At 38.2% G+C, this 72089-nt stretch overlaps 4 protein-coding genes across 4 annotated transcripts; 3 read left to right on the forward strand and 1 right to left on the reverse strand.

Annotated features, from left to right (window-relative positions):
- Positions 1-30937: 30937 nt before the first annotated feature.
- On the forward strand, positions 30938-31780 carry LOC139735198 (uncharacterized). Its single transcript, XM_071645957.1, has one exon. The coding sequence runs from the start codon at positions 30938-30940 to the stop codon at positions 31778-31780; it is 843 nt and encodes a 280-aa protein (XP_071502058.1).
- Positions 31781-38783: 7003 nt separating this feature from the next.
- Positions 38784-48214, forward strand: LOC139735199 (bile acid-CoA:amino acid N-acyltransferase-like). Its single transcript, XM_071645958.1, has 8 exons — positions 38784-39139; positions 42080-42382; positions 43566-43750; positions 44322-44530; positions 45714-45828; positions 46250-46327; positions 47676-47814; positions 48069-48214. The coding sequence occupies exons 1-8, from the start codon at positions 38824-38826 to the stop codon at positions 48212-48214; spliced, it is 1491 nt and encodes a 496-aa protein (XP_071502059.1). The 5' UTR covers positions 38784-38823.
- A 7627-nt stretch (positions 48215-55841) lies between these two features.
- LOC139735200 (acyl-coenzyme A thioesterase 2, mitochondrial-like) lies at positions 55842-67294 on the forward strand. The gene is made up of 4 exons (XM_071645959.1): positions 55842-56133; positions 59492-59788; positions 62963-63147; positions 67082-67294. Exons 1-4 carry the CDS (start codon positions 55842-55844, stop codon positions 67292-67294), a joined length of 987 nt encoding a protein of 328 aa, XP_071502060.1.
- A 623-nt stretch (positions 67295-67917) lies between these two features.
- Positions 67918-68820, reverse strand: LOC139735201 (uncharacterized). The gene has a single exon (XM_071645960.1). The coding sequence runs from the start codon at positions 68818-68820 to the stop codon at positions 67918-67920; it is 903 nt and encodes a 300-aa protein (XP_071502061.1).
- Positions 68821-72089: the final 3269 nt, after the last annotated feature.

Here is a 72089-nt window from a genome sequence, read left to right on the forward strand (position 1 = left end):
AAGCATTAAATGAACAGGCGTCTCTTTCCCCACCCTCTTCGTTTTTCTCTTTTCTCACTTTTCCTCCCTGTTTTGTTTTTATCATTTGACAAGCAGTAAACGCCCCTGACAATTGTAGCGTCACCCATGAGTAAAACCAATCTTTTAGATCAATTATTTTCCCCAGGGGAAAGGGGGAGTGGTCTTCATCGAGCTCATGAGTGACACTTGGTCACTTGGTTTAGGCATAATTAATGAATTTCAGAATTCTGTGTTGAAGCTTGGTAGTCCCGACTAAGCCCCATCAGATAAAACAACCAGAATCAAAATCCACTGTTTGATGAAGGAGATGTATCATTTCCATTAATTTCTGAGAAAATTTCATACATTCGCATAAATTTGCTTAATTGATGAATTTCAGAGTTTCGTAGTCCCAACCAAGCCATCAGATAAAACAACGTAAATCAAAATCCTTTGTAAAAAGTCGAAGAAGCATTTGTATGAATTTCTTTTAAAGTGCATACATTTGCATAATCAATGCAAATTTCAGAATTCTGTGTTTACTCTAGTTGTCCCAATCAAGCCCTATCAGATTAAACAAGCAGAATCAAAATGAACTGTTAAATGTAGGAGAAGTAGCATTCTGATTAAAAACTGAAAAATTGCATACATCTACATAAATTTGCATAATAAATGATTTGCAGAATTCTGTGTTGAGGTTTGGTAGTCCCATCCAAGCCCTATCAGATATAACAAGCAGAATAAAAATCCACTGTAAAAATATAGAAGTAGCATGTTTGCTTATTTTCGATAGAAATTTTATAAATATGTATATATTCGAATAAATTTGCATAATTTATGAATTTTATAATTCTTTAGTGAACTTTGGTAGTCCCAACCAATCCCTATGAGATAAAACAAGCAGAATCAAAAACCACTGTTAGATGTTAGAAGGAACGTTTCTCGGATTGATCATGCGTAGAAGCACATTTTGCACACGGCACGCTCAAATAGCAAAAGCTCGCTAATAAAGAGGTATTCGATCCAGACAATTTTCATAATTTCACATCATGTAGTACCGACATAAATCAACAGCTGCATGCATAGATTTTTGGAATTTATTGTGGTTCTTGAGCGGAGAAACATAACTTTGAAATGCCTTAACCCTATTAAGCCCAAGCTATTTTGACCCCTCGCAGGCCCAAGGGGGGGGGGGTACATTGTGCCCCCTATATAACTTTTTTATCATTAATATTTTGATGTATCATCGTCATATTTGGCACATGGGTAGAGTAACTCATACTCTACATGACCGTACATTTGAATTTTCACAAGATCACCCATGGAGGGCGTTATTTACCAAAATTTTAAGATATACATAGGAAATAATAATTATGCTAAAAACATGATTTTTCTGTATAATTTATTTATCCCCATTATATATGTCTTATTATAGACTGATCATTTTCATATTTGCCACAAAATGATAAGCAAGTAGAATTATATTATTCTTTGTAGTTGAAATTTCTCAAGGTCACCACATGGGGGCGCTATTCAGATCAACATAGTGATACATTATGAGACATGAGATGAAATGTTTGGGATGGGTACATGTATAGTTATGACATTTCATATTTGCATAATACTGGAATTTTGAGATTGCAAATTGATAATATGATAAACTAATGATATTAGGGGCATAACTTGGGTGAAGGAATCAAAATAACTCAAAATAGAAGGGCAATCTTTAGAAAATATTGTTTGATGTAGTTGCAGTGACTGAGACTTGGCTGACTCCATTAGATGATGCAGCCATCACAGATCTCACTCCACCCGGTTTTGTATTTCTGCACCAGCCCCGAGCCTCCAGGCGTGGTGGAGGTGTTGGGTTCTTGTACAGGGACAATCTCTCTGTAGTTCTCAATCCATCAGATCACCATTTAAGTTTTGAATCTATGTCAGCCGTGGTCTCTAACAACACTACTAGTCTTGAGATTGTAGTTATGTACAGACCACCAGGATATCGTTCTTTTTCATCTTTTATTGATGAGTTCTCGGATTTGTTAGATGAAAAGTTGTATAAGTTATCTTCTCTCGTAATCACAGGAGATCTTAATATACACTTAGATAAGCTCTCATCCCAGTACACGCAGAAGTTCAACGACCTCGTCGATGGCCATGGACTCCGCCAGTTGGTGACTACACCTACACATGATCATGGCCATATTCTCGACGTCATCTTGATACGGCAATCTGACAGACTGCTATTTTCCAACACACGAGTTATTCCCGGCATCTCCGACCATTCCGCCGTAACCTGCTTGTTTCGTTTTAACAAGCCAGAGAGGAATGATGCTACGTTCTCATTTCGCAACATAAAAGGCATCAACAGGACTGATTTCGCCAACGACGTGTCTGACAGTAACATTTCGTCCTTGTCAACAGCCGACGTTGATGATGCTGTGAACCGCTACAATTCAGAACTTAGCAGGTTACTGGACATTCACGCACCAGCCAAGACTCGGAAAGTGAAGTCTCATCAGTACAGTCCCTGGTATGACTCTGGTATCTCTGAAGCAAAGAAAGAGCGGCGGCGACTTGAGAGGAGATGGCGCAACAATGGAAAGCTGCAGACAGACAGAAAGTTGTTCTGTGATCAGAGAGACCGAGTAAACTACCTTGTGTCCAGAGCCAAACGCATCTATCACACCAGACTCATCAAAAACTGCGGAGATGATCATAAGAAGCTTTTCAACGTCGCCAATCGACTTTTGAACCGCAAACAGTCATCTCCATTGCCTAAACATGTCGATGGCTGTGCCATGGCTGAAACTTTTAGTCAGTTTTTTCATTCGAAAATTGAAAAAATCCGAGATAATTTCAATTGTAATGTTGTACTATCTGAATCTGAACCTGTTACCTCTTCCACACTGGAAACCTTCAAACATACAACTACTGATGAAATACTTCTCCTTCTTCGTAAATTGCCTCCTAAATCCTGTCCATTGGATCCGGTTCCAACCATTCTCTTAAAGGACTGCGGACCCACGTTTGCCCCGATTATTTCTCAAATTGTTAACCTCAGTATCGAGCAAGCTACCGTACCCTTATCTTTAAAGAAAGGTCTGATCCGTCCTTTGCTGAAAAAACCTTCATTGGATAAGGAATCATTGACAAGTTATCGTCCTGTATGCAATCTTTCATTTTTGTTCAAGATTTTAGAGAGAGTTGTGTTCTCGAGACTCTCAGACTATATGATGGAACATGGTCTATTCGATCCTTTACAGTCGGCTTATCGCCCTCACCATAGTGTGGAGACCCTTTTGATAAATGTTTCTAGTTATATTTTAAGGGAAATGGATTCCGGATCCGTCACAGCAATGGTTTTGTTGGATCTGTCTTCGGCCTTCGACACTGTAGATCACAGAATTCTTGTCAATACACTTAGAAGTTTGGGTATCCAGGGACAAGCTCTCGAATGGTTTAAATCATACCTATCACACCATTCACAGTCTGTTCTTTTGAATGGTGTCACATCGTCTTCAAAGCCATTAGGCTGTGGTGTACCTCAAGGCTCTGTTGGCGGGCCCACCCTTTTTTCTATCTATTTGATCGGTCTGCGGAAAATATTTCAAAGGCATTCTGTTCGGTATCATCTATATGCAGACGACATACAAGTTTTTGTATCTTTTCCACCACATCAAATCCAAGCATCTCATGCACTGCGCTGTCTAGAAAATTGCATCATTGATATTGATGCTTGGATGAGGTCTAACTCATTGTTTCTAAACCACAGCAAGTGTGAATTTATCCTTTTTGGTTCTAAATCTCACTTGAATAAGTTGGATATTAATTGTATTTCGATTGTAGGTAATGATATTCCTCTGTCAAAGTCATGTCGCAATCTGGGTGTTATGTTTGACTCTAACATGGCTATGTCCGATCAAATCACCAACATTTCTAAATCAGTCCGTTATCAATTGCGCAATATTGGTTTTATTCGCAAGTATTTGACTCGCTCTGCCACGGAAAAACTTGTTCATGCACTTATTTCTTCACGCCTTGATTTCGGTAATGGTTTGTTTTTCAATCTACCAAACTCGCAAATTGCCCAATTATAAAAGCTACAAAATGCCGCTGCACGTATTGTTTCTTTGTCAAGTAAACGCAGTCATATCACACCTATCCTGAAGAGTCTTCATTGGTTGCCTGTACAGGAGCGTATTCGGTTTAAGATACTTCTTTTGGTTTATCATGTTATTGAGGGAACAGCTCCTGATTACAATGTTTGTTTGTTTCGTCAATACCAACCTTCACGAACTCTCCGATCCTCAACTTCAGGTCTCTTACATATTCCGTTTTCTAGGAAATCTTGGGGGAACGAGCTTTCGCTCACGCTGGACCAACACTGTGGAATTCACTTCCTCGTGAGCTGAAAGACTCGAGCTCTATAACATCTTTCAGGAGTAATTTAAAATCCTATCTGTTTAGCAGTGCATTTTGAAGACCAGTGTCTTTTGAAGACAGACTTTCATGTCTTTTTTTCTGCTTCTTCATCCTTCTTCTATTACTGTGATGTACTTGTATTTTCAATCTGTTTGCTTTGATGTACAATTGTAAAGCGCCTTGAGCATTTAATCAAAGTGGAGAACGGCGCTATAGAAATTGTATGTATTATTATTATTATTATTTTCAATTGTCTCTATTATATCTATTGTTTTATGCCTTTGTCAAATAAAAACAAAGGAAATAATAAGAAAAACTTTCCAGGACCATAATTACTTCAAATTTTGCTCCTTCAACAAATTTCAGCCAAGAAACACCCATTTCATACATTGTAATGCTGTTAAATGAAATGGGAACAGAAAAAGATGCAAAATCTGACTGACATAGTTGTCAGTTTATGGTTGCCATGGCAACCAGCAACATCAAATATAGCTAAAACATATATCAAAATGTTTGCAATAAGATTTCAGGAAAAGTCACCAAATTTGGTTGAAATCGGATTAAGGGCGCAGGAGTGGCAAATGAAAATCTGGTAGGGGGCACACAATGTGCCCCCCCCCCCCTTGGACTTTGATAGGGTTAAACAAGTTGCACTGAACAAGGATGATGACATGACGTGGGAGGCTCACATTTATTATTTCAGAAATGTAGCAGTGTAATTCCATTACAATACCACTTGTTTATCAGTTAACCTGTGTATAATCTTTGTATGCCTTCTTCTTTGTTCTGCTTCCTTGAGCCGCAACTCATGCATTCTTATGGTGACCCTGCCGTGTCATTATCCTCGTTCATTGCAGTTTGTTATAAATTTCGAAAATATTCTTATTCTTCATCTCAGTTATCATAAATTCTTAAACTCTGTCCTCTATAATAACTAAAAGCTGTTCAAATGTAAAAATTTTGTGCTATTGATGATCGATGTTCGAAGCCGCCGTCTTGCTGAACAATCTGAAAATTCATTTTGAACGTTATCATAATGTTGGACATATTTTGCTTATTCATTTATTCAATGAAATGAAATTTCACTTTAATGATAAAGCATGTAAAACAAAAGTCAATCCCGTCCAGAAATGTGTGCAAAAGTGTAAATCAGAGCTGTATCATGTGAAAATGTTTAAAACTGTACCAGCCTGGAAAGCTTGTTTTATCACTTTTTCACTTAATTTCCACAAATGAATCTAATGTGGAATAATCTTCAAGTATAATTCTTTATTGATAGATATATCAGATTAGTGCCCGGGTGTGCTCAAGTCGAGTAATTTTCATCTTTATTTCAGCATTTTTTGCTCAATTTCTATACGCGCATCCTCGTGTCTGTACCACCTACCTTTTATAAGAAGGGATAGCGAAAAGTAATTACCATCACAAAAGGTGCAATCACACATCGCCGGTTTAGATGGCGGTTCATTGCGGTTCAGCGAATCGCCGTGCTCCGTCAAAGGCCGTGTTTACATCGTACACAAACCGTGGTCATCCGTCACTCATCCGCCATGATCCCGAGAACCGCGGGGAACCGGGGGAAACCGCCAGAAAAATTAAACATGTTTAATTTTTCGTGGCGGTCTTGGCGGTTTGAAATGGACCGTGTTCACATCGCCGTTCATCGTGTAAAGAACGGCATCCTCCGTGTTTGCACCGCAAGGTCCGTGATAATACCGTGTTAACAGCGCCATAATTTTCAAGCGAAAAGAAACAATGAACTTAAAAGAAATTAATGGGTCCGGCGACACTTCGTGGCGGAGCAATAAAAAATGGAGAAAAAAGCAAAGATGAACCCGTAATGCAAGATCGGGTATATATTGAATGCTATAGTTTTCTTACTTCTTTAACACATATACAGTAACAAATAAAGTTTAATGTTCAAAAGTTGTTAGGTATGTTGAATAGTGCACCATTACATTAAAAGGTAAGTTCATAATTTTACTAAAGCTTAACAGCTTTTAAGATGGCCAGCAACGTGAACCTGATAAGTTATACACAGAAGACTTTTGTAAATTAGTATGTTGGGTTCTGCTTTCGTGATTATATGCCTTTTTGTAAGATTGTATGTTGATACAGATATGTTGAATTAATAGAGGGAAAAGCAATGTTGAAACTTGAAAAAACACCATTATTATATTACGCGTAAGTACAGAGGAAACTATGCACATATTCATACCGTATAATATGCTTCTTTCATGATGTATAATGTACATATGTCTTTTTATTGACTGTTGTTAAAGATATTATTATTATATCATCATCATTACTGTTGTTATATAGCGCATAATACCTTTGGCAAGGTCTCTATGCGCTTTAGAAGGGGAACAAAGAGATATAAACGGGAAAAGGTGATTTCAGAAACAGTAACATGCTGCATAAATCATCATCTACAATCACTATGTTACTATTTTAACAGATAAGGTTTAAAAACATTTTTGACTTATTGGTGGAACTTGCATGTTTTATCACTTGGGATGCTGTTCTACTGTTCTGGGGCGGCATAAACTACAGTACGTTTGCCATAGTAGTTTGTTGTAATGGATCGAGGGTATCACATACAGATTCCCCTTACAATTTGGGAACTCTCATAGGCTCATATTTCACAAGGAGCTCTGAAGGGTAAGAAGGAGCAATTTTGTAAAAACATTGATAAACAAGCAACAAGATCTTAAATTCAATACGCGAAATAATAATGTGAAAACTTGATTAAGAAAAAGTAAGAAAAAAGAGAAATGTTGAAACAAGCAAGTACTTGTACATCACTTGATAAATAAACCTGCAAATGAACAGGAAACTTTGGAAACTATTTTGGATTCTGCTTTGATATGTATGTCTTTTTCATAACAGTTAATACAGATATTGTAAAAATTAAAAGAGAAAGAGAAAAAGCACGTTGAAACTTGAAGATAATTGCTTGTTGCATCATTCATATCCATCTGTAAAACACAGGGGGTTATAACGTTTCATAATTTCTTTTGTGTTTACCTAAAAAAGCAAAACGCTCCTTGTTGAAACCCATTGAGGACACGTGAAAGGGTTCTGATTGCATCCATCTAAATGGGCCCGGTATGGACTCCTCCACCTTCCGGGGAGATCCGTGTTACTACCGCGTCAATCCGCGTTTGCGCCGTGTTCAAAACGGGTTGAGAACGTAGTCACATCGCGTTTAAGTGCTTTCCGCCGTTAGTCCATGGGCCAAGACCAGATTTTTACGATATTGGTACCACTTAAAGGGACAAATTCTGCTTATGCATTTTGAAATGGTATGTATCTGTAGATGATATTTTGCTATGATAGCAATTCCAGAGAAGTAGCTTAGTCTCAGTTTCAGCCGTTAACCCTCATAACTCCAAATACATTTTTTAAGCTCGGTAAACCATGGAGGGCACAATCCGCTCCCTCTATCGTTTCAATATTTTTCTATCAATTGCTCTGAAATGTGGCACAAATGTAACTCAAGACATACTCTACAAAATGGCACCATCAGAACTTTTCTTGGAAACCACAAAGAGGGAGCAATTTGTCAAAATACAAAGAAAACAAAGAGAATTCCATTAAATAATATTAAATTAACTAATTTAAAGACCTATGTCGGGCAGTCAAGGCGAAATTGCAACTAGTTTTTGCTGTTGATTTCTATCTATACATAACACTTACGACACATTTTGAACTTCAATTTAACCTTTTCGGAGCATTTTCAGGTCCAAATCTTAAGAAAATGGTGTTTACCCCAGAAAAAAAATCAAGACAAAACACAAGAGGGCGCTGTAGTTTTTTTCAAACATAATTGAATACTTCCTTTAAAAGTATAAAATTTTATCATTTTATGTTGTAAATACATAAAATAATAAGTAACAAGAAGCTAAAAAAGGGTCAAATTGTGAAACGGAACTTGCTTATGTTTATTTGTTGCCATGATAACCAAAATACTTTTAACACTAATTGAACATAATTCTTATTTACAACGTATATGCGTAATAAATTTCGGGAAACGACATCAAATTTGGAGGTGATCAGACAATAATCAAACTTATAGTGAGCAAAATTTAAAATTTTCAGTATCAGCGGAGCACCTCTCTCTCCAAATTTTTTACTATTTTGGAGATAATAACAATTCATCCCTTGTCACATAAACAAATGCGAGGGAATCCCCATTCCACACACGCGAGCTGTTGCATTCTTCGTGTTCTTAGAGTTGTTATTAAACTATGCGATCAACACTTTGGAGAATATTTAGGGGAAAAGAGTGAAAAAAAACACGGCATTTCAAAGGACACTATCAATGGCGAAATTGTGTCTGTCACCTTTTGTTAAAATCATGATTACTATATTCGTAATCAAATAATTCTGTACCACTCCAAATAACCAACATTTCGATATCATTTTGACATAGAGACCTCAACAAACAACTCCCAAGTACCAAAACGTCAATAGCGAGATATCTACATATTCAGCAAAATTAAGAGCGCAACGAGAGATAGCAAAACATCCTTCTTAATACTTATAATTCTGCAAAACGGGTGAGTTAATATTATTAAATATACTCCACTCTTCAGAGCAAATTTACTTCGACACCTAATGGAAAGGATAAATTGACAGGAAATAGGATAGATAGTGCCATGATAATCATACCAAAAGATATACGAAAAACGAACATTAATTCTAATTCAAACAAACTAATGAGCAAACACAAAATAGGCACGCAGATGTATGATATCATGGACGTTAATCGAAAAGAGAGAGTTTTGGGGCGGCTTTGTTCTACTGTTTTGTTTTTATATACGATTTTCGATATACTGGGGAGTAGCAAATATCCACAAATGCAAATAGAGCTATGTCGACGGAGCAAATTAGTGCTTGTTGCAGAGTATTGTCAAAATTTTCAGAGCAATTGCATTTTGGTAGAGTTTCATAAGTCTGGAACAGGGAAGAATTATTATAACGATCCCCTCTGACACAGGATATAAAAAATTCCAAGTAGATACCGAAAACAAATAGAAGTGCTGAATCGAAATTACTTTGCTCCTTGCCATGCGTCATGCTAGAATAACCAAGTTGCGAGAAGCACAATTAACAACCCCTCCCCCCCCCAAAAAAAAAAGGATAATTTTTTTAATTGTTGAATGACTTACTCAATATCTGATAAATCATTTGAAAATGTGATGTACATGTAAAAAATGTCTGGTTTGGGGGTAAAAGTCTAGAAATGGGAATGGGCAAAACCCTCCAACTCCCTTGCTGTATACAACCCATGGGGTACGACCGCGGTCATTTGCTGGTATCAAGATCTGCAAATACCTTGTTTGAGGCTGTTATCTAACTTTATATATAACGAAATTTACATCAGTACTCCGCTCTTCCGCTCTGTATAATCTCATCATTTTGAACTGCCATCTTTATTGTGATTACTCCATAATTCCAATTTTCATTGTTCTTCCAAACAGGAAATTTATTACCACTTATCATATTATAGTAATATGTAAGCCTTGATTAAGCTATGTCTTAAAATTATTCATTGATCTAATAGTCACTCATCCAGATGTAGCCCTTGAATTGGCTATACAACTGTATGAAAACAACCTTAAATATTGTTAGTTCTTGCTCGGCAAAAGATATGAAAATATGCACAGAGGAATGTAGCAATTTATCGCAGAAATAAATTTCCATGGGTATTTTAGCGAGAAAATGAATGGCAACGAATGATAAGAAAATACCGTTTTGCGGTAACGTCTCCCATTCCATACATTTTTTCCTACATAAAGAGAGGTACCATGTAGAACAGCATTTGGATATGGCTGCGGATGCCTTGAACGTAGACTATCACTCCACAGAGAGATACACCGCGTTCAAAACAGAGCGCTCCGTAGAAACCGTGCTTTATCATTCTGTGTATAGTCTCGGTTCAGACGCGCGGGCTGATTATATTAAAGCCCAGAATGTATTGATTAACGACTACATTTTTCATGACTAAGCTACTCATTTGGAATTGCTATCATAGTTTGATACACTTATATATCCCTAACAAACAAAACGGCACCACAAAGGTTTTGTCCCTTTTGGTGGTACCAATATCTGACCTGGCCCATGGACTACGTCATTGGGACACGGTTCATGGCGGTTTGAGAACCGCCATGAACCGCCATCTAAACCGGCGATGTGTGATCGCCCCTTTATCTTCCTTAAGCCCCTGTTCCACTATGCCGTTCTCGCTACGATTTGGCAATTTTCTCAGATCGGGAAGGATCGGGTAAAACCTGAGCCGATCTGGACACAGTACGATGTTAGAACGCTCTAAGTACGCTGCAGTTACGACTACCACGTGATTGCTACCCTCTTACTACGATGATCGGGATGAGAAATTACAATTTCTGCCGCTGCAGTTACGCTCTAGAACGATGTATAGCTACGCTGTCAGTGCGATGCTGCCGATGTTATCCGATCGATGTACGCTGTATCTACGCTCTGAACGATCTATACGATCTTATCACGCTGTTACCCCGTTCAGAGAGCTGAAAAGTGCCCGATGTGCCCCGATGTATCCCGATTTGACTGTCAATCTGCAGTCAGTCAACTTATTAGCATGCAGAACCAAAGAAACATTCAAAATTCAATTCAATGTTTTATTTCATTTTTCGACAAAAACATTATAGACATAACTTTCAGTCGGTTTTTTTGGTAACAGAAAACAAGGTGGTAAAACTGTGTAGGATGAAAAGAATATACAATGATTGTAGCACCTTGCAATAATTACACATTATCATAAAACTCAAGTGATTTGAAGAAAACATTTTGGATAATTCGAAAAATGGAGGGACCCACTAAAAAGAAAAAGCTTGTAGAATGTGGGCCCCTCAGAAGAAAAACATCAGTTGAAAGCAAAGAGAAGGTCTGGAAGCCCACTAGAGAGACAGATCAACAAAACAGACACATGCACACACGTAAAAAACATGAAACGGGATTGAAATATGAGTAACAGTACAACAGAGAGTTGACTATGAGATGAGACAAAATGAGACAAAACTAACATAACAGTAAGAGAACTGAACAGAACGGAACAAACAAAACAGACAAGAACGATTAGCAGAGACAGCGATCTCGTCAGAAGTATGGAGAGAGAGAAAGAGAGAGAGAGGGAGGGAGAGGAGAGAGAGAGAGAGAGTGACGCGAGAAAGAACAGTGTACTAGAGATATAACCGCGGAAATATCCTAGCCTTATTACATGAGTATAATAATAAGAGAATGTATACGTAGCAATCAATACGTGGTTCTTTTCTATTACATAAGGGGTTATAACAGCTGGTTAATTCATAACAGTAGAATTATACGATTGTAAACAAATGAACAAATAAACAAATGTGTTCTTGGCTAACATCGTACAAAGAAGAGGTAAATGATATTCATTAGAACGTCGAGTTGGATATTCATGAAATGACTGATTTTTTAGGAACATGGAATGAAAATATACCGTGGACCTCGAAGAGGCTACTCAACCCACTGTTCTTTTGCAGCAATGCATTGTTATATAATCAAAGACGTGCTGATCTTTCCAAGGATTTTTCTTGATGTCCTTGCTTTTATATTCCATCTTCCTCCAGTTGTAGATGATTTCATATTCTTCAACTTTCTAGTATGTCCTCTTCCTCCTCTTTCAGCATCACGTGCAGTCTCTCTTTCTTCGCCTTTTGGGTAGCTGCTTCGCTGCTTTCTTCTCTTCTTTTTCTTCATCTCTTCTTCTTCTTCTTCTTCGAAAATTACAGCTAAAGCCCCCATTCCATTATGCCGTTCTCGCTACGATTTGACAATTTTCTCAGGTCGGGAAGGATCGGGTAAAACCTGAGCCGATCTGGACACAGTACGATGTTAGAACGCTCTAAGTACGCTGCAGTTACGACTACCAAGTGCTTGCTACGCTCTTACTACGATGATCGGGAATGAGACATTACGATCTCTGCCGCTGCCGGTACGCTTTAGAACGATGTAGCGACGCTGCCAGTGCGATGTTGCCGATGTTATCCGATCGATGCACGCTGCATCTACGCTCCGAACGATCTATACGATCTTATCACGCTCTTACCCCGTTCAGAGAGCTGAAAAGTGCCCGATGTGCCCCGATATACCCCGATTCGACTGTCGGTCTGCAGTCAGTCAACTTTTATTAGCATGCAGAACCGAAGAAATATACTGTGGACCTCGAAGAGGCTCCTCAACTCACGGTTCTTTTGCAGCAATGCATTGTATAAATAAAGACGTGCTGATTTTTCCAAGGCTTTTTCTTGATGTCCTTGCTTTTATAGTCCGTCTTCCTCCAGTTGTAGATGATTTCATATTCTACAAAATTCCGCTATGTCCTCTTCCTCCTCTTTCAGCATCACGTGCAGTTTCTCTTTCTTCGCCTTTTGGGTAGCTGCTTCGCTGCTTTCTTCTCTTCTTTTTTTCATCTCTTCTTCTTCTTCGAAAATTACAGCTAAAATTACTTCCCGTTCTTGTGCCGATGTTACTACGCTCAGAAAGACCTTGTTACGCCCATCCCGCTGCATTTACGCCGTCACTACGCTCTCCCCGCTGCGTTTACGCTGTCACTACGCTCTCCCCGCCTGCCGTACGATTAAAAATATGTCAATTTTGATCGGGGAGATCGGGAAGAAATTTTGAACCGGTTCAAAATTTCTTCCCGATCTGAAAAAATGCCCGCTCCAACCCCGACCTCCACACGCTGCTGCTACGATGCTTCCGATCTCCGCACGCTCTTGCCGCTCTCTCCCGATCTGCTAGATCGGGACAGATCGGGGTCCAAATCGTGATAGTGGAACGGGGGCTTTAGAAAGGGGCTGGTGATTATGCAATAAGACACGAGTCAATTGTCTTCCTATCTGCGCGGCAGATCTTGTGTGGCACATGCTTCTAATATTTTTGAGCGGCGGCTTTGAACATCTAGCAAAGAAAATAAGACGGTTTTGACTCCATTCTCTTAAACCTTCTTGGAATAACGAACTCTTACCGTTTATGACGACACTCATCACTTGTAAATCAATGAGTCATTTTGTCTAACTTCTGGATTTTTATTTGGGTATTCACATGTTTTTTTACCAGGCATACAGAAAAACAGAGATTTTTAATACAAAATCTCCACGGGCTTTAAAAAGTCAAGAAGTCCCTGTCGAAATTCAGAGGATCGCTAACCTATACATTTAAGGTGAATTCTAGAAATGATCTGTATAAGTAGCGTTCTTGCGATGTCATCGTCTGTGTTCATCAAAATGAATTTGATTTTTCCAGGTAAGATTTATTGGTCGCGGTTGGAGAATTTTCTTCACTTCTGCACTCATCACAAATTGCGATGCAAAAGTCTGTCAAGCAAGATCCCGTTATACGGTCAAGTTGCAATTTTCCAACAATGTTTGGATCCTTAAAGAAAGAGTATTTCATGTCACCCTTCACAGTGAGGAATGGAATATGATCAGCCATAGAAAGGAATAAAAGGCAAAAGACAAAGAAGAAAAAAAAATTACCTTAATAAAGTGTATCTAATGTCTGAGGTACTTACGTATTTCTTTAGACCGGTATACTTGAAAAATTATTTCAGCGCAAGAGATGATAAGGGTACAAAGTCGAATGTTACAACGCAAGTCATTGATTTAATCTTTTATGAAACACTGTACCCCAGATATGAGGGTGGGGGCTTCATGTCATGCGAGGAATGGTTTGGTACTGTATGCCGCTTTATTCAGGCTTTCATGCTTCGAAGGTTGCGACCAGTGCAAACGTAAAAGGAAGTGCGGTAAAATGGCGTTGTTCATGCGAAAGCTGGTTAGACTCTTCGAAAGATGGAACATTTCAAAGCCGCTTAAGCAGAGTATGTTGCAACATGATGCTTATTATCACACCACGGTACCTCAACGAGTAGTTCTCAGAGTCCTCCCTGAAGCTGGTCTCATGGATAGCCACGTGGACATTAGTGCTAGCGGGCTGCGACCCGGACAACAAGTCGTCCTGCGAGCTCGAGTGAGGTCTGAATGTGACAGGTTTGGGTTCGAATCCCACGCACTGTACGAGGCTGATGGGGATGGAAGAATATCAGGTGTGTGCCATATTACATATAGAATAAAACTTGGAATACAATGTAATAATAATAATAATGATAATAATAACAATAAAAATAATAATAACAATGATAAATCAATTTATAAAGCGCAAAATCTATAGACATATATTCTTCTGCGCTGCAGAAGCTTCTGATGTACTCGATGATAATAGACAGTCTAATGAAAAGATGTATTTTGAGTCATGATTTAAAGACTGCTACAGTTGGGGATTTCCTGACATCTAATGGTAGGGTATTCCACAATCTGGGAGCTGCACAGGCAAATGCTCGATCTTCCAATTTTATTTTTGTTATGCGTGTTGGAATTTGTAAGAGAAGAGTGTCCTTAAAAACGGTATAAAATTAGGTTAAAATGTATGGGTATGCACTTACGTTTATTACAACTGATTGACAAATTTGCCCTGTATCAACGTATATATAAATAAGAACCGAATTCATCAGCGTTTGGTAGTAGGCGTCTTATCTACTTGAGTGGATAAGTCAATAGTGGATAAGCCGCTTGCCGAATCCTGCCCGAGTATATGCCCATGATTTCATCATGGCTACTCCTATGCACTGATTAATAATTTTGGAGTTAGCTTATGGGAACAGCGGTACGAATGACTTTTCTTTTTCTCAGTAGGTTTGTAGGGGCACTTCACTGGTTTTCAAAGCAAACATCATGCATAAGGTTCACATAACAACTTATGGGATTAATCAATCCTGTTCAAACCAAGAATGAAGTTGCGAAGACCAGATGACCAGAATAATCTGTCAACAACACTTGTGAAAGCATCTATGTCATCATTTTGCACTGAATCTATTAACAATCTCTTTTTATTGATATTGCCAAATACCACTTTCGCTGTCAGGTGGATGTGCTGGAAAGCAGCATTAGTAAGGATTGCATGAATATCATTAATCATAGATGCGTATATATTCCGGTGAATTTGAATACCAACTTGCCTGTTATGGTTCAAATTACTTTTTTTTTTCTCATGCGTTGTGCTTTGCCCCGACCTGCTGGGAGATCATATGAGCAAATCAGAAAGGAATGTTTAAAATGTTTTGAGACACTTTTGAGTTTTGACATTGTCAGAGACATGCATTATTTAACGAAATTGTGTACTAGGTCAATGGTTGTTGTTATAAGTGGCGGTGGTTTGTGTATGTTTGTGCGGTTCTACTAAAGGAATGTCACAGAGTGTAAAGTTTATACGGATACCTGCCACCCAGTGATTTTACACCTAAAGCTTATATGCATTTTACTTACAACATTTTTTAACTCGAATGCGGGTGATCAACAACGCTGTGCCTACTTAGGAAAACAAAATGTACAAAGTCACCCCATCATTGATGACGTGACAAGAACAAAAGAAAACTCTTGCAATCATGTGCTGATCTACTGTAGAACAGAAATGAGAATAAACATGCGTCTTTTTCGATAATGTAGATTGTCTTTCTATTTAAAGTAGTCATGCAAGAGTTGCTGACACGTAATACATCAGGCATTATTCCGATATTTGTCGAACAAAATATTAGAGTACAGATGGAGCTGATGGGTGGAGAATCGACTTGCTCAAGTTTAGAATGCATGATTATATCGATGGAGTCACAATTTCAAGTGCAATTATCAATATCTTAAAGTGCAGTTAACTCCCAGCCGTCCTTGGCGGGACATACACTGGAATCGAACCGATGGGACTGTTGTGGAGTGTCGTTCCAGACGATGCATCTGCCAAGAAACTGGCCATTCTTAGCAAGCTTGACTCGTCCATTCATTACTGGAACTACATCATCGACATGTGTGACGTAGGAGGGAGGGATCCTACCGGTGAAACGGATTGTGTACTCGATTCAAGGGTGGTAAAAAGGATGTTCCTTTCTCCAAACGTCGAAATATCATCAATCAAATGTGGATCAGCCGAGGGGACACTTTACATACCTCGGCAAGAAGGTAACTATCTTTATTCAAACATAATAATGCCACTTGAAAGCGAAAGTCTAATCTGTGGTTTCATTACAAGCAGAATGTTAGAGGTTTCATTATTAAAACTGGGACACAAAGAAACTTGAATTTTAGTTTCTAGCACACATTCTCAGAGTTGTGATGTCGGTCAGTGTAACAAATGCATTGTGTATAATATGCAAAATGGAGGAGATGACGTCATGTTCTCACACGTCTTCCATTTGATTTCGCACAAGTCTCACTTTTTTTCCTTCAGTTTTTCTAATCATTCAAGAGAATGCCAAGCTCTTCGATTCGTAGAGCTGTTAACAATCCAGCGACTATGTTTTTTTTAAGGGACAGGACTACATTACTGCTGGACATTTGGCATTTGGCAAAACAAATTTACAAAGTTACAGTAATTGTCATTTACAGGCTAATTAGAGTTTTGTGAGGCGATGGAATGATCGAAATAATCAATTTGTATACTTCTGAAATTGTACCAGTAATAAATCATCATCATGAATGCATTAGAAACTTCAAAATTTACTTTATATATTGAAACTTCTACTGTTACAACTGCTATTGTCTTTTGATTTACCCTTCTTACTGACGTCAATGTGAGAATGGGAGTGAGCTGCATTTTACCATCCAGCTACTGACGAAAAACAATGTTGACAAAAATGTTCGTATTAATTGTATCTCATCCAGCAGTTGGTGACTCGTATATAGAAATCAATCCAGTTGCATGAAGTGTGTGTAAGAAGACTTGTTCTCTCTTGAACAGAGAACGATTTTCCCTTCATTCCATAGCTCAGAGAAGGGATTGTCAGTGTTTTTAAATGACTGATTATGAATCGAATCATCAGAGTGATTTGTGCTCTTGCAGTGAAACCTGACCACTGTGTATTCCCCTCATCATTGACATGCCAGGAATGGCCCCGAGAAATGTCAAGGACAGGCCCGTCCTTCTGTCATCTCACGGCTTTGCTGTCTTCGATTTTCACTACTTCAACTCGGTCAAAGAGGACATAGAACGTGACCACACTACAGCCTGTTTCAACATGGGCCTTTTTTATGTGAGTAACCATGTATGTATCGCTGGATTTAAAGATAAACAAAACCCTAAAAGAAGACGATTTGAAAGGAATCTTTTATATTACCTGTCTTCTTATGAATCCTGTATGAAGGTTCTACACCTGTAACCAAAGGAGAGCGCGTAGAAGAGTAAAAGTATAGTAATACAAGTAAGAGCGTTCATTCATACTGATCCACACTCGCAGTCTTAAGACTGAATTGATGTAGCATACATAAAGACGTTAAAAACAATCAGGCGTGTTTGTCTTTGAATTCACTGAGATAGGAATTCCTGATGTAATGATTATTCATGTAACCCTTAAATGGTGCTTACTGGTACCACCTGCCAGCAAGCCTGATATTTAGCAATGTTGGTAGAAAAACTTTGTTTATGCATTCAACACGAAACTATGAAATGAATGCCTGCCGAAGTGTCAATACTTATTGACAGACCATTCTTGTCACCTGCTCTGTGCAAGTTCATTCTTTGTTTGAACGTGAATTCCATAAATTATGGGTATGCTTATGCATCATGCTGCTTTGGAAACGAGTGAAGTGCCTAACCAACTGGCGAAAAAAAAGTCATTTGTACCAATGTGCCCATGAGCTAACTGTGAACTGGCTTATTGGGTATTGCCATTCCATCTAGAGTTGCAATCATATCAACTTTTATGAAATAGGGCAACGGTTGTGGAGTAAAATTAACTGCAGAAATTTTCATGTTCCTTTATTTCATTGGCAACTTCGAATTCTATTGCATATCTTACACTAGAGAAAAGTTAGATGGAACTGATGAAAAATTCATGAAATGTGCACAACACAACATCTGTTAAAAAAAAACCTAACGTAAGACAGAAACACTATCTATGATTTGTCTAATATGCGTTGTCAACTTAGATATTACTTTATTATGAACAATGTTTTAGAGGAATTTGACAAGCGCTCTATTTACAAGTAACTTAAAGAAATGTTTTATAGGAATGTGAAAAGGGTCATACGTTCCTTACAAAAACGTATTTTGTGAACTGTTCTTATCAAATCTCATGAAATTGTTAGTATATGAGTGCATCTAACTTGTTGCTTTGGTTTATTTGGTGTTTTTTTTTCTTTTTTCGCTCCTTGTTCAGTGCAGTTTCATTCAAAGGTGTCATTCGACGCTTTATCCCCTTCATTATCGTTGAAACTGCAGAAAAGGACTGATCTATAAGTTGTTAAATTCATCCATTTCACAAGATTTACTCAACTATCGTGTATTTCATTCCTCTCTTTCAAGGATATCATAGAGTTCGTCAAAAGTCATCCACGCCTTGACGAGGCGAGGATTGGGATTAACGGAGCGTGTTTCGGAGGAACTCTCGCACTGCACACCTTGTCACGCCTCTCTGACCTTCCAATACGATGTATGGTGTTGCAAAGGTGTGTGGACACACTGGTTGGTCTTGGACTCCAAAACCCAGACGGATCAGTAGCTGTAAAGACGGAGTGAGTAGGCCTACATGGAGTTGAATAGTGGACTAGTTGTCTACCTGTGTTTGTCCAATGACTACAACAAGCACTTCAAGCAATTCTGTGTACATGGCGCTCGAAATTTACACAAGATAAGAATTGAATGCGATAGATATGACCGTGTTTAGCTTTTACAGCTTCTATAGAATCAAAAGGCCTTACTCGATGCATTAAAAATCTAACCCTGTTTTCCATGAACCCAAATAATGTGTAATCACTAGAATAATAAACGTAGATAAAAAAACCCCCCAACTTTATACGTTCTCTTAAAAATTCGAAATGACCTTCTACAGTCAAACACTTCTCTACTTTGTACTGTTGATATAATGAAATTTGAAATTCATCATTATATCCATGGAATTGAAGTTCATATTCAGCTTGTGTGCAGGCATGGTTAAATCATGACCCCAATTAATGAATATTCATTTATTATTTCTTTCATAATCATCATCTTCTTATTTTTCATATTCTTATTACATTTTTATTCTATTCTTACATCGTAATAAACTTACTCATTCTTTCTTACTCATCTTGACTGTTATCATTGCTGTCACCATGTTTCGTTTGTAATTTTGTCTGTCTCTCCTGTTGAACCTCCAGGGTTGTAAGTGATTATTCGACAGTTCGGGTAGGGGAGGACGGAAGAAAATGGTCTAATTTCGAATTCGATCACTCAATCTTTGACGAGGACGCCTGCGATAAAATCATTCCACAGGTAAGTTACTACGTGTGTTATCAAGTTTTCTATTCATCAGCGGATGTTGTTTTTTTTTTTCCTCCTGCAGATATCAAATACATTGTTCCAGTTTGAGTATCAATAAAATCTTGTCTTTATATCTACTGATTATGCACACTGAGACAGGAGAAGCGTTTATGGTATGGTTATAAATCCAACATAAGCAGCTCATAACTCCCGTATGTATAGGTAAGCTCATAACTATCGATGACAAATATGCACCTTGATGATTTATTCTCTTGTTTTGCACTGCTTCTGACTGAATCCTTCACCATTATGCCAGAAGACTTTAAGTAATAGCCATCTTTATGAAACGGCATTTTGTTGAAATCTTTGCAAATCATGTTACGATTGTGAAATAAGAATCTCCATGCATTTCATTCTTACAGAAGTTACAGTAATAAACGCTAAACTGTTTTGGGTTATTATCCCTAATCATGATCCTCTTTACTGGTCATTTTTTCTTCTGACAGGCTGAAAACATATCATGTCCTCTCCTTCTTATTGTTTGTGGAGACGACCAGCAGTGCCCATCGGAAAAATGTTTGACTAGGGTGGGTAAATTGCTCTAGATTTTACCTTGGAAAGAGATCCTCGAGTGGAATATTGACTTGGCAAAATTTTCTGTTATAAACTAGTGAGGTATTTTGTTGTTTTTTGTTAGGCGTGTATCCTTATGTATCATAAGTGCGCTAGCAGTGGCCTTTAAAGAACCGACACACATCTTTTTGTGTGTGTGTTTTGTTTTGTTTTGTTTTGTGTATGAGTGTTGGTTTTTTTTTTGTGGTGGGAGGAGTGGGGAATGTTTTTGTTCTTTGATCTTTGCTCTACAGTTGATCACCTGAGGAGATATATTTATTTCTAACTAAAATTAAGCTCCTCTTAAAAGAAAGATATCCTTAACCTTTGGTGAAATCGGTTAGATGTGACTCATACTTTAGTAACATAAAAAGACATATAACTGGCAGCTCATATTTGCTTCCCTTCTGAGTTTCCGAGGATTTCGTGTATTTTTGGTCGGACCATATAAAGCAGTATGTATATATAGTATAAGCAAACCAATAATTACCGAAAATGATAATGATATTCTGTTCGTAAAATTCGACACCAGCTGTTAACATTGATAAAAGCGAATTTCATTAGTTTACAATCAACCTTTGACGGTCCTTGTATGAGCTTTCGCCTACATAACTGTTTTCTGCTCACCTAATTGATTGTGAACTAATGAAATTTGCTTTCATCAGAGATTTACCAATCAGATGAACCTCTTCCAGAGCTTTATGAACTACAGAATCGAATATCAATTTCATGTATACAAAGACTAAGGCCCAATAGAACTGCTATATTTTCAAAGAAAAGACTCATCTGGGATTTCGATGCTAATTGTTATCTATAGGTAGCAAATCGACTAAGAAAAGCAAGAAAGGGTCACCTTTTGAGTATCACTCAACTACCTGGGGCCGGCCATTTGCTGTTGAGTCCTTTCTTGCCACTCTGCACCCATTCACGCCTGTACATGCCCGACTTCACAGAAGGTAAGAATTGGTTCACGGCGTGTTCCGATATTTCCCGAGGGCAATTAAGATTGAATGAACACTTGTAACTTAGTTTTGACAAATCGTAATTCTGAACAGGTGGACAAAGGTCTGGTACTCTACATGCTGTTCTTGACCCATTGAATGATAATGGAATGGAATGGAATAGAATATTAGACCACTGACTCTCACTGATGAGGTCCCTAGGTCGACTTCGCTATTAGCAGTAACAATTCATTCTACTCAATCGGAGGGTTATAATAGGGTAAAAGTAGCTTTAATTGTTGAACAGGGAACTCGCAAAATACAAAGACGTCTAATGTCATAAACAGTGATAAATAGTTCATAATATCATGCAACTTGTAAAGATGTCACACTTTTTTAAACAAACTAGATGCGCATGCGAGCAATTGAACGGAAACACTTTGCATATCGCCTCACTCATTTACAGTTACTTATGTGAATTGGGGAGGAGAGAGGACAGTGCATTGCAAGGCGCAGGAGACAGCTTGGAGAAAGTCTATCAACTTCTTCCGTCACCACCTTGGGCCAATGAAAATGCTGCGACATGACTGGATCGACGGGGGTCGAATGTAGTTTGATTTTCGAGTCTCCCAGCAGTGACGTCAGCCAAAGGTCCATTATCATGATGCCGGAGACAGCTTGGAGAAAGTCTATCAACTTCTTCCGTCACCACCTTGGGCCAATGAAAATGCTGCGACATGATTGGTTCGACGGAGGTCAAATGTAGGTTGATTTTCGAGTCCTCCCACATCGTCCCAGCAGTGAAGTCAGGCAAAGATCCATTATTATGATGCCGGATGACAATGCTTCCTAAGACTGCCACACATCACGAATACCTCTTGTACCTCTGGTCTGAAATAATCATGAAATACATGAAAAACTTTTGCTGTATGTAAAGTATTGCAGCGTCAAAATGTGAAGATGGCATAATGTACATTCAAAGCGTGGAGCTTATAAGCAAATTTTGACTATTAATTGCGAAATCTGGCAGCCAAATACACCCTAGTCTTATCTTTTCTTACAATGCGTGTAAGGATGGAATGACACATGTTGCTCGGGACTGGGTGTTATATTTTCTATGCATTCGATGCGAATTCTGCAATCCTGCACTATGATTTTACCTTTCTTCAGGTTCTTGAATAAAAGTATGTCGTAAACATGGCCAAAGGGCGTACCATCGTCCTTTCCTATGAAAACACACATCAAGTTTGCAAATGTCGATCAACCAGTATTACATTTGGCCCTGAGACATTTGCAGATGTTAATGCAACTATATAGAAAATAAAGATGAAAATACTTTGTGTAGATTGAGCCCCTTATGTTAGCATGTGTGATAAAATGGATGAGGCTTTGACCTTTTTATTTGTCGAGGTTATTCTTGGTTTGGTCAAGGCGTCGAACCACTTGTTCCTCTTTACTAAGATGTTTAAAGGGGTATCTGGCAATGTTCCGTCCATTATGCCTGGAGGTTCACTGCTAACACTGAAGTGGTTATCTAGTAATAACTAGACAGAATTATCATCATTATCATGACCATAATAATTTGTATCGTTAAGTATGATTTCAGTTTTTATTGTTTTCAATAATATTGCTGATACGGAATTGATGTCTACATCACAATTATGCCACTATGTATTTATATCATTTTTGTTCTTTGAAAAAAAAAAGTACTGCCAGTGAGGAAGCCCCCCTTGGTAAATACGTTTGAAATGCCACCATCTGCATCAATATTTATATTATAATCAGAAATGGCTCACAGTATAAATTGGGTTGATATTTCAGCATACAGTGAACTACCGTTATACGGAAGTCCTCGGGACCGGCAGCTTTCTTTCATTATATCGAAACGTCCTTATAACCGAACAAATAAACGATAAGAATTATAGAGCGGATAGTGTTGCGGCCTGAATATTTATTCCGTTGTATAACCGGAATTTCGTTATAACTGCGTTCGTTATAATGGGAGTGCACTATATATAGTATATCTGACAAAGATTTGAAAATTGTGCAACAAAGGGAATTTTACAACTCAACCATGTTAGAAACACTATTAGTTAAAAAAAAAACAGATACAAAAGCGAGGTTTCTCTGACCTGATGGGTTGATAACCATATGAACGCCGCATGTATTTATTAAGATACTGATCACACTATCAGCGTTTGTTAAGTGAAGATGTTTTTCATCAATATCTTTACCTATATTTCATTAATGACGACAGTAGACAATTTCTGTTCGTTGACATGCGCATTATAACAAATTGACTTCTATATCTGCAGGAAACTAGAAGATATAAGCAAATCTTACGTTACGTTAGTAGCATAATATATGTGCGGCTGAATTTGAATTCGTTAGATCATTATGTCACGCACAATGAGCCTTTTGGAGCACAGAAGAATTTCATAACCTTTTCCAGAGAATTCAGCTTGTTCAGTTAGACATCATTATAACAAGTTAATTTCACATCTATTCAGTGAAATAATATATTATGCAGATTTACGCTGTGTGCTTGAAATAATAGAAAATTGAGGCCATGCATATTAAAGAGGCATTTACATATTTATTTTTAGAGACTAAGTTTTGTCGCGTATTCCGCCTTTACATTCCTGTGTTTTATACGATCATGAAGAATGACAAATCAATGCACATTGCAAGCTTAATAAAACATACCTGTCTGTGTATATATGACATGCAAGGGCGAATGTCGTTCACAGGAAATGTTTTCCTTCAAAATAACAGGGACTAATGTTTTTTTTTTCGAACAAAGGCAATCGTTAACTTCTTTTATATCATCATAGTCTACCCACTAGGACCTGATCTGAGCGAAATCAGGCCAAACCCTCTTACATCTTGACAATAACTGTTGCAGTCATTTGGATGGAAACCAAGTACGAAACCCGTTGAATCGTTCGTGTAATCGTGTAGACGTTTTTTTTTTTTAATTCGTCCTTTAGAGAAAAAAAAGAAAGAAAATCGCACTAATATCATATGGTACGACATTTATCCTCCATTCGAATGACCGTCAACACAGATAAAGCGCTTGATTTTTAGCCTCGGGTGCAAATCTATTTGATTTCATGATGCACCACATTTGCATAAGTCCTTTGTATATACCGGCAAATTAACCATCATGCTTGAAGAAAAAAAAAGGGCAATGTCATCATGATTTTAAAAAAAAAAAGATAATCCACATCAATTCGTTTGATTATACAAAAGTCACATTGTACTCTATTTTTTTTTTTTGTATATGCATGTGGTATTCTATACTTTTGTCGGAAAAAGAATGCAATGAAATGAAATAAAGTTGACATACTGGTCCCGTCTTCAATGTTGGCTTATCTTGAAATTGTGTTGCATCTCATTCTAATTCCTCTTCCCCTGGTCGATCCTTTTCGCAATTTTCCCCCTCAGCTAGAAAGCGTTGAAGGTTGCCAAACTTGATCTGATGTTCTAACAATGCAAAGTTATGTCAGTATTATACATCGCCAGTGATGGATATCTACACATACATGAATCGACGTCTTGTCAACAAAGAGAGAAAAAAAAGAAGGGTATGAATGGTGCTTACCCTTTCGAAACGTCTCACTGAATACAACACGTACACATACGTCACTGATAACAATTAAACACGTGCATATATACGTGAAAAGGGGGCACAAAGGAATAAAAGTGCAAAACATTGTCCTTTCGTGTGTCTCATTACTCATCATTATTCTTATTATACCTAAATACATATAGCGTGGGGAAAAGCCCGGATATGCACGTGTAACATCCACTGCCCTACGCAGGATTTTAGGGGGGGGGTGGGGCAAGGAGGAAGGATGTTGGCAATGAACCACCCCCCCCCCCCCTCCAAACAATGTCCAGACTCCCGTGGCAGATTATTCGATCTACTGTATCTCATGCTAGGAGTCCACTGGGCCGGCGCCAGTTCGCGCCAGTTTGCGCCAATGCAATTTGCTGTGGCGCCTAGTGTCGCCAATAAGTTAGTCGAGCGGATATAGAGCAAATATAGGGTGAATCATGCACATTATGGTAAAAGCACCATACTTGGTACACATGTACATGATGCCAATACAAGTCATTTCTGATATGGAAGCCACTCTGATTCTGCCTGTGGCAGCCGTGGCGGCCATTTTGAAAAATGGCCGCCATGTGACATAGCAATGCTGTGTATTTTGGAAACTAGAAGTCCGATTGTCGTGATTCTTGTACCAAAGTATAGGTTTTCAGGGTCAAGGATTCCAATAAAATAATTTTTGAGAGGATAAAACCATGGCAACCTACTTATTAACGGCCATATTGAAAAACATGACTGCCGCTCTACATTCTATTCATATATCCGTAAAACCAAGTGATGCATCTTCACGATTCTGGTACAAAAATGTGTTTTTGAGGCTCAATTATATAAATGAATACATCTTTTCGTGTATACAACCATCACATCCTATGTTTTGGCTGCCATTTTAACCCTATAAAGCCCAAACTATTTTGACCCCTTCCAGGCCCAAAAGGGGGGCACATTGTGCCCCTCCCCCCCCCCCCCCATATGACTTCTTTATAATATGATGTATGACCGTCATATTTGGCACATGGGTAGAGCAACTCATACTCTACATGACCCAACTTTTGAAATTTCTCAAGGTCATCCACTGAGGGCGCTATTTACCAAAATATAAAGAAATACATTGGAAATACGCTAAAATCATGTTTTTTCTTTCTATTACTTTATCCCCAGTATATATGTTTTTGTTTTATATCAATCATTTTCATATCCTCCACAAAGGAAAAGCAAGTCAACCTTGACTATTAGTTATGGTTGTAATTTCTCAAGGTCAACATGTGGGGGCGCCATTCATTACAATATAAAGAAATATAATGAAACCCATGACATATTGCTCGGAATGGGTATATATATTGGTATCACATTTCATATTTCCAAAATATTGAATTTTGAGTTTGCAGATTGATGATATGATAAACAAATTATATTACAGGCGAAACTTTTGTGAAGATAACACAGAATAAAAGGGTAGTCTTTGAAAAATGCTGTATTTTCTATTATTTCTATTTTATCTATTGTGTGATGCCTATCTCATATGAAAAGTAAAGGAAATAAAAAGAAGACCATTTTGGGGTAATTCACAACCATAATTACGTCGCAATTGGTCCTTCAGCAAATTAGAGCCAAGAAAACCCCCATTTCAACCATTATTATATTGTTAACTGAAATTGGAACAGAAAATCATGTAAAATCTGACGAACATAGTTGTCAGTTTACGGTTGCCATGGCAACCAGCAGTATTGGACATAGCTAAATTATATATAAAAATGTTTGTAATAAGATTTTAGGAAAAGTCACCAAATTTGGTTGAAATTGGGTAAAGGATGTAGGCGTGGCAAACGAAAATATGGTAGGGGGCACAATGCCCCCTTGGGCTTTATAGGGTTAAAACATGGCCACTTCAATGTATACTGTACGTCTTTGAAACTAATTGGGGTCAATGATTTTAAACAAGTATTGTTGATGAATAGAGGTGACACATTTCGTTGTCATGTCCATTTTGATAAATATAACTGCCGCACTACGTAGAGGATGCTCAGACATACACACAAACACACACACACATTATAAACAGTGTGGCCTATATAGAATTAACGGAAACGTGAGTTTTCGCAAATATTTGCACATTTACATTACTTTGATGCCAAAATGAATGACATAGAGTTATAGAAAATTTATCTAGAAGAAGAATGATACCAAAATCATCCAATTTGGTTGAGTAGTTTTCATTCTACAGATTTTTTTTTTTTTTTAAAGACGGGTCGAACGTAAATTTCTTAGCTCAATTCAACAAATTTCAGCATCAGACAAAAGCCACTGCCTTGGGAAACTAACAAAGAATTGAGGCCGCACATCACAGTGTGGAATGCTTGAATAGGATTATGGTCCGTTACTGAGCTTGGATAAAAATGAAATAAGAAATCAATGATCAACAAAAACATGTCTAGAAAGAAAAGGACTTAACAAATTGGACAATTTCGTTTTGGTTTTGAAAAAAAAAAATATTCATTTCCATTTTCTGAGGGGCACCCACACTTGCCATATGTATTGTCCCGTTGACAAGAATCATTTACCTATTATTAGTAAATGAATCTCCTTTGTTGTTGCGGTGTTTAATTCTTTATTGTTCATTGATTGTTGTTGATTGACCCTACCTCTATCACATTCACTATTCAATTAGGTATTAAACATCACATCAGTACAATTGTTGCATACCTGGAATACTAAAGATAATTATGTTGAATATCAAAGGCAGAATAAATGGTGAGAATGGAATAGAAGACCCCCCCCCCCCCCCAATTTTGGATTCATAGACACGAGAGTACAATTAGTGTACTGTCATAGTTTCCAGCCCCAAAGACATGATTATTGCAGTCTTATAAGACCTTCTGATTTCTAAAGTTTGTCTTCAGTTCTTGTTCATTATTTCATAGTATGACCTTGTCAAAACTGTTACACAAATTTATAAGGAATCATAATGAAGGAATCGAATGAGCTCTGAAAATCCAAATCAATATTGTTCCTGATCATCCATTGATGAGTGGTGATGAATGTGAATGCATAGATGCAGGTGCGCTGTAGAAAACGTCTTCAGTATTTTCTACTGGTGCTGGTAAGTAAGATCGATTTACTGAATATTTTATTCTGCAGTTTTATCTTCCAATAATTATGAACCTAAAAGTTTCTACTTCTCTGAGGTTTTCCTTAAATTCATAAATAAGTATAACTTTTCCTGTAGTTTATATTTTGGATGGGCGCTGTTACATTATAAAATTGTGTTGAAATGCCCACTGTCCATTTACCTGTAGAAGTTGCTTTTGAATTATGAAACCTTAATCTTTATTCCATAAGAGAATGGCAAATGTATCAAATTATATTTGTATAATTTCTTTAGGGTTAGGGCAGGGTGAAATTCAGTTCAAGAGGCTAAAATCATTGATAAAAATCAATGCATAGAGCAACTATAACAAGTAATGTATTCAGAGTAGAACTACACACAGAAACAGATAATTTGATTTTACCTTGTTGTTGTTCTTTACAAATTAATGTACATAAAAAGGTAAGATTCACAATCACAATCATTTAAAGAAAATGTTTGTCACATTTCTAGAAAAAAAATGTACACATAAGTTTTTCTTTTTGCTTTACCTCTGTTAAGCACATTTACATAAAATATTATCTTTTTAATTAATTGGTAATTGGGTTCATTTGTAGGATAACATAGCTTCAAAAGTAAAGCTTAGTTGTTGTAGGTCCATGTTTCAACCGAGAAACCAGCTCCCAGGAAAGAAACAGATTGGACCAAGTGCATCATATGTCAAGATGATGACACAAAAAACCTATCATGCATAGCTTTGTCTAAAAGAAATGATGTTGGTATAGGATACAAAACTTTGGCAGAAGATATGATTTCTTTTCATGGGACCGATTCTTCACCAACTATGCTGCAAATGACAATTAGATATAAACCTATAAAGATGTATTATATAATACCTATTATATTTACTTTATCGTTTGATGTATAAGATTCAGTGTAGTTGTAAGTATCAGAACAGTCTGGTCAATCATGGATTTTATAGACATACATATTATAGTGTGTTTACATTTGATATAGCCTAAGTGACCCAAGAAGTTTCAGAAGTTTTCTCACACTTAGTGTCATGTTTCCAAAGAAAACAGATGTACTATTGGTTGGAAACTATGTTTTTTCATTAAATTGTGAAGGGACCAGAGAAAGCGAAAGTTTATATTTCTAGAAAATGTATTATCTTGATTAATATGTAGGCCTACTTCAGACATAAAATTGTGAAGATTATGTTTTTCATATACACTGCATGTACACACAGAAATCATGTATAGAGGAAGTTGAGCAATATTTTCCAAAATGCTTACATAGTTAACTATGCCCAGATGTTCCACATTAGAATACTAAAAATGAGTGAACAAGTAATTGTTGACCCCTAAAACAAACGTTTACACCAGAATAAATCCACATTGGGCATCCCGCTTTCATAACATGAACTGGAGGGAGGCCATATTTATTAAATGGCCGCCAAAACAAAGGATGTGATGAACCTATTCATCACATCATTATATTGAAAACCTTCACCCCAAAAATATGCTTTAACACTTGAATCGTGATTATGTATCTTTCGAGTTCGAAGATATACAATATTCATCATCCCTTGTATGGCAGCCATATTTATTAAAATGGCCGCCAAAACGTAGGATGAAACGAGTCATATTCATTTACTGTTGAATTTATCGGAATCCTTGACCCTGAAAACTTTTAAGTTCGTACCAGAGTCATGACTCTTTGTCCATACGTTTTAAGGATATGTTGTATCTAGCATGGTGGCAATATTTTTTTTCAAAATGGCCACCAATAAGTAGGTTGCCATGGTTTTATCCTCTCAAAAATTATTTCATTGGAATCCTTGACCATGAAAACCTATACTTTGGTACAAGAATCACGACAATCGGACTTATAGTTTCCAAAATACATAGTATTGCTATATCACATGTCGGCCATTTTGAAAAATGGCCGCCAATAAGTAGGTTGCCATGGTTTTATCCGCTCAAAAATTATTTTATTGGAATCCTTGACCATGAAAACCTATACTTTGGTACAAGAATCACGACAATCGGACTTACAGTTTCCAAAATACATAGTAATGCTATATCACATGGCGGCCATTTTGAAAAATGGCCGCCGCGGCCGTCAAAGGGAGAATCAGAGTGGCTTCCGACTAGCTTCCGAACGCACCTCTGAACGGACGTGTCATGCCTGCTCCTGCTCTGATTTGATACGGACACACGCCAAGTTCAAAGATTTGGCGGGAAACTTACAATCGGCTGCGGACCATCGGAACCCTCCTTCAATGCCCGGCCGACCCGAGCCCTGAGGATTTGTGCCATCAAACCCAACAAACTTGGGAGCCCAGGCCACTGCCAGCTGAAGCAATATAAAGTGGATTCTTCTTGCTGATTCTGCTGAGGCACTTGTGGAGAGAGTTATTGGTGGACGGACTTATACAGTTAAGATTCGGTTACTTAACCTCATTAGTTGAAGGCCAAGGTAAGCTTGTTATTGTTGGCAAACTCCTTCTGCACAATTCTACTAATAAAAGCCGTCACTAACAAAGTAAGCGACCTTTTTAGGCGGGAAAAAAATGAATCAAAAGTACATCTGAATATGTTTGCAGATGAAACCTCATCCAGCGGCGAAGAGGCCTACCATCAGGCCGCTATGGATGTGCGTAGTTCAATATCACCTAGACCTAGCAAGCATATTGAAATAGGAAAGGGAACAGAAGACAGCGAAGATGAAGACAATGGCTGGAGAGTAGAAAGGAGGAAGAGAAAAGTTAGACCTAGATCTAAATCCACAGTTGAGACTCAGGAGGAAAAAAGAATTAGAAAAGAAAGTGTGTGTAATGAGACAGATAGATCTACTTCTAAAATGGCAACTACAGAAACGGGACAAAATCAAAGATCAAATATGGCGGTAACCATAGTGGGATTAGGTGAGCAAAATGTTTGTCAGATCAGCCCCGTCAAACTAGTACAGCACCTACATAAACAAATCGGGGAAGTTGAAAAAATGTACAAAGTGAAAGAAAAGCGGGTACTGAAAATCGTATGTAAAGACAAAAAACAGATGAAGAAAGCCTTAGAAATGAGTGAGTTGGCAGGGGTATCTGTGAAAGTTGAAAGAATACAATCAAAAGTGGTGGGTAGCAAAGGAGTCATCCATAGAGTTGATGAGCAGATTACTGAAGAAGAGCTGCAAGAATTGTTGAAGGACCAAGGAGTCATGCAAGTAAAGCGTTTCAAAAAAAGGGTCGAAGGAGTACTAGGCCCCACACCTTCTGTGCTACTGTTTTTTGACACGCAACAAATGCCCGCATCTATCACCTTTTTGTATCAAACATACAGAGTGCATGAATACGTAGCTCCCCTCACACGATGTTTCCAATGCCAACAATTCGGACACGTAAAAAGCCAGTGTAGGGGGAAAATAAGATGTGTGAGATGTGGTGATAACCACCACTTTGAGGAATGTCAAACAAAGGACAACCCAAAGTGCTTTAGATGTAAAGAAAACCATTCAGCGGCTTACCAGGGCTGCATCTACTACAAAGAAGCTAAAGAGATACAGACGCTCAAACTTGAGAACAAGGTGTCGTACGCACAAGCTGCAAAACAATATAAGTCGCAGCAGTCTACTGAAATGAATCGACAGAGTGTGTCGAATACCCAACCCTCACAACAAGTAGAGACGACACAACAGGCCAGTGAAAAAAAGCGACAGAATTTACCCCAAGAGAATGAAAAAAAATAGGACCCCCCAAAGCACACAATCAAATACAGTTGAAAGTCCGCCTCTGAAACAGAGAATAATTATGGTACATCAAGGAACCCAAACGGAAAAAAGAGAACCTGCTGAGGAAAAAAAAGAGCAAACAGGGGAACCAGAACAACCAGCCACGTCATCTTTCAATGTCAATGTTGATTTTTTGTCATTTGTCACTTTCATCATCAATAATCTGGAGAAAGAAACAACTCATTCGAACAGAATTAGACTTGTGGTTGAAGCAGCCAAACGATGCTTAGATATACAAGATGTGTCACCCGAACTCATCCATGAACGTCTTCAATGAGTCAAAATACTCAAAGCGAACAGGATACTTCCCGTCGCACATATCATGTATTTAATATCCTTCAATGGAATGCCCAGAGCATGAATGCTCATGGAACAGAATTTTACAAAAAGTTGATAGAAGGTAAAGAACGGACAAATTTACCAGATATTATATGTATACAAGAGAGTTGGTTTACAGATTATAATGTTTTCAATATACCTGATTACAACTCTGTTATTAAGAACAGAGGTTCAGGAGGTAGAGGCGGTTTGGTGATTTATATTCATAAATCTATCATTTTTCAAGAGATACAAACCCCATCTTCTGAAGAGTATCAACGAATAGATGTATTTTCTTTTAATAGACCAGTATCAATTATAAATTATTATAATCCATGTAAAAAATTAGATATATGTAAATTGGAAGATATGATTCAAAATTGTTTTACCGATTTCATATTGTTCGGTGATTTCAATGCCCACAGCGTAGTGTGGGGTGGAAGAAAAGAGGACAGTAATGGAAAAGTGGTGGTTAAATTTTTAGAAAAGTATAATTTGGTTTTATTAAATGATGGATCAGCAACTAGACTGGACCCGCATACGGGTCTTTGGTCATGTTTAGATCTGACCATTGCTTCGCAAAAGTTTGCGCATGAATTAAATTGGAAAGTATTGGAAAGTAATTTTGGTAGTGATCATTTGGTTTTAAAATGCTCATTGATTCGAAAATATTCTAATGTAAAAGGAACAGGAATTAACGAAAAGGTATGGTCATTTAAAAATGTTGATTGGAATTTATATAAGAAAAGAATTGCTGATAAATGTTTGCATTTGGATATATTACACGTGATAGAAGATATGAATATTCAAGAAAAATATACTTTGATTGCAAGTTTGATTAATGAGGTAGCAGAAGAAAATATTAAAAAGGTATATATAGGTGGAAGAAAAGGAAAGGATCCAGCGCCATGGTGGACAGAGAAATGTGAACAGGTGATCAGAGAGAGAAATCGGTATAGAAATAGAGTAGGAAGGCATTATAAGACAGAAGATTTGGTAAAGTATAAAGAAAAGAAAGCGTATGCTCAGAAAGTTATAAGAGAAGAAAAGTATAAATACTGGCTCAAATACTGCCAGTCGTTTAATCGAATGACGGATGTGGGTAAAGTTTGGAAAAAAGTGAAAGGATTACAGAAAAGTAAGGAGAATACTTATGTTAGCAGTAATTTATTTGAGATGGATAAGATGGCACCGGTAATAGATATATTACAAAAAGCAAATCTTATTGCTAAGGCGTTTCAGTTGATCGAAACAAATGATACATGTAATTCAAAAGAAGAAGAAAAAAGGAAACATATTGAGAATGAAGTAATCAAAGTAAATTCATATGAGCAAGTTGATAGTCCTTTCAATGAGGAATTCACAATGAGAGAGTTAAAGAATGCGTTGAAAGAAATGAAAAATACAGCGGCAGGAAAAGATGGTATTAATGCTATCATGGTACAATCGCTACCTGAAATTATGTATAAATGTTTATTACAATTGTATAATGATGTATGGATTAAAGCAATTTTTCCAGTTGAATGGTATCAATGTATACAAATTCCTGTGTTGAAACCGGGAAAAGACCCCACGAATCCTACGTCATATCGCCCGATTACTTTAATCTCAGTGATGTGTAAGATCATGGAAAGAATGGCGAAAAACAGATTAGTATGGTATTTGGAGAGGAAGGATATATTAAATCCGTTTCAAGCGGGTTTTAGAAAAAATAGGAGTACTATGGACCAGTTGGTGAGATTAGAATCTGATGTACAAAAAGGAATGGCGAATAAAGAATATGTGGTTGTTGTGTTCTTAGATTTAACTAAGGCTTTCGATAAGATCTGGAGAAAAGGTTTACTTCAAAAGATTGAAGCGATTGGAATTAAAGATAGAATGTTAAGGTGGAGTGCTGCATTTTTGGGAAATAGACAATGTGTAGTAAAGTTAGATGGTGTATATTCTGAAGAATATGTGCTGAAAAGGGGGACTCCCCAAGGAAGTGTTATGAGTCCAGTTTTGTTTAATGTTATGCTGAGTGATTTAAAATTGAAAGAAAATAGTGTTAAATTATCAGTATATGCTGATGATATAGCGTTGTGGGGTATGAGTAGAAATTTATATTATTTGCAGAAGAAATTTCAAAGAGCAATTGACGAAATTATGTCATGGTGTAGAGACTGGAAGATAGATGTTTCAGCCGATAAATCAGCTGTGATGGTATTTACTAATAAACAGAAAAATAGTGTTAAATTATTTATTGAAGGATATGAAATTAAACAATATGTGGAATATAAGTTTTTAGGAATGTGGTTTGATCAGAAGTTAAACTGGAAAAAACATATTGATGTTATTAAAGACAAGGCTGTAAAGCGATTGAATTTGATGAGATGTGTTGCTGGTACACCATGGGGCAGTAACGGACAAATATTACTGACGGTATATAAAGGATTGATAAGATCAATTTTAGATTATGGATGTGAATTGTATGATGCTGCAAGTAGTAGCACAAAACGTAAACTTGATTGTATTCAATATCAGGCTTTGAGAATAGTTACTGGTGCAGTGCGTAAGACATCTCTTGAAGCTTTACAAGTAGAGTGTGGAGAGATGCCCTTAAAATTTCGCAGAAGTATATTTGTTGATAAGTATAGATTTTATTTAATGTCTTTTGAAAGGAAACGGCATTCTACAGTTGAAATATTACAGCCATGTTGGTATTACGATCGATTTCATTGGAAAACCGGTCAAGGCCCGCTTGTTATGAGGGCATGTACTTTGAATACAAAAGTTGAACAAATTTATGATTGTATATTAAAAGAACCGTACTGGTATTATGTACCTCCGAGAATATCATATTTTATTTTTGATAACATTAGGAAAAGAAGTGATACTGAGATAGAGGTAGCAAATTATGTAGAAGAAAGATTATTAATAAGATGGAAAGGGTATTTGAAAATATACACAGATGGATCAAGGCAAGACAATAACAATACTGGTGCTGCTTTTTATGTTGATCAGTATGACATAGGTAAAGTTTTTAGATTACCTTCAATATGTATTATGAGAGCAGAATTAACTGCAATTATAATGGCATTAGAATGGTTAGAGAGTTTTCGTAGTATTTCAGTTGTTATTTTAACTGATTCTCTAGCTGCGTTACAGGCGCTAGAAAATTTGTTCTCTATTACTAATGTTTTAGTTGTAGAAATTTTAGAGAAATTGAAATGTTTACAATTACAGGATATAGATGTACATTTTGAATGGATACCCTCTCATAGAGGAGTGAAAGGTAATGAAATAGCTGATAATTTAGCAAAAAGGGGGTCTTTTAAAGAAAATATAAATGTAGATATTGCTCATACGAGACAAGAACTTACCAAATATATGGTGTCGTATTATAGAAATATTTGGCAAACAGAATGGGAAACATCAGAGAGAGGAAGAGATTTCTTCGGAATACAGTCACAGATATCTAAGGGAATACACTTACAAGGAATGAGTAGAAAGGAAGAAGTGTTAGTACACCAAATTCGTCTGGGGAAATGTAGGTTGAATTATTATCTTTATGATATTAATTGTCACGAAAATGGATTATGTGATTCATGTCAAGTATCAGAAACAATAGAACATTATTTATTGGAATGTAAACGGTATAAAAATGAAAGAAAATTGATGCAAAAAATGCTGAAAATAAATGTATTGAATATTAGAAATATAATGAAGGTTAGTATAGAAGATAATTTTAGGGCTTTGTGTGTGTATTTGAATAATACAAAGCGTTTATAAAGATTTATTATTGTTATTGATATTGTTAGTATTTACTAGCAATACGCACACCTTGTGTGCTCGTATGTTTTGTTAAAAAATATACACACACAAAAGAGTATATTTATATGTATGTATATAGATGCACTGCACAAACTGCACTATTAACGGTGGAGGGAAATTGATCTCACACACTGCCACTTGACAGGTGAGCCGAAACCTAAAACAGAGTGAGTGTGACGTGGATCAACCGAACTGAGCTCATAGACTCTTTCATGGACTCCTACTATAGCATGGAGAAGACGTGACGCAGATAATCAGATTGATTGAAAAGCGCCAATAAACACCACCACCAACCAACCTTCTATATCAGAAATGACTTGTATTGGCATAATGTACATGTGTACCAAATATGGTGCTTTTACCATTAAGTGCATGGTTTTTTCTATATCCGCTGGACTAAAGGTGCTTAGTGGCGTGCAGTGGCTCAAACTGCCTCCCAACTGGCGCGCGGTGGCCCGTAACGGCGGCAAAAATTGAGTTTGGCGGCAAGAAAATTTCAAAATGTTTGAAATCTTCGTCGCGCCACTTTCAGCGCGAAGTGTCCACCAAGTGGCACCAAATGTCGCAAACAATCCGCCTATTGGAATCCACTGGAATGTTATGGCGCGCGCCACGTTGCGCCAATGAGATTTTGCGCCACGTGGCGCCACTTGGCGCTACAGAGGCGGATAGTCCGCGCCAAAGCGCTCCAAATCAACAGTGGCGCGAGCCAAACGGCACCTGATTGGTGACTATTTCGCGCCAAATACCACTTGGTTTCCGCCAAATACCACTTGGTTTCCGCCCAATACCACTTTGTTTCCGCCATTAGGCGCCACTTGCCGCCTATGGAAGCATGACTGCATCGCAGGACTTTCTCACACAACTTTCAGTATTCGACTCGACAACACCTCTGTAGACGCAGTTTTTCCTTCACAATTTTTACAAGATTTCACATAATTTTCAAAGAAGATGCCCCAAAAAGGCAACAAAGGCAGCAGCAAGGGGAAGAATGACAAACTTGAGCAGTCCAAGAAGAAGGACCCCCAACCCAAGAAGCTCAAATTGAGCTCCAGGCCCCCTGCAAGCAGCAAAGATGACGAAGAGGATGAAGATCTTCGCGTGGTGGCGCTGGCTCAAGCTGATAGAGGCTCCGCTCCAAGACCTGCTGCTACCCCTGTCCAAGATGTTGCTCCAGACCTTCCATCCCAGTTCACTGTTGTTGTAGATCAGGGCATGAGATTGATGGCCAACCCCACCCGCATCGATCCACACGAACTGGTACTTTGAATCTACGAGAGCCATTAGGACAACCGAGAGTTCTTGGGCTTCTGAATACGGATGTGCTTTCCATCCAAGGTTCCCAGACAACGAGGAAGATTCCATCTGATTTCAAAGTCACCTGCAACCTCAAGCCAGCCTTCATTGGTTGTGGGGATGGAGATGACTTTTGCAGCATACTCATCCATAGCTATTGCTCTGGCTACGTCAGGGACAAACTTCTGGATGGTTTCCTTGCCCACTCAGAAGTTGTAACCCAGCTCGGCATAGGTGGCCCCAGTGGCGAAATGGCGCAGGAAGACGCACAACTTGAGACCAGGGGGAGTGGCCTTCCTGAAGTGGGTGTCCTTCTGCAGATAGAGTGTAAGCCTGATCAACAGCTCATCAAACATCTCTGGGGACAACCTGGTGTAGTTCTTGAACTTCCTCTTGTCATTCTCCGTCAGCTCATTCATGAGTGTATGGTACTGTCCACGTTCGGCCCTCGGCTGAGGGTGGAGCATGAGTCTAAACCACCACTTGTGCTTCCTTTTCTTCTTACGAGGCTCTTCTTTTTCAAGATTGGCCACCATAAGTTGATAGGCAGTGGCCACCTCAACATCTCTCATGATCTTCTGATGGAGCAGCATCATCACTCCAACATTATCAAAAGCCTCGGACATATCGAAATTGTAAATAATAGTAGAGAATTTGTTCATACAGCAGCTGAGGAGGTTCTGAACCAGCTAGTCGATGGCCGATATAAGTCGGCAAGTAGCGCAAAGTGGCGGCAAGTTTAAACTAATTTTGCGACCGTTTGGCACAAACTGATCACTAAGTGGCGCAAAGTAGCCGTCCATCGGCGCAAATGGCGCCAACATGGTGAAATTTGGAATCAAATAGCCGTGTAATGGCGCGAACTGGCGCACCATTTTGAAACAAGGCAGGTGGCATTTGGCGCACGCCATATGACACCCAGTTTATCCCACTTGGCGACATACATTCCGAGCGAACATTAATTCGGCGCCACAGCGAGCCACTACGCGCCAATCACATAATCTTTGGCGCGAACTGGCACCAACTGGCGCCGGCCCAGTGGACTCCTAGCATTAGTCATATACCTGCTGAACACATCTGCTCCTCTTTAATGGGTCCAAAAGGCAATGAACTCAATGCGGTATCGGCGTACAGAGGGAGATTAAAGGTTATAACATGTTGACTGTTGATACTGTAGTTTCATGACTTGCGTGCCGCTCAGAATCCTAGGGGGTTTCGTACACATAAATGCACACACACACACGCACACACACAAACACACACACACACACACACACATACACAAACATTAATGCATTCGGCTATCAATAGGGGCTGCGTAATCATAAGTACTAGTGTAGTGTACTAGAGCCGAAACTCGACATACTATTTATCCAAGAAAGATTTATTCTTCGCTCGTGGATCCAGGGCCGTCCGCCATTATTTACAGCGCCACTAGTAGTAGATATCTATGGGCTGCAGCAAGTGCCGTAATGTCGCCTATTCGACTGAACGAATGCTGATCTTCACTTCAGTGTTTGTTTGTCGTCAGTTTCGAGGGTTTAACCAGTTTGAAGTGAACGAAGGCCGATCTCATGATCATGACCGTCGGTAAGATGGCGTCGTTCACTCTGCGACTTCCGTTTACGCTAGGACTGTCCAAGTTCACTAACATCATTTCCCGTCAACATGGCCAGAGAATCTGGACGCGGACTTTTCTGACTCAGGCGGCGCCAGTTTTCAGTGTCCTCCCTGAAATTGGTTTCATGGATGGACACATGGACATTAGTGCTAGCGGGTTACAACCCGGACAGCGCGTCGCGTTACGAGCCCGAGTGAGGTCTGAATGTGGCAGGTTTGGGTTCGAGTCTCAAGGGCACTATGAAGCTGATGCGGATGGTAGACTGTCGGGTGTGTGTCATTACATGGTTTGTATTTCTCATTTGATGCACGTCGTGTTGGGAAATTACGAGATGAAAAAAAAAGTTGGTATATTGAGGTATGCATTAGGGCCTATGCTCTTATCTGTCGCTCACTTGATTAAGCACATAATTGATCATAAGTCAGTTCTGAATAAAGAATATCTAAGAAACACACAGAAGATGGAAACTCATATGAAAAGATGTGAAAATATATACCATTGTTCTATTCATAGAGCAAAGAATTAATTCATTGTAGAGGAATGTTGTGGGCACACAGAAGAGGAATACGTGAAGGAAATCAGCATGAAAATATGATAAGCCCATATGTACCGCAGAGATACGTCAAATTCTGTTTGTAAAAATTAATGCACCGCAGGTCAATGCTATAAATTGGTGGAGATGAGAATTGGGCTTTTATCTTTTTGCGAGATACCAAGAAAACACTTATGATATAGTACAGAAAATACAATTTTAAGATGAATTCAAAGTTTATTTGATGAAAATCGGGTTTGGAATGACTGAAACATCCAAAAACAAAGTAAAACTAGAAATGTCGCTATGGCGACTGGTATGCCTCCGCCATAATGCATGATTCTCCTAATAGGTCTAAATAGTACATGCGGACAATGTGTGATTACATTTTCACAAAATTGGCAAAATGTTAAAATGACAAGTTTGTCACTAATGTGTTGAATGCTCACCTTCCTTGACCTAGGTTTAATTGGATGAATAGGAGAGCATGTATTTGGGATTTACAGACTTTAACTTGACTTTGACCCATTCATACATTTATGCATGGAGTAATTTTCAAGGTATGGAGAAAAAGTGCAATTTCTGTATTGAATAGTAAATTGCTACCATTTTCATCTGGCCTTTGACCCTAAAATTGATAAGGTAATCACTGTCAGGCAGAAGATGCATAGATATGTAGTACGTTTCAAGACAACTTTGAGCCACTTCCGAGATATGGAGGAAAAACTTAGTTCAGCACTTTCACTTGATCTTTGACCTTTTGACCTTAGAGGCAAAAACAAAAGAAAAAAAAAAACTTTCCAGAGAATCTCTATTAGGTTAAACATGCATACACCTAGTGTAAAAAAAAATAATAATAATCCTGCTGGCATTGCATAAACATGAGGGAAATAGTAAAATTTTGAAGTGTTGCCCTTGACCTTTGACCCCTGACCTTTGACCCCATGAACCCTAAATTCTCTAGATAATCACTGCCAGTCAGTACATGTATATATTATCTTCCATGCAGAGACCTTGAACAATTTCCAAGGTACAGAGAAAAAAAGGTAAAGTCTTAATATATTTACTTGACCTTTTGACCTTTGACCTTTGACCTCACGACCCAAACTTTCACCAGAGAATCTTAATTGGTTAATACATGTATACACTAAGTTTCAAAAAAAATGTCTTCAGGCATTGCAAAGATATGATGGAAATAGTGAAATTCTATGTATTTGACCTTGACCTTTTGACCTTTGACCTTGAGCATATGCACCCAAAAGTTGATAGGCACAGCTTCCCCCCTAATACACATACATGCCAAGTTTCATTAGGATACCTCAAAAGGTTTTGATAGTTACCTTGTCCACAAAATTTATTACGGACGGACGGACAACCCGAAAACATAATGCCTCCGGCACCACTTCGTGGAGGAGGCATAACAAAGCGATCGTAATAAAGTGTGGGTCCCACACTTTATTAGAATCGCTCTTTCGTGGATACCTTAGCCATTTCAAAACCAATCTTCACAAATAAACATTGAATTCCTTATAGAATTACATGCTCTTTCATATTTCATAAGAGGTTTCTCATCATCTCACCAAAAAAAAAAAATGTTAGAAACCTGAAATTAGGTCTCAACCGAAACCATACGATCCCTTTAACCTGTAGAACTTCTTCAGTGATGCAGTAATGCAGGTTGTCTGTATCTGACGCCTGCCTTTTTCTGGGATGGGGATATATGATGCTGTAAATACCAATAGTGGTAATCAAGCTTCAGCGTGTTCAGGATGCATGTGCGAGACTTGTGTCCAGTTTACATTGTACACCCGTTTTGATGAAGTTACATTGGTTGCCAGTAAGGCAGAGAATTTCATTTAAGATTTTATTACTTACAAAGTATTGAATGGCCAAGCACCTGGTTATGTATGAGAATTCATATCAAGAAAACCTGGATAATCATGGATAATTATAATATCCATATATATTCGCATAATTTACGAAGTAGGCCTACACATGATAAGCTGCATCTTAAGCAATCTCACTTAAAGGGACATTCCAGACGATTTTCATCATTTCACATCATGTAGTACATAAATCGACAACTCCATGTATAGATTTGTGGAATTTATTGTGGCTCTTGTGCAGAGAAACAATACTTTGGAAAACCTTAAACAAATTACACTGAACAAGGATAATGACATAGGAGGTTCACATATTTCAGAAATGTAGCCGTGTAATTTCATCAGAGGGATTTGTTCTAAGTTTTGAAAATATTCTTATTTTGCATCCCAATTATCACAACTTCTGAAACTCTGTCCTCAGTATAACTAATTTATCGTTTTTTACATGTAAAAATCTGAAAATCATTCGGAGGTCTCATTTAAAAACAAAAGCAATTTGGGGGATTGTGCCTTTAGTTGTGCTGCTCCAAAATTTTGGAATAAATTACCAAAGAAAATGAGGAAGGTCCCATCACTTGCTGTCTTCCAATCTTTGTTGAAGACTTACTTTTTTTCAGAAGCCTTTGATTAATTTGTTACTTATTTTTTGTGTCTAATCAGTAACAATGTTAGGATCTCTGTTGCATCACAGCACAGTAGAGTATATTTGTATAGTAGTATAGCTGCGCTATAGGCTTACAAATCTGTCTAATAATAATAACGATTTCTATAATCTCCCCTGTCCCCGAGCCCAGTCAACACTCAGCCGTCTCTGGGCGGAACCTACACCGGAATCGAGCCAATGGGACTGCTGTGGAGCATGCTTCCGGACGAAGTATCAGTCAGAAAACTAGCTCGTCTTGTTAAGATTGAGCCAACTGTGCATCAGTGGGTCTACACGTTCGATCTCTTCGACGGGATAAACGGGGACACCCGTGAAGCAGAGGTTGCTATCGATTCTAAAGTAGTGAACAGAATATTCCTTTCGCCCAACGTTGAAATGACGTCCGTAAAATGTGGATCTGCAGTGGGAATGCTGTACATGCCACGGGAAGACGGTGCAGTTGTGGAATGAAATTACGTGTATTTCTTTGTCGCACAATCTTTTTTTTTTCCAAAAAGAAGTTTTCACGTTTTTAGACTGATCATTTAAACCGTACAAGTTTCAGTTTCAGTTTCAGTTTAGTTTATTTTGCACCAAGCATTAAAAATATACAGAGCATACAATAAAACATGAATGTACCAAATGAGATACATAAGAGAAAATTCATTTAGGAGACATAGGACATACAAGTAGAAATAATGTGACGGTATGACTACATACAAAGACAATGCCATTGGTGGGGGAAGCAGCAAAAAAGGAAAAGCCCTTGTGAGTAGCCGACCCATTGTACTGTAACATACATACCTTTGACAGATTTAAGAAAAAAAAATGTCAGTTAAGTTGACAAAACAGAACAAGTCAAAACAATGCAATCATTACAAAAGAAAACAACTGAGGTATGGACGATAACAACCCAGAAAACAGAAACAACAAAAATACGCCTTGAATTCACTATGTTTGTAATCTTCCAATAAAAAGTGTTTATATTTGATTTTGAAATTACTTATAGATTTTGATGCTCTAATTTATCTAGGGATAGAATACCATATATGAGGGCCCTGATATATAACTGAGTTTTTAAAAAATGAGGTGCGCATGTGATATAGCTGATGATAGTTTGCAGAATTTCTTTTTCCGTAATTATGGATAGTTCTGTTCAGCGAAAACAAACGATTTTAGTCATTTTAAAAGGAAATAAAAGCTTTAGTCATTCAGAATGACGATCTGATTAATTTGTATGCCATGGACATTGTGTTGCAATCAAACCAACAAAAAAATGATAATGTTCATAAAAACATTAATTCCCCTATGACGTCAACACAAAAGGTCACACGACTTTCTACTTTTGTGCATAGTATATCTGTGTAGAGAATGGCTGTCCTATATTCCTACAGAAGGTCCGAGGCTCTATTTCTAATTGCTTTGTTGTTTATTAATTGTTCAACTTTTGCTCAGAGCCTCAGGACAAATGCATGTTTTCGTAATTTTTCTTGCATGTTTTGATAATTTTAGTAGGCCCTACTGACAGACCGCTGTTTTGACACAATAGCGCTGTGTCTTTATTAATTACAAATTTGTTGCATAGCAGTATGACGTGCACTGACAATACACTACATGATAACGTTAATCTCATGCAGCCGTCCCAGGACCACTCCCTCTCATCATTGACTTGCCGGGACTGTCCCCGAGAAGCGTCCAGGACAGAGCCCCTCTCCTTGCGTCTCACGGCTTCGCTGTTTTTGACCTCGATTACTTATCGCCTGTACGAGACGAGCTCGAGAGCATCGGGTATAGCATATGCATAGACAGCAAAATGTTCTACGTGAGTGCATGCTTTGATTGCAAAAGTTACGGCAACATGAATGTAAGGGGAGACTCGAGACCGTATCAGGGCAATTACTCCCGAGGGCAATTACCTCTCAGCTAAATACTGGTTAGTGATAAGGTTAGGGTAATGATTATTGGTAGGGTTAGGTTTAGGGTAAAGAGTTTGGGTTAGGGTTGAGATTAGGTTCTTGATCATAAATAGGGTTAGGGTCATGGGAATGGTCCGGGGTAATTGCCCTGGGGGTGATTGCCATAGACCCCTTAAGACATAAAGGTGCCTCATATTACCAACTAAAACTCACACAGAAGTGTATACGAGGTGTACTCACAGGACCAGAAGTGAGAAGGCGACTTGTGTAGAATTAAAAGTCTGGAGTATGATTCAACGTGTCATCTCCAGCCACCAATTTAAAGCGTATGAAACCTTTAAAAGGGTAAATTTCTACCAAGAAGATTGAAGGAAATGACTTAGATTAATAAATCTTCATAAAGAAATCAACTTTACAGATCAAGCGGATAGAAAATTTTGTCAAGCTGTGAATTCCCTGAAATTGTCGATTTTGCAGGATGTTCTTGACTTTGCAAGGAATCATCCCCGTCTTGACGCGGACAGGGTCGGTCTTTCTGGAGCCTGCTACGGTGGCACCATCGCCCTTTTCGCCACGTCGCTATTGGCTGATCTTCCTGTACGCTGTGCAGTCATGCAGAGAATATACGACGCGCTTCTCTTCAGTGGCTTCCGCTTGTCAGATGGGTCACCGATAATTCTTCCGTGGTAAGTTTCTTTGTTTCAATGATATGACAACACAGGCTCTTAGGATTTTCCCTCTCCATAAACATCTTTTTGGAAACTGACGAGATGGAAGTTGTGTGTAGGCTTCTTGGTGGAAGAAAGGAATAGATTATGCTTTATGGAAATAGTCATATGTCGCGTATATGACAACAATAACTAGTCATTACGAAAAAAAGGTTCATAAGGATGGTTGATAAAAATAGATAAAGAGTTTTCTAAACACATCTACCTGACCGTTTCGACGACGGGGTGCCATCTTTCTCAAACGATGGGTAACCGACAACTGATGTGTTTGCGCATGTCAGTAGCAATAACCAAGGTGTGACATCCGGGTGATAGCGTCATCGTTAATGTCAGACAGTTGCCAACTGTGTGGTTTGGTAAGGCTCTTCCAAACATGTAATAAGTTGTCTGGACATATCAATAATACAATGATTTTTTTTTTTTTTTGGGGGGGGGGATAAACTGACAATATGGACATTGTCATGGTGAATGGGCTGAATTTGAATAGATGTTGCGAAGACTATACTTTTAATTTAGGCCATATTGCAGAATACCAACATTTACAAATAAAATGTACTGAGGTGACGATAAAGTGGTTTGAGTAAATGGGGCACGAGGAAACATTTACATGGAGAACTTCTAATTTCTATCTTTTTTTCTATTTTTGTTTCGTTTTGTGTATGGGTCATATTTTTACGGTTACTCCACCGGTAAGTCATTTCGCATTTGTAGCTCTCCTTCCTTCTGAGTTTTGTGAATTAACCCGTGTTTTTATGTATTCATTGGCATCCCCGAGTTATTTAGGTATGATACCATGATAAATCATGTATAAAGTAGCAAAAGTTGTTTACGAGAAGCTGTTATTCGTGTCAGTTGATGATAAAGTTGTATAACGCCCACTCGCATGCCAATGTCAAACATCTTACAAATTGATACGTTATAACAGTAAATCATTTTACGCACGGTGTTAACATTGTTGCAATTCTGATTGCTAAAAGTATGAAAACGTCCGTACTCTAACTACGACATTCCATAGGCCTATAATTCAAATGAAGGACAATTTAGACAGTCCTGCGTGTATCTCCATTCATGAAACTACAAGGCTAGTCTACCTTCATATTGTCGAAATTCCTTGCTATCCCATTCAATTGACCTATTTCAGGCACCCTGACGATTTCACAACCACAGAAGTACGTGAAGACGGTAGATCATGGATAACATACAAACGTGATCACCGCGTATTTGACGAAACGACGAGGGGCAGTTACATTGCGCAGGTAAATGTTGATTTCTCATGATCTCTTAAGATTATAGTAATATGAGATCATTACCGTAACAAGAGACAAGAGACGAATTGCTTTTTAATTTCACTTGTTCGGTTCGGTTTCTCTTAACAAACCACATCGAACAAACAAAAATATAAACAGTAGCGTAATACTCTATCAGCTGAACAACACATATTGTATTTCCATATTATATGTCAAGATATGTCAAGATCAAAAAAGATAAAGCTCGGGAATAAAGTTGACAATTCATTCATTCCTTCTGGGCATTTTCGTAATACAATAGTCTGTGATGTGCTTTCATAAATTGTGTTTCAAAGAAAGAAAGTCATGTAAGTGTGCAGTATTTTAAAATATCCGCCGTCCTCATTCGACTTGTGTGCATTACAACCGTAGTCTGTTTGTTCGTAAAAAGGTTGAAGGAATATCGTGTCCACTGCTGTTCTTGGTGTGCGAGGGCGATACAATCCCGACGGAGAGATGTATGATGAGGGTAAGTTTGACTTATTTTTTGCGTGAGAATTACATGTTGTTGTACATGCAGTTTGTTTTCTTTCTTTCTTTGTTTCTTTGGGGTTTTTTACTTGATAATCATTGCTCGAGCAGAGTATAGACGTGACCACAAAATTAAGTTTGAGCGTGATTAGACCTTAGACAAATTCGCGCTAAAATATAACATTAACACCATCGCAACTTGTCTTTTCATCATTTTCTCAATCATCACGTTAATTTAAGGTTTGTTTTGTTGAACAAATTCTCATGGTCGGGTATTCGTCATTTCCAGTATATGTGGATACAACAAACAGCTCGCCTGTGAACAGTGCATGTGCGAGACTTGAGCCTGTCTGCACCATGAGAGGGCGCTGTATCTTTGTGGCGACAGAGATGACACACCAGACTACACAGTACGACGTCGGCGTTCAGAATCCTCGATCTACCATTCTTTACCCTAATTTGTCAACATGATTTTCTTGTGGCTATCAGAAATGTCTTGATGGACTATATCAGAAAATTTCATGGAGTTCAAAACTGATAATGAAAGAAAAGTACATAATCTCTTTTCAAAAGTATGCCGATCGTAAGTATGTTTTCACTCGAACCTTGGCCTCCAGTCCTTCTATTGATTCATGAGAAGTATTTCCTTTCTCTGCATACCGTTAAAGCTATAGGGTCCCGCATGAACAGCAATAGTACGACTTGTTACAGACAAAGCCTTCCGTCCGTCAATCAAATTCCAGACTCTTAAAAAAAATGATACATGTTCGCCAACTTGTATGCGTGAGGAGGATGAATGCCACTGTGATATAAAACATCAAACACACGTAGTCACAAAATCCATTGAAGCTATATACAACTTCTTAGCTCGCTTCTTGTCTGCAAAAGAAAAAAAATACACAGTACTCGATGCGTAAACATCATGCCAACCGTTCCTTTTCCTGTTTTTATACTGTTTTTGTTCTGGAGGGGTTTTTGCCAATAATGCTGCAATTTCATGAAAAATACTGTACTTCCTTTTTCGCATTACTACGCAATATCTATTGCAGAAAAAGTAAAGCTATTGTTTCTCACCTATAGAGCTCTCAGAATGCTTAAGTGTTGGCATACTTGTACTGTAATCCTAGTTCAAGTTCAAGTTCAAGTTCAAGTTCGTTCAAGTTCGAATCACTAGTAATTACTAGTGAGTTGCAAACAAAAATAATGTATAGCGCCCGCCACGAGGGACTGTCACACTGAACGTTCTTTGAACAGTAGGACCATGTTCACGTTTTATACCCTTTGTCCCTCTATTCTTGATACCATTCATAAACAATGTATACATACCTTTCATTCACATCACTCAGGCAGCTCACCGACTCGAAGAAGCTGGAAAGGGTCATCTCCTTGACTACACCAGTCTACCAGGGGCGGGTCACCTGTTGGAGGCGCCCTACGTGCCGCTCTGCCCTCAGTCTCGCCTCTACCTGCCACACTTTACTGATGGTAAGTCCAGTAGCAGGTCTGAGGGCCGCCCATGATCTGTATAATCCACAATATTTCCAAGTCTGAATGACACAGTTTCGCTTTTGTGACATAAAGGCCCAGAACATAATTGTTGATTATACCTATTCCCGTTCACTCTGTCTACCCCCCCCCCCCACAAAAAAGTAAGAATTCTTACCTTATTTTTTTCTTCATGGTTGCCAAAATAGTCGTCTGCTAATCGATCTCTTACACTGTTTCATATTATTCGATAGTTACGTACATCCAGTGGGGAGGAGACCAACTATTGCACGCCAAAGCACAAGAAACGGCCTGGAGGAAGACTATCAACTTCTTCCGGACGCACCTTGGTCCGATGGCCATGCTCAGAAACGACTGGGTTGATGAAGACCTCGCATGAAAGACTGGAGTGTCTCTTTTTGTTGTTTTCATCACGCATGTATATTATGTCTCTATCTGAAAGAGTTACAATACGTGATTCGAGTTTCGTGATTATTTCACCAGTAATTTCGTTAATGTCTTCTCATCCAGCAAATGCAACTGTTCTGTACTGCCATGCAGTACATTCTATCGACGTATTTAACGATTTAAAAAAAAAGAAAAGAAATATGAAATCTTTCACATGGAAAATTTAACACAGGAAATATTATACCGCACAGCATTTCTAAGAAAATACTGGTAGTTTATACAACTTGTCCTTCTTTGCCACAGGCATAGTATTTGCATTGCAGTCCAATACTTGGAATCAGTTTGCATGCGTTACCCGTTGCTTTGTACGACAACAAACTTCGGACTAGCTTTCTTGTCAGGAACAATCGTGAAGGTTTTCATAAAATTCACATTTTGAAAATTACGTTTGAAAGTCCTTTTATGATAAGGACAGAAGATTCAACAGATGATTGTAAAAATAATCTCGTTTGCATAACGTCTTTGATGTTAATTACCTTGCTCACGCTAATAAATAGTGTCTGGCAGCAACCCTGCCTGCAAAACACTAATTTTCATATTGAAAAAATCATCATTTTTGTAACTTAAAAAAAATACAAAATGTAATATTTTTCAAATTTTCCTGGATGCTTTCCCAAATTTTCTACCTAATTTTGTAGATTAGTATCTTAGAAAACCCAGTACAGAAACCTCGGGTATTTATCTTTTTTACTGCTGAGATATTTGCGTAATTGTAAATCATGTTTGCAATATCCGTGTAGTCCCATATAATGAATTCTATGTGGTACTTCGTGGAAAAACGCATATTTTGACCTCATTTTAAGCTGTAAAATTGAATTTTATGATTAAATTTATTTTTTTCTGCATTAGTGTGATAAAAGTGAATATGTTTAAGTGAAATAACATGGGATTTCATGATAACAGAAAGACACAAAATGTAGCTTGGGGACAGAAAAGTGGCCCGTAGCAGTTTACGGGTTAATAACATTATATTTGAATAAATGTTGAAACTGAAATATAAACGACACTAATGTAACTTTTACAATCTTGCCAAGAACATGGATATTGTTGGGGATAGGGAAAATAAAGAATTTTGTTGTTGTACTTTTCATTAATGGGACTGTTTCTACTTTTAACTGTGAGGCATTTGATAAATGCCTTTCAAAAGTATATGGGAAAATATTTTGTGTGAACTATTGTTTACATTGTGGGTTACTTAATAAAGATTTAACAAACTCAATCGAGTATTTTTGCTCACTTTTCAAATGTTCTCATTTACTCTTTGTCAAAGCACTTTTATGATTTAGATTTTTCAGATACAGAATCAATTTCAACCCTCATTTAAGTATACCTCTAGACTCTCTGTCTGTCCGAATGATAACGGACCTTCGCAGCAACGAAGTAAAGTGTATATCTGATTTTCGGATTAACGAGCCCTCGGGACTGTAAACCTTTTTTTTTTTTCATTTTTGAAATAAAGAACCTACGGAATAAAGAATTGTAACAATATAACTATTCTAAACATGTAAAGTATTCCGTTGCAGCATGCAATCTGCCTATCCCACTTATGTACAATGAATGTTCAAATCATACACACATCTATATCAATTAACTTAACAGTTTCGAAATATTCAAGAGATGAATCAACAATGGATATTGCTTTCGATGAGTGTGAATTTCTTACAGTGTTGTAACTGTGCAAACTTTGCATTCATTTGGAATGAGTTTTATGTGATATTCAGAAGACCAATTTACTATTTCATACAGTTAAGATTGCAGTATTGATGGAGGTTGCAGTGGATGGTTTTCTTCAAAACAAATGTCAGGTCATCGATATATGTGAAATATGGTAATACTTCATTTTGACATGCATCAGTAACAAATTTTGAAAGTGAAACATTTTTATTATAACTATTGTTCACATTTTGCATATTTAACAATAATTTACATTGATTATACTGATTTAAATTTTTGCATTAGTTGTTCCCATCCCTAACACACATTTTAGAACTATTTTGAAGCACTCACAAGGCTTTGCTCTGTACAATAAATGGGGCAACTAAAACAGGAAGTAAAACTTCACAGCGACCACAACAAAAGGATAATCAGATTTAGCTGAAAGGATTATCAGATTAAGCTGAAATCTTTGCACATTTTATGAAAATAGTCTATTAATAAATCATACCAATTTTCAAAACAGAAGCACCTTCATTTCCGTACAATACAAAACAATACAATGCAATGAATTTTTGATACGCTCTTCTTGTTGGGCTCTGAGCGTTTACAGTAAAAAAAAAAAAGAAAGTTTATTTAACAGAAAAACGGAATAGTAAATAAAAACATATTGATCAACCTTAGATTTATCCTTTACTGAGTAGATATCATACAATAGGTAAGCATTGTCATAGGTCCTACCTTGGCATTTATTATTTAGACATTATACGCATATACACACATACACAATCACATATACCTTTGCAGATCTGAGGATTGCATTTAGAAATTCTGAACTTTTACTTCGTTGTAACCGGATTTCGTTATAATCGTGTTTGTTATAACGGGATCTAACGGGAACTGTATCTTGACAGTGATTTGTGTGACATCCAAGTGCAACCCTGTGGGAGGTGCCTAAATCTACCCACCCGCATGGCAATATAGGAAACATGCGATCTACTCTCTACTAATTTCGTTGGTCTAATTGCACATTAAAAAGTATTAAAAAGTTCTTCCTGCCGTATAGCAAGTGCACTTTCATTTCAAGAAATGGAGTTGACAAAGGAGATATTGGTATACAATATAAGTGAAAAGGTTGCACATTCAAAGGCAACCCCATAGGAAGTGCCCAAACTACACCTACTCCCGTACAGTCCCGTACAAAACATGTATTACAACCGACGAGAATGCAATAAAGTTTTCCAAACTTATCACCAAAAAGGTGTACCTGGTCCCTGAATAACAATAAAAGATAAGGATGGTGTATCCCTCGTGTGGGAGAAAGTATCCCCCTCCCACGATACGCCCTCCCACAATCTCATTACTTGCCCTGAATACTAGTCTTTATATACTTTACATATTATGGATGGAAGCAACAACAAAAAATCATTTCATCAAAATGTGCACCACATCTCTCCATTTCCGGTCGGAAAATACAAAATCTTCCTAGTGTAGAAAGGGGCTGTCCCCCTCCCACACTCCCCCCTTCACACACAAACATGATTACATTGTATATTGTATAATCATCTTTCTTTTGTACGCTTTTTACATTTACGTGAATATGACTTTGCTTCTTTTTCTTTTGTTTCAAATTTTCGGATTAAGAGCCTTCGAAATAAAGTACCTTCGGAAAATCGAACCTTCGGAACAGCGAACTAGAATCCATGCTTATGTTGTTTCTTTATGGTACCATCTTCAATTTCGAAAGTTGCACTGATATACTGTCGTGATATTGATAACTTGCAGGGGAAAAAATCGGATATTTTTAGCGCCTTGAGTATCTTTTTAGGTAGAAATGTGCGCTTTATAACTGTCTCACTATTATCATTATTGTTGTTATCATTATTGTTATTATTATTGTCATTATCATTATTATTATTATTATTATTGTTATTATTATTATCATATTTCAGATTTCGCATATATTCACGAAACCTCATTTGCTTTCAAAGACAACGAGCAAAAATAAATTGGAAGTGGTAGTGTCATGCCCTCACAACTCTCCGAAGGAATTGCTGATAAACATAACTGTCGAAGGTCGAAGGTGATATAGTCACTATGGAATAGTGAGTGAAATGCTTATGAACCAAATGTTTTCGTTTGAACACGCATTGTGTTGAGAAGTTGTTGGTGATTCTTTCGCAGGCAAGTACAAGGTGTGTGTAAAAATTCCAACCTTGATAGCACTGTGACGGGAAATGCAAACAATATGTTCAAAGCCTTCATTGTTCTTTGCTTAACTTATTTTATTTATTTATTTATCCATTTATCTATTCATTTATTTATTCATTTCATTTATTTAACCCATCGATCTATAAGTGGGTCAAAAAAAAAAACCGAGAAGTCCCACTTCCTTTGAAACGTTAAGGGGCGACAATAAAAAAGGAAGATCTCACTCTGCACCGCAATGACAATAGATGTCTGAGGTGGAGGTGGGTGGGAGGTACAAACACTCGTACGTGCTCCAACAGTCCAAGGAGCAGACAAACACATATTTTCAATGCTTCCCTTTTAATGCCACCGAGGTATGTGAAAAACACTTTTAATTTGTCTTCATCAGTCAACCGTGCATTCGGTGCCTGGCAGTCTGTCTGGTGCTCTGTGTTTCGTTCAACCTACGTACAGTGTCACTACCACAGACTTTTGTTATGGATTCCATATCATAACGTGCAAAGGATTAGAAAATAGGCCCTGTACGTCCATCATTACGATCAAAATAATGACATCATTCCTTGGTGCCAGTTGGAAAAAAAAATGGCAGAGATCATTTTAAGAAACTCTTATAAACCCTCACCTCATTAAAGTGTTTCTATTTTTCTTCTTTTTGTGTTCATAATCTTTGCAACACAAACACGCATAATGTAACATACACACACTACACACACACACACACACACACACACACACACACGCATACACACACACGTAAAATGATCATATATATATATATATATATATATATATATATACATATCAAAGAATATTTTACCCCCACCCAAACACGAATTGTTTATTTCTTTCCACTACTGAGATCAATTTATATTGCACAGATGTTATACTCTCGAATGGTGATTATTAACAATATAACTATGTCTGGGAACCTTCAAACTTGTGGCCTGCAGTCCGCAGTACTTTTATTTGCCCACTGCTCATCGGAGTGTCTTTAAAAAAATGATAAGTCATCCCCGAAAGTGCGATGATGAACGTCAGGAGAAAGTCGGTGGTCGTCCGTGTTGACGTCTTTCTTTGCCCATTGGTGGTACTGACCCTTTTCTTGGGACTTAAAGGATGTTGCGGACAAGTTTGAACTCAGAATATGTCCACGACCAATCATTTCTCTAAGAGCCCTTTAAGATACATAGTTATGTTTCGTCTTTTGTCTGTGATGGTGCACACCTTGCGACCTTGTACTGACTTTTCACGCATGCGTGCTCCCCAACCCTGCCGAATGACAATAGTATTGTAAGCTTCTTTTTGGTAGGGACGATTATAGGGCACATTGCAGTACTGACAATAACAGAATTGTTCAGGGTTGCATTTCAATAATTTCCAAATTTTTAGCAGCTCTAGACCTCACCAAGCAATCGCACTTTGGGTCTCGGTATTCACATCAACATTTAAGGTTTACACATCTGAAATTTGTTTGTTTGTTTGTTTGTTTGTTTGTTTGTCGTGCAACAGAGTTGTCAGAAAGAAGCCACGACAAAAAAAAAAAGCGTGTTAATTTAGTATCAGAATCAACAATATACAACTCATTACTCCACTTTAGTCAAATTGATAATATATCACCTTTGACCTTTATGTCTCAATATGTTAGTTAATATATTTTTACGGGGTATTTTCCTCACGCGATACTTGAGGTCCGAATGTTAATTATAACAGGCGCTGGAAAATCTTTATTACCTCTTCAGTATTTTAGTATTTTAAATACACGTACACAGTCAGTCATACATGATAATCATGATATACATTATGATGAAATGCATGTTGCATTTATCAGCACAGCTTTAGTGTTTCCCTGAATCACCAGATATTCAAGCATTTTTTTTTTCTCGACAATTCCTGTTCCCATTCGTCAATAACAGCTTGTACACCTTATAAAGTCATGCTTTGTTGCTAAGAGTTTGAATTTGTGTTTTTGTTCTTTCTTGTGTGTTTTGAATGGGACTGTTAAGTCCTGCATGACTTTAGATTTTCGTTTTGTCAGTTTTTAATCGATTGTATGAGTTGGGACTTTTTGTTGGTTTTGTCACATATATACTCTGATGTTCTGTTGAAGAAGAAAATTAAGTGAACTGAATAAAATTGATTCGAATTGAATAGCCTAGTCTATTATACTGCCGCTGATAATTGCAAAGAGAAAATGGAACTCGAACCCCAATGATGAAATTGAAACATGGCATGTCCAGCTGTCACTATATTTACTTTCTTTGTCATTGTTGTCTTTGGCACATATGTCATCAACATTGCTATGTCGTTATCAACGTCATAGATTATAATTGTCATAGTTATTGTTTACGACTACACTGTATCCGTTACAGTTTATTGAATTACTTGGGCTCGTAATTTCAGTTTAAAAGGAACACGTCAGGAGAGAACACAATGATAATCTAGTTGCAACTATGAGTTCTCTATGTATCAATACTAATCCTTATTATAACACACTTATTGCAACCCCCCCCCCCCCCCCCGAAAAAAAAAAATATAATATGTAGTGATATACCACAAACCATCGTCATTCAAAACAATCATAAGAAAATTCCTATTTCGGAATTAGTTTTTGAGGGTCACTTGGATATTTCAAAATTCTCAAATGCCAGGGTTGCCTCATCCAGATTGCTATTCAGCACCCTCGAAATACAGCACCACCATAAGATAATTCCTATTTTTCACCATTTAGGGAGCGTATAAGGGAATATGTGGAAATTTCATACTGAATGATGATGTCAAATCATGACAAAATATGATAAAGTGACTACATACGTGAGGAACTAAAGAAATATTTTGGAGTTACTGTTTATAATGACTTCATAGTACTTGAAATTATCACTTTTAAACGTGTACCTTGGGTTGCACCTCAACTTGTTACTGGACAGAACAAAAAATTTTCAGCCTATAAGTATTTTGTAAATGAAGACCTACCCTCCGATTAAAAACACAAGAAATCAGTTACACCTTTAACTCTGGGAAAGCAAAATCCAAAGGTTCATGATAAACTGTAATTTTCATACTTGCAAATATCATTGCCACGTTCGTTGGGTATCACCCGCTTTAAAATCATTTTATCAAAAATTCCGCTCTCCGGATGTGGTTGTCCAGCGCTGGGAGGAGCTCTTGGGACTATATCAACTGCTACTAGTATTCAATCAACCAGGGATAGACTGGTGGATATTGTCGCCGCCCTAAAAGCAGTATTGATGACAAATTCGATTCCCACCGGTTCCTTTTTTTCCCCACATATTTGTAGAAATATAGATCAGCAGTTGCGATCTTAGAATGTGTTTGCACAGAGGGTGACAATTGATTAAAGAGGAAAAAAATAGTCATAGGGCATTTTCCGTTGCTTTTGAATAAAAAAAAGGGCAGTGAACTCACGGTGGCATTGGCGCACAGGCATTACAGAGACAAAAGGATAAAGAATTGTTGAATGCGTGATGCAGCTTCCATGAAGTACGCCATTTAGAATCTCCAGATGCTAACATGCACTCCCACACACAAATACACACACATGAAATCCTGCCAATGTAAGCATGATATTTTATGCATCCGTCTATTTCGATGAGTTGTGGTGACACTCAACTGTACAGAACGCTTTGAGGAACGCATAAAGGGTGTACTCTGTCATGCTGACTACGTCATTCAGTAAAATGGCGTTGTTCAATCGGAGACTTCCACAAATATTAGCATCGTCCAAGGTTATCAGCAGCATTCCCCGTCAACATGGCCAGAGAATCTGGACACGCACGTTTCCGACTCAGGCTCCAGTCCTAAGTGTCCTCCCTGAAGCTGGTCTCATGGATGGACACATGGACATTAGTGCTAGCGGGCTGCGACCCGGACAGCATGTCGTCCTGCGAGCTCGAGTGAGGTCTGAATGCAGCAAGTTTGGGTTCGAATCTCAAGGGCACTATGAAGCTGATGCAGATGGTAGATTGTCAGGTGTGTGTCATGCTACTTTGTTATTTCCGGTGTAATGAACACATTGTGTATTGGGAGTAAGATGATAAAATCAGAAGCTTGCACCAATTGATGTGTGGCAATTGTATATACAAAACTGTACTATATGTGTGTGTGTGTGTGTGTGTGTGTGTGTGGTTTCCTTTTTAAAGCATCATGTCCAAAATATGTTTATCTTTATATTTTGTAAATGGAAAAGCGGTAAGCATAAGTGAAGTTTAAAAAATACCGGATATTTTTCTTTTATTAAAGGTACATTTTATCCCCGGACCAGTTAAACATTACTTAATAGAAAGAATAACATTTATCTCACAAAAAAGAAAAAAAAAAGAAATAACAAAATGTTAATATCTCAATAAATCCTTGTATTATCATCGTCATTTGGCATACAATGCAAAAGATAAAATTTCTCTCGATTACATTTTAGATATCTCTCAATGAAGCGAGTTACATTTGATCGTTTTACCATTGAAATTTCAAGAAAACTTGTTTGAAACGTTGTGCTTTTGTGATATCATAATATTCCGTTGCGTTTGTCGTATCTGTGTGTTATCACTTGTGATATTGTTACAAGTTTATTGCTACACGTACGCAATCAATCAAACTGCCATCTATATCATTACCGATATTCCGAATTCCGAAACGCAGGTTTTGGCTTCTTAGATCCACCTTCCGGACAAGCCCCCAATATCTTAACGACCACTGCTAATGATGGCGCAACTAAATCAATTGATTAGTGCTTAGGCGGTTTGGACTGGATTTGCACCCCATTTGTCCGTTAAGTGAATTATTTGTCCTTTTTTGTAACAACGATGAACTATACTCTCCCGGCAATGATTTTGATGTAGTCACGCCTTTCATCGACGGTCATATTAGTAGAAAAAAATTAACCGCCACGAAGATATAATGTAAGCTCTCCAAACTTTTAAATGTTGTTGTTGCTCATCTAATATATGTTTATTGTTTAAGAATACAAAATAAATCCGATCTATTTTGATGAAAAATGCTATCTTAAAAATAACTGTGCGTGAGTTTGGAGCATAATTATGGAAAGAAGACAGCTTTGTCCACATTTTAACAGGGAGATAATACTTTGATGGCTGTGAAAGCTAGAAGTCGTAGGTGATAACAAATATTTTGGTTTTATTTTCTACATACGTTTTTAACATGGGTACTTCAGATTGAAAATGCGAAGGCGAACAAAAAATCATTAACAAGAATTTCCATGTCCTCAGTTGGGCATCAGCGTTTATCAATCAAAATGCCACATGGTATGACCCAATCTCATTTCTATCATCTTGATATAAATCTTGTAAAACCCATAATTTGTTCAGATGAATATAATGTCCCTCAGACGAGGACTAAATAAAATTTTGAAAGTTGATAGTATAGGCATAGTACCGGTACGAGACAATTGTATTATAATATACATATTTCTCGCAATATAGGTGTTATGAATAGACTGAAATAGACTATATTCCTGAAAAGACACTACTAGTGTTATACTCCTCTTTGATACTCCTTTACCTTAATTATGGAATTTTAGCTTGGGGCAATACTCATCAGACACTGCTGAATAGAGTGTTATTATTGCAAAAGAAAGCCCTCCGTATCATTTCTAATTCTCCTTACACGTTCACATACAAATGCATTGTTTGACTGTTATAAGCTATTGAAAATCAACGAATTATTCTTATTTAACTTATGTCAATTTATGTATTTGTATGATAACAATTTACTCCCACCTATCTTTGGTTCTATATTTCAAAAAAAAATCAATCATTCCATAATTACCCCACCCGACGTTCTAACGAGTTTCATTTACAACTTCTTCGAACGATTTTAGCAAAGAATACACTTACAGTATTTACACTGGACCAAACTATTGGAATTCCCTGAATCATGATTTAAAATCTGCTCCATCTATATACTCATTTAAAAGGAGATTAAAGTCTTTTCTTTTACAATCTTATAATGACGAATCGCAGAATTAGATTAGTTTATAGGCTTACTTTGTTACTCATCCACAATATCGGCATTGCCGTTCTCTTTATTATTGTAACTATTGCTCAAGCCTTAATTATAAGATTTTCTTTAACCTATACTTCGCAGTTGAAGGGTTTGTTCTATATTCTTTTTTCTTCTTCTCTTTCTTCCTCAAACCCCCGAGGATCGTCGTCTGTGTTGCATATTCCTGTCTATTCTGTTACCTCTTTATCACGCTATAGTCTTGTTTCCTCTTGTGTCGTCAAGTCAGTTTGTTTCTTGTTTTTCCTCCTACAAGTAGTCTTGTTCCTGTCCCAGTCCTGTCACATGTTCATTACTCTGTTTGTTGTTGTTTTATGTATAACTGTTTGTTCGTCTGTCTCTTAGTGGGCTGCCAAACTTTTTTGTGACAAACTTTTAGTGCGGATTTTTTTGCTGTTTTCAATTCAATTTTTACATCGGGCTTCTAATACAAGAGGGGCCCACACTCTACAAGCTCTGTCTTTTTAGTGGGTCCCTCCGTTTTTTTTCACACAGAGCATATATTGAAAACTATTTCACTTTCGTTATCTTAGCAACTATTGCAATGTATCGGTACTGTTAGTTTTTTTTCTATTGTTGTTTTCTCTGTACAATTGTATGCATTGTTTTTGTCACTTAAGAAAGTGAGATTTATGTTTGTATATTGTGGAAAAAACGAATAAATATGAACTTGAACTTGAACTGATTAGGTAATTTTTTCTTTTTTCTTTTTTTTTCAAATAAATTCATCAAATTGCTTCAGGAACTCTTAGTCCTCGGATATTAGTCAAGGAAAATTCTTATGTTTTCCTTCTCAATTAATGTATTCTGAATTTGATGTTCTTTTGGGCAATCGAAAATTAATCATCCAAAGATACATTGTTTTATGCAAATAATCTCTATTTTTATGCAAAGTTATATGGAAAAAAAATATCAGAAATAAAGTATGCATCACATTCATCTAAACTAACAAATTTTCTCTATGCAAATAACATATAAATTAATTATAGCCAGAAATGCTAGATATATCATTTAAGCAGATTGCATCATAGAGTGCATCCTTCCTGGGGCCCATCAAAAATTGAAATAGTATAGCTTTGTACCAATTTGATGCTGTTGAAAGAATCTGAACCTAAAAATCTCGCCGAGTTGCAATACACTCGTTTGATGTTTGTAACAGACAAGAACATTGCCATGCATGTGGTGGAACACCTGCAGCATTTTGTGTCTTCTCTTCATCTGACGCCTGCTCTTTCTTTATTTGATTAGTCATTCTTTGATGACGGTATGAGACGCTATAATGATTATATCCATAATTTCCCTTCAAAACCAGTTAACATCCAGCCATCCCTCGGCGGAACCTACACTGGAATCGAACCAATGGGATTGTTGTGGAGCATGCTTCCAGACGAGGTATCCGCAAGAAAACTGGGTCGTCTCATGAAGACTGAACCTACCATACACCGTTGGGCTTACACATTCGATCTCTGCTGCGGGGTACCTGGAGAGGATATTCGTGAAGCTGGGGATGTTGTTGCTTCCAAGGTCGTGAACAGGATGTTCCTTGCACCCAACGTTGAAATGACGCCTGTCAAATGTGGATCTGCAGTGGGATCGCTTTATGTGCCATGTAAAGATGGTAAAGTCGTGTAGCAATGCTATTAGTATTTCTACCTTACAAGTTTTATTTGAAGAGAGCAATTCTCATTCTTTTTTAAACTTACCATCTAGACAGGACAAAGCAAACTTTGCATTTCTAAAGATATCTTTATATTACAGTTTGTTTGTGGGTAAAAATTTTAACCAAGAGTGATTGCGGCAGTCATATATTATGGAAGTATCCGGACGAGAGAAGAATCTCAAAATGGAACCCTCGAAAAGTAAAGATTTTCCCTATTTATTTCTTCAATATTCTTTGAGACATTCTTTCTTTTTTAAAAGACAAGGATATGCGGGGCTGTCGCCCAACTTCGCATCTCCTTCCCCTGTTTCGCAGTCACTGACAAAGTATGTATTACAATATGATGGTCCTCTTCAAAAGTAATATTGGCGCATTGTACCGTTGCCCTTTATACTAAAATCAGGCCGGAATGATTTGTTTGTTTGATAGATACTTTATTTTCTGCAAATCAATATACATAAGTTACATAATCATGAACATATAGGGAATATACAAAGTAAATTCAACACAGAGTCGTTTGTCTTGCATAATCAACGATATAACTTACATAATCATGAACATGTCGGAAATATACAAAGTAAATTTAACACAGAGTCGTTTGACTTGCATAAACAACGATATAAAATATTAATGATTAGTATGCATGTCTATGCAGCAGGGATTACAATAACAATTGTAGTTAAGAAGCGATTATGCAGAGGGCCGCCATTATAAGCATTGCTTGAAAAGATGGCCGGCCCGAGGAAAAGATAGGGACGTACTAGATTCGTAACAATACAAATTCTGCTGCGAAGATAGCAGGGGAAAATAAACTCTGATGTGTGGTGGTGGTGAATGTGCGTGCAGGTGCTTGAAAGTGCACAAGGGCAGATAAGCTGGAATTTAGAATAATAGAATTGGTTTGCTGGAAGAGGGGACGATCGGGAGACCAACATTAGTCATAGATACAGACATAATATACATAGACATAATAGACACAGTGCGAGAGAACGCTCCTCTCCGAAACATCTAACATCATTTCATCGACGGAAACATGATTTAGTATCATGCCAATAAATGAAAACATAAATTCAGTTCCTGTATCAAATTTCTCAAATATAGCAATCTTACTTTAACATCATTTTAAGCATAATGATTACAAACAAAATATGATACATGTGTATACACATAAATGCATATATGGCATATAATATATTCAAATATGTTTATATGCATTGCCCACATATTGTAGTTAAGTATCTCTAATCTAATCCTAAGTAGTGTTGCTGAATCGGGTATACAGGGATGTTTCAGTCTCCCCTACGTACTGCTTGTTGATTTTTTTTTCTTGTTTTGTTTTTTGTTCGTGTTTGAGAATTTGTGTAGTCTGGCTTTGGCGGGACTGTAAAGATATGTTAAGACGATTGGGGTTCTTTCCAAGGTGGCCGTTCTTTTTTGTCAAATAATTCAGTTACACGGATCGGGTATTGACACTTTAACTCTTTGGAGGTTTATTTATTTATTCATCTATTTCCAATCTTTTGTCAGGGTAGCCCATTCACCAATATGTAGTGGTCTTCCAGACCTGAATAGTATTAATGAATATACGTGTATATACATTAGATAGTAAAACGCATACAGAAGATAACATAGATACATACTGTACATTGCAGAGTAACATAAAAAATACAGTGCATATTGATTATGCCACAATATGAGTTCACCAGAATGCCGATAACAACTTTGTTTAAACATTCTTTTAAATGAATATATGGAAGAATCTGATCTAATTGAATAATCTAGCTTGTGCCATTCAAGTGAAGAAGATACGATTGGGCTACACTTGTTACATGAATGTGCAAAGTCGTAAAAAAATATTCAAGAATTATTTTGTTCTTCATCGTAAAATTTTTGTTCAAAACGAAGTTCATATAATATGACCTTGTTAAGATATTCAATAACCTCCCCAAAAATGTTAGAATAATAAGCGATCTGAAGCTTTTGAAAGAATATTAGATTATGTGTTGTAATATGGTTTCATAATAGCTATGTTTTGGCTTATTTGTCTGCATTTATGCGAACCTATTTGTGTCACCCTCTTTTGTAGCGTTTGTGCTCAGAGATTATGTCTATTTTTTTCTTCTTTTTTACTGGTAAGTTTCTACTATGTGGTATTGTATTTTATTATTACATATTATGCTTGTTTTTATTGTCAATATGCTTTGATTAATCTGTTAAACGTCGTGTTGTTTCTGTTGTTGTTGCTGCTGCTGATGTAACACTGAATTTACGACCGCTCTGAAAAACAGCCTTACCTTGCTGATCGTTTTATCCCGTGATTAGATACAATAAAACAAACCCTGCGTCACAAAACCAGTAAAAAGTCGCTCGCACTGATATTTTGTAAAGACTAAGAATAGGTGAAATGGAGTAAATCTTGAATTTTCATATTTCCTGAAAGAGCAAGTCTTCGTCTACATTACGCTATAGTTTGGGATCATTCATTTTGTGTTTAGCACAAATCTAGAAGATCTGGAAGTTTTTTTTAGAATCAAGTGACTATAGGTGTGTCTGTAGATTTCCTTTTTCATTTCTTAAAAACCCTTTTCACACTCTTCACTTTCAACTCTAATAACTGTTAGATGAACGACGCTATTGTTTTGAAAGTTTATATCAGTCATGTATAGAATGTGTTGATAGAGCAAGATCAATTTCAGTTTAATCAGACATTTAATTAAACATCCTGGGGGTTTTCCCATTTATTGCACAGCTAGCACGGCTCATGATCAGATTAAACTCTAGAATATAGACCCTATATTTCATAGCTTCTTTTCGCTGTATACTTTCCCAAAAAGTGTGCTTTCTACTCCAGTATTTAGATAGTTTACTAGAAGAGTTCCTTATTATTGAGCTATACATCATTTTAATTCTTAAAGGCTGCTCTTTCAGAATCTGCTTTTTTTTATCTGTATCTGGCGACTTTCTGTTGATTTTGTGACACAGGGTCACATTTTGTTTTCATGATTTATTAGCGAAGTGCAGACATATGCTTTTACGTAACCGCAGTTTTTCTCTTAGTGTGTGAATATTGTACTTTGCAACGATACTAACTACATAATTATATTACGTGAAACTTGATATTAGCCGCCACAGGACCATTCCCGGTCATCATCAACGTACCGGGGCTGGCCGTGAGAATGGTTCAGGACAGAGCTCCTCTCCTTGCGTCACATGGCTTCGCTGTTTTTGATCTCGATTACTTCTCGACCACAGCAGAATCTTTCTTGAGAATTGGTAACAGAAGCTGCATTAACAGCATGGTGTTCTACGTGAGTATGCCTACAATGCTTGTTTTGCCAATATGCTATATGCAAGCGTTCACACGAAGGAAGGTCTGTACGTCACCTCACTTTCATAGGAAGATGAGGAAAAACTCTAGACCCTTAACTTGAGAAAGAGGGTGAGACTTCTTAATTTGCCAGGGTATATATCCGGGAGAATTAAGGCGAGAGGGCGACTTGTGGAACTCTTCGAGGTGCCTTCTAAATGAAGGACGGGGTATGGAGCCATGTGCAAGAATATGAAATGTAAAATGAGAAATGAGCATAAACCTACAAAAGTGGAAAAAAAATATTCAAACGATCTACCTGTATGAGAATTTGCAAAACTCGACAGTATTGCATCAATAGCAACGTACATGTATATGGGAAACTGACTTTGTGAAATGTGCAATGTTCAGTTCTTTAGATGATACGTGAAATGTCTAAAATTTACAAGAAGAAAAGCATTGTTATCGTCATTTTACGTCAGTAATCAGCCTACATGAATGGTTCATGGATTGTGTCAAAACACTCCATAAGCGTTGTACATTATAAGCTTGTTGAAAACGCCATGATGACTGATTTTCATCGAACTTTGCAAGTACACCCCTATGTTGATCGCACAAAGGAAACCTTAAAGCCCCCTCACACCTGAACGAATGTAGGGGGACGAAGAGGGACGAATGGGAAAAACGCACGAAATGCGCGCGAATTCAACGATTTCGAATAAAATTGCCTTCAATTCATGCGATTATAAACTAAAGTCAAATATGATTAACGAACGGTAAGCGAAGGATAAATATGACATGCGACGGATAACGATTTTTCGGTTCACTTCTTTGAGTAAATTGCGGCCGAAGGCGAGCGAAGGGTTGATATGACCCGATAAGACGAACGAACAATGAGCAATGGTTTGATATGGCGTGCGATTGGAAACGAAGACGAAAGAACAGATCAGGCGTTCTCGTACGTGTGTTTGCGCTCCTCGGGGAGTATAAAAGCGACCAGGTCCGTCCAGATTTCAGTGCGATGACGAGTTCGGTAGATATGAAGAGAGTTATTTCTTATGAACATATGTGCAAAAAGGTCAGGAAGCTCATCAATTGAAAATTTATACATAGAAATACCAACATTATAATGAAACAAATCAATCAATTTCAGATTTTTGCTTCTACACAAAAGATCATTTGTGTGAAATAAATATCCAACATTATTAATTATTCTTAAAGCACGTTTTTGAAGAAGAAAAAGGTATCAAGCAAAAACTGAGATGAATTGCCCCAGTTGCTATCATTTTAGCAAAAAATAAATATTGAAACAGTAACAATGGAGGTGAGGTGATAACAAATCTGACGTACCCCTAAATTTACTCGACCTACCCGCTTTCCCCTATTGTATCATACCTACCACCAACATCGCACCAGACAAATTTGTAATCACTGTCCACTATAGCCAACAGGATTATACTTTAAAAAAAGCCCTTGTAGTTGTAGTATAGCGAGCCAGACAGAGGAGGCTTTCTGATGGCCACATGCTTGCCATCTATAGCTGCCACACAGTGGGGAAAATTCCACCGCTTGTAGAATCCACCAGCAAGTTGTCTCCATCCATCAGGGGTTGAAGGGGCTGTCATGACTTCATCATGGGTTCAGCCACGTCCTTCTCCAGATACGACGTCGTCTGAGCCTCGTCTCCATCTGAAGCGGCCTCTGATGAACTGGTGTAGGTTCAGCTGCTGATGTATAACTTCATTCTGAGCCATTGCCAGTAAATACTGGACTCTGCATGAGGCGGGCTGCATCTTCCATTTTTCTGAAGAAACTTTGAAACTTTCGGGTGGAATGTTTATATATGAGTAGCGTGGTGAGTGCCTGGTCACAGAGAGCAGCTCAGCATTCGCCAATTTTTTCGTCAGGTTATTCGCTCGTATTCGTATCACTTCGCAATCCATAGTTTGTCATCTCTGATCTCTTAGACTTGCCTTCGTGTATGCATCGCTATTCAAATTTAGTAAAAGTCAAACTTGGTTTCCCTTCGCATAGAAGATGGCAAGAAAAATACGTTTGTCATAATAGTATCTTCGTTTCTATGCGCAAGTCATATTTAGTAATCTTTTTGCTTCGTTTAGGGTTCTTTCGAGATCGGTCCACCTTGGCAAAAGCGCGATGAAGGGCTACGCGTGACAATAGCACAGGACAATAAACGAACGATTACCGCAGACTAAATAAGAGATGCAAATTCAAGCAAATCACAGACGATTTTTCAATTCGTCGGGAAATTTTAAACATGTTCAAAAATCCCGTGCGAATTTGAATAATCGCAACTGTTAGTTCAGAAGGTGTACGAACCCAAACACGAAGGGTAAATATGATTTACTATCAATTACCATCGAAAACGATTTTTCAAAAAATGCCTTTCGCCATCCATAGCAAGTCATATTTCAGGCAATTCGCTCAGGTGTGAGGGGGCTTTTAGTCCCCTAAATTAGTTTTGTGTGTGCGTGTGTGTGTGTGTGTGCGCGCGTGCCTTTTAGATCTTCTTCTCTAGAAACAAAAGCGTTTCTGGTAATTCAGTGCTATCGTTAAGGACATTGATGATTGTGAACTTGCAAATTTGTTTATGGGGGACTTATGGGTGTGTGGGGGGGGGGGAGTACATATCAGCTTCTTCTTTGTTTTTTGAACACTCTACGACAGATTGTTACCCAACTTGGAAGGGAGTGGGGAGCAGGGACCTCTTTGGTTCAAATTCTTCACAAAGCATCAAATTTGGCACACAAGTATCGCAAACTACACTACTTAAATATTTGACATGCACCAAGAAGGGCGCCATGACGTGGTAAGAGTTAGTTGTATTTGCGCGAGTGTGCATGACAAGCAATACAGTTTATTGCAGCTCAGCTTCAGGACAGTCCTTACACACGCAGGTCACACAGGTCAGAGTTTTATGTGTTTACTTAAAGTGTGTGTGTGTGTGTAGGTGTGTGTGTGCGACAAAAGTAGCACATGCCTTGTATTTTACAGAAAGTTGCAGTGTGAAGGGATACTTTGGTTTCATGCATTTTTGTTGTTGTTTATTGCGATCTTTTTTGAACTGAAAATTATGAACAAAATTGACAAACATTCATGTGGTGATGGGGCTAACCAATGGTTTCAAAAAATCACTAATTCCGCCATTTTTTATACCATTAGGTTAGCCAGATCACCATCTATATCACATTGTTTTATATATCGGCAAAAATGTTGTAATGCCTGAAGACATGGTTACTTCAAGATAAATCACACATACCTTAGTTAGGTTTATCGAAATATGAAAATACTGCTTCGTGATACAATTTGAAATTGTGAAAAGCGGAACAATGACGTTAACAATTGTTATCACAGTTTATAAGTTTGAACCCGATATAACCGACATAGTGCTATTAACTGGTAAATACATTCAAGACTGTAGTTTCATGTCTGCTTATGGCATATCGGGTTCGGTCCAGTGCAGCGGGGGGGGGGGGGGCGAATCAGGACCAAAATTCACAGATATAGTTTCTAGCTTTTTCTCTACATTCCTGTTATGACGATGCTATATTTGCACATTTGTGGTTGATGCAATCTTAGATATTTGCTCACTTGAAGGTAAAACGTTTGCAAAACGTTTACTATAACCAGCTGATAACTCCCTTACACGACGTTTCATGATGAGAAAGCATGACGCGACTTATCAACTCAATCACGAGTAAGGCGCCTTGGACAAGAAGTCGAGAAAGGTATATGGAATTAGGTTTCAACTAGTCATCTCTCTGTCTCTTTTCAAAACTTTGTGGGAAATTTCTATTAACATAAATGGCAGGAATGAAATGTAATATGAATGGGCTACACGTAAGAAAACAACTGATAGATATTGCGGGATTTAAAAAGTCTTAATCCGATTTCACCCAATGTCTATTTTGCAGGATGTCCTTGATTTTGTAAGAAATCACCCTCGTCTTGACGCAGACAGGATTGGTATTTCTGGATCCTCCTTCGGTGGCACCATCGCCCTATTTGCCATGTCGCTTCTGGCGGACTTTCCTGTACGCTGTGCGGTCATGGACAGAATATATGACGCACTTATTGTCACTGGTTTCCGCTTGCCAGACGGGTCAAAACTGATTCTCCCGTGGTAAATCCTTTGTAATATTAGTTTGTCAACACAGACACTGTTGTTTTCCCCTTTCATGTTAACATAATTTCTTGTAATCTAGCAGTATGGATGTGGAAAATGGGGGGATGATGGGGAAAACGTGAATATAATAATAATGATGATGATAATAATAATAATAATAATAATATAATTAAGGTCTTATTTACCCAGGTTATAGCCTCTTCAGTGTTACCACTGCTCTACCAGAGGGTCCTACCATTATTATTACCCTAGCGTTTCCAGGTATCCATTTATACACCTGGATCGAGACGGACATGGTAAGTAAAAGCATCTTGTCCAAGGACGTAAGCACTGGGCGGGATTCGAACTCGGGCCCTCAGAGCCGGAGTCGTGAGTCTTATCCACTATGCCACAGCGCCCCCACATCAACTAGAAAAGACCTCTAAGAGCGCAGACCTCCACCTAGCAGTTCATTTTCACTGCTGATCTTGTTCTTCCATAGAGATCAGTGATTTCTGCATATATATATATATATATATATACGTGTTTATATACGTTATTGTTAGTTGGCATCCATTCGTCTACAGAAACGATGGCGTAGCACTAGGCAAGAAGTTTGCACCGCCTTGAGTGATATATTCCCACTCATGAATGACAATCTCTGGAGCACATGCAGCAGATGAAGTTCGTTTGGGCTGATACTGAGGCTGCCCTTGCCTTCATCCTGGCTATCTTGTCGGTCTGCAGTACGTGCGTTGTAGCTTCAGCCCTCTTGACGCCCTCTTTGACAGTGCCTCTCCAAAGCTGACAATTGTCACTTGCATCTTTGTATTTGCTGGTATTGGTGCCAAATATTTTCACGTTTTTACGCACAAGTCTTTGAAGCGAAGATGTGGCCTTCTCATGGGACGACATCTCTCGCATAGCTCTCCATACAGCATGTCCTTCGGGATGCGGCCTGGCTCCATTCAACGCACAATCGCCATGACCCAACCACTTGAGGCGTCTCTTGCTGAGGAGCGAAAACATGCTGAGAATGCCGGCACGTTTGAGGACCTCTGCGTTTGTCACCCTATCTTGCCACTTTATGTGCAGGAGTCGTCTGAGGCAGTGGAGATGGGAGGTGTTGAGCCTCTTCTCCAGGCCAGCATGTTGCCAGGACTCAGAGTCGTGTAACAGAGGGTGCTGAGGACGAGTGCTTTGATAACGCTGAGCTTTCGTGTTCTTGGTCAGCTGACTGCTGTTCCGTAAGCGCTTGTTCAGCTTGGACGTGACTGCGGTAGCTTTCCGTATCCTGTTGCTTATCTCATTGCCAAAGGAAAGGGAACTTTTGGTTGAACCAAGGTAGCTGAAGGAGTCCAATTCTTCCAGATGCGTGTCATTGATGGAGATGTCTGGAGGAGACTCTATTGCTTGGATCAAGATGTTAGTCTTTTTTAGGCTTGTGGTCAGCCTAAATTCTTTACAGGTATGGGACAGACAATCAACCAGCCTCTGCAATCCTGCTTCTGTGTGCGATACCAGTGTATCGTCGTCAGCGAATAGCATTTCTCGGATAAGAGCCTCTCTAACTTTGGTTTCGGCGTGCAGTCTTACTTACTTTACTTACTGCCCGTTATGCCATGGGCACGTAGGGCAGCAACAAAAGTCCGCCATTTGGTCCTGTCCATGGCCAGGAGCTGTAGTGTCCTCCAGGTGTGGTTCAGGTCCCTCATCTCTCCACACTTCTTCTCCATGTGTTTTGGGGGTTCCCCTCTTCCTCCGCCCTTCCAGTCCAGTAGAGTGCTGTCTTGATAATGTTGTCCTGTTCTTTGTTGAGCACATGACCAATCCATCTCCAGCGCCTTCTTTGGATGATTGTTTCCATGCATTCCAACTGGCATTTGTCATAAAGTTCTTTATTTGATATTGTATTTGGCCAAAATATGCGATGAATTTTCCCCAGTGATTCGTTATGAAAAACTGACATTTTTTGAATGTCGCTCTTCGTTATCCTCCAGCATTCTGACCCATACAGGAGAGTTGAGAGAACACAGCTTTGATAAATCATTAACTTGGTTTTGGTGCTGAACTGCTGAGATTTCCAAATGGGATTCAGCACAGAGAATGCAGTCCTTGCTTTATTCATGCGGCTTTTTAATGTCTACTCCTGCACCTCCATCATGTGTTACCGTACTTCCAAGATAAGTGGAATTCATCTGTTGTTGAAAGGTCTTCTCCATTAGCCTGTATACTTTGAGGGTTTTGAACATTGAGTGTCATTACTTGGTGTGCAAAGTCAGTAAGGCGGGATGTCTTCTTCTGCATGTGCTGGTGAGTATGAGACACTAGAGCCACATCGTCTGCAAAGACTAGGTCCTCAAGTGTTGAATAGAGTGTCCACCTAATGCCTCTTTTTCTGATCTGCAGTAGTCTGCCTCATTATCCAATCAATGGCCAGATTGAAGAGTAGTGAAGACATAACGCACCCTTGTCTCACCCCAGTCTTCACCTCGAAACTGAAGTCGCTATTTCCAACCTTGCAAGTGAAGTTGCTATAAAAGCTCTTGATAATAGCCACTACTTGTTGAGGAATGCCGTAGCTTCATAGGATTTTCCATAAGCTGTCTCGGTGTAAACTGTCAAAAGCTTTTTCGAAGTCAACAAAGTTAATAAACAGCTACCTTTGCCATTCTACGCATTGCTCGATTATGTTGCCAAGACAAAAATCTGGTCAACGCACCCTCTTCGTCTTCGAAAACCTGCTTGCTCTGGCCTCAGTCGCTCATCAACAGCCCTTGTCAGCCTCTGAATGACTTTTGCTAGTATTTTACTCGGAAGAGACAAAGGTGTAATTCCCCGCCAGTTGCTACACTTCCGGAGTGAACCTTTCTTAGGGAGTTTGAAGGTGATCTCTTGTGACCAATCATCCGGGACTTCCTTTCCTTCCCATATGTCAGTGAAGAGTGGATGCAGTATGTCAGCGGCCAATTCTGGGTCTGCTTTAAATAACTCAGCATTGAGGTTATTCAATCCTGGTGCCTTTCCATTCTTTAAGGACTTGATTGCCTGAATGATCTCAGCCCGAGTTGGTGGATTTATGTCGATATCTAAATCACAAACTGCTTCTTGCATATCAGCTTCAGTAATTGGGTTTGGCCTGTTGACGATTTCTTCAAAGTGTTCAGCCTATTTGGCATCCTGCTCTGCTTCAGTAGTAAGAAGCTTTCCATCCTTGTCCTCTAACGGTGGTCCAAAGGATTTACTACACTTGCCGCTAATCATTTTGGTCAGCTTGTATGCTTTCCCTTGTTCACCAGCCTTTGCAGCCGCTTCTGCCTGACTAGCTAAATTGTCAATAAAGGCTCGTTTATCAGCTCTTGACTTTCTTTTAACTTGTCTGTTCACTTCCTTATATCTCACTCTAGATCTTTCTTTGAACCTGTCTGATTTTGCAGCCATGCATTGTCTTTTCACTTCTCTACGTTTCTCTATAGTTTGCCATGTGCCTTCAGTCATCCAATCCTTTCTCTCCCTCTTTGTAGTTCCAAGACATGTTTCACTTGCCTTCTGGTAGGCTGTCTTGACCCTTTCCCATTCTTTGTTGGTCTTATCTTGTTCCTCCTGTGTGTATTCAAGATCTGCTAGGACCTGAATTCTGTTCCTAAGCTCTAACACAAATGTGCCTCTAATTGTGGGGTCCTTAAGTTTATCAACGTCATATCTTGGTTGCTTTACTTGAAACACTGCTAACACTAGATGGTCGTCACTAGCATCATCCGCCCATCTCATGACTCTAACATCTTGAAACGATCGTCTCCACATATACCATCAATCATGATCAGGGCCGGCGCAGCCGTGGGGGCCGTGGGGGCTCGGGCCCCCACGCTTTTTGTGCACCATACAAAGGAATATATAAGGTGTGTGTTTGTTTTTTGTTTTGTTTTGTTTTGGGTTTTTTTTTTTTTTTTTTTGCTTGTTAGCTCATGAAACCCGGAAGTGGGCCCCCACACTTTTGAAAACACTGCGCCGGCCCTGATGATGTGATCAATCTGGTTTCTCTCCCTACCATTTGGCGAGTACCACGTCAGCTTGTGAATGTCTTTGCTGGAAGAGTGTCCCTCCAATTACAAGGTTATTGAGAAAGCAGAATTCCACAAGACGTTCTCCATTTTCGTTCATTATCCCACATCCATACTCCCCATAGCCCTGTCATAGCCTGAGTTGTTGTTTACAACCTTGGCATTCAGGTCCCCCATCACGATCTTCATATCATGTCCAGGAGCACTATCAAGCTCATGTTGCAGTTGGAAGTGGATCGGACTTCTTCGGACTCGGGGAAATGGGCCAAAGCGTAACCGTAGGTCTCTATAAGAAACTTGCACCGTGCGCCTGCGTACTAAAGGCTCATGGTCCCGGTGGTTTAATGAAATGCGTACGCGGGCACACGGCGCAAGTTTCCTTTAGACGCCTACGCTATCGACTCCTCTTTAGCGCTTACGCTGTGGCCTACTTCCCCAAGTCCAAAGAAGTCCAAGTCACTGTAGTCAGTGATCGATCACAATTAAACTCATGATTCAGCTGAGGGGGATCGCAGCTTTGCAAACTTCTTTTGTGATGCCATACTAAGAAGCACATTTAAAGCACGCTTCCTGGCATCACTACAGACTACATGACGCGCAGAAAAGACAACGAAGGCAACGTTACTTAGCAACACCTACGGACGTTACTCTTGATGACAGCTCAACTTCGGTAATCTTCGTACCAATGCTAACGGTGATCGGTAGTATTATCAACAGCGCCCTCTTCACTACAGGGACTATGCACCTTTGATATTA

The sequence above is a fragment of the Diadema antillarum genome, unplaced genomic scaffold (assembly GCF_040938485.1).
Source record: "Diadema antillarum isolate AM-2024a unplaced genomic scaffold, OU_Dant_1.0 seq00000565_RagTag, whole genome shotgun sequence".
In the NCBI taxonomy this organism is placed as follows: Eukaryota; Metazoa; Echinodermata; class Echinoidea; order Diadematoida; family Diadematidae; genus Diadema; species Diadema antillarum.

Bases quoted from the DNA above. Each gene is read 5' to 3' on its own strand.
- LOC139735201 (XM_071645960.1), bottom strand. From the start codon at position 68,820: ATGCTATTCGCTGACGACGATACACTGGTATCGCACACAGAAGCAGGA.
- LOC139735200 (XM_071645959.1), top strand. From the start codon at position 55,842: ATGGCGTTGTTCAATCGGAGACTTCCACAAATATTAGCATCGTCCAAG. The intron at 56,134-59,491 runs GTGTGTGTCATG...CTTCAAAACCAG, and splicing joins TGCAGATGGTAGATTGTCAG to TTAACATCCAGCCATCCCTC. The intron at 59,789-62,962 runs GTAAAGATGGTA...ACTTGATATTAG, and splicing joins GGGATCGCTTTATGTGCCAT to CCGCCACAGGACCATTCCCG.
- LOC139735198 (XM_071645957.1), top strand. From the start codon at position 30,938: ATGGCGGTAACCATAGTGGGATTAGGTGAGCAAAATGTTTGTCAGATC.
- LOC139735199 (XM_071645958.1), top strand. From the start codon at position 38,824: ATGATCATGACCGTCGGTAAGATGGCGTCGTTCACTCTGCGACTTCCG. The intron at 42,383-43,565 runs GTGCAGTTGTGG...AATCTCATGCAG, and splicing joins GTACATGCCACGGGAAGACG to CCGTCCCAGGACCACTCCCT. The intron at 47,815-48,068 runs GTAAGTCCAGTA...ATTATTCGATAG, and splicing joins CCTGCCACACTTTACTGATG to TTACGTACATCCAGTGGGGA.